Source organism: Hipposideros armiger, unplaced genomic scaffold (genome assembly GCF_001890085.2).
Source record: "Hipposideros armiger isolate ML-2016 unplaced genomic scaffold, ASM189008v1 scaffold_24, whole genome shotgun sequence".
Classification (NCBI taxonomy): Eukaryota; Metazoa; Chordata; class Mammalia; order Chiroptera; family Hipposideridae; genus Hipposideros; species Hipposideros armiger.
The window spans coordinates 1618301-1684924 of record NW_017731374.1 but is presented as its reverse complement, the minus strand read 5'-3'; the positions used below and the strand labels follow the sequence as shown (position 1 = coordinate 1684924).

The 66624-nt window shown below is 45.8% G+C and overlaps 1 long non-coding RNA gene across 2 annotated transcripts; it reads right to left on the bottom strand.

Annotated features, from left to right (window-relative positions):
* Nucleotides 1-9665: 9665 nt before the first annotated feature.
* Nucleotides 9666-51543, bottom strand: LOC109379274 (uncharacterized). Of its 2 annotated transcripts, XR_002123165.1 has the most exons (7): nt 51426-51543; nt 39095-39919; nt 33856-33985; nt 31585-31674; nt 28602-28785; nt 25396-25471; nt 9666-9730 (listed from the first exon to the last, which is right to left on the bottom strand). It is a non-coding gene; the product is annotated as an uncharacterized LOC109379274 (long non-coding RNA). The 2 variants fall into 2 exon arrangements; XR_002123164.1 differs by lacking the exon at nt 9666-9730 and having other exon boundaries at nt 24747-25471.
* Nucleotides 51544-66624: the final 15081 nt, after the last annotated feature.

Here is a 66624-nt window from a genome sequence, read left to right as displayed (position 1 = left end):
ACTGTCTTAGGACTAACACTGACTCACAGGGAGACCTAAGGAAGAAACAGGAACAAGCACTGTTCTTCTCTAGTGCTGTTGAGGTGGGGTAGATATCTTTTGTTTTTGTCTGCCCAGCATCCTTACTGCCTGGGGGAACTCTCTTCTTCGTCTGTGTCAATGCCAGCAGACCTACCAATCTCTACATCTACGAGCATCCCCTTCCCGATCTCAGGCTTTGGTCTGTCACTCTAGGTCAGCCAGCCTCAGTGCTCTGTGCCTCTAGCGATGGTGATTGGTCCGGGTGTAGCTGTCTAATCTAAGCAAGGTCAATCAGAGTCTTGCCTGGATTGGTAAATGGGCACTGGAAGTTAATAAGCTGGAAGCTGGAGCTGTAGGTGGCCAGAGGCTGTCCACAGGAGAGAGCCAATACCCAGCAGGACAATGAACTAAACAGTGAAGAGAGGCTGAGCCTTGATGTCACTGTTGGAACCCTGAATCCAGCTGTACCTGAAGCTAGATCATCCCTGGACTTGCCGGGTACACAAAATTTCATGTGTTTGTTGGTTTATGCTTAGGCTAGTTTTAACAAATTACAAGGGAAAATGTTGTAATGAATAGAAATAAATATGAAATGTTTTTATAGTCAAGTTAGCTTCATGAAGTAAAAAGGAAAAATCACTGCAGTTACTGATGAAACATCCATTCGGAGTCAGGCCCTGTACCAAGACAATAAGTGTGTATCTCATTTGAATGTCCCACTTAACAAATGATGACATCTGAGACTCACAGAGGTTGCTGGACATTGATGAAAACCTGCCAAGCTAAACGATGGAGGAGTGGGGCATCCTTATCTACATCTCAGCTTACATTCACTCCACTCTGTGCTCCCAAAGGAAAAGTGTGCATACTCGTACAAGGCAGCCTACCTGTTTAGAATCAGCAGTTCTTTTGTGCTGATTTCATTAGCAGAGTGCCAGCACTTCCCTATGAAGCTCAGCCCTCCCTCAGCACACGCCCTCTGGTCCTACACAAGGCTCTAAGCTTCCAAACCAGGCTCCTAAGGGAGGCAGAGTCTGGCTGGGAAACCAGGGGCAAGGCCCCACTACCGGTCAGTCAGGCTGCCCATGTCCAGGCAATCAGAAGAGGCTCAATTGGAAAGCTGGAGGGGAGGGGGGCAGCAAACACTAAGATGGTGAGTTTCATCCAAGGCCAGCCACTCTCTTGGTCCGCAGTGAGCCCGTGGAGCGTTGCTGAGGTGGGGAGCGGAGGCGTGCGATGGCTCTGATATATCAGAAGCAGGAGGGAAGCGTATCCAAACTCGTCCCCTTTCCCATTTGACGAGCTGCCCGTCCGCCTACTCCCTCTCCTAGTCCCCTCTTGGAAGTGGCTGGAGAATAACAGCCTGAGAAATATGTCCCAAAGGCCCACGAATGAGGTTCTTCTTTATTTGAATATCAGTTCCCATCCCCAGTTGTGAAAAATGCACAGTCTTCCTACTGAAATTCCCATTCCAATGTGTGAAAAATGCCTGGATGGAGCCCTGCACTACCCAAAGGTATCACAAGCATTAACAAGGTGACTTGCCATCCCTCTTCCCGGTGTCTGGCATATGACAGATGCTCCCTAATCGTCTTTCCCAAGAGTGTTCACAGGAACAAAATGAACGCACGCCGGGCCTGGGCTCCTCTGACTCATCTTGAGTTGCTACCTATTAAATAGCCAACGTCTTCCAAATGGGACAGGAAGTGGGAGATGACTTTTCCCATTTTCCATATTTCATGACTCTAGAATCCCCACAAATTGTCCCTGGCCACAATTGGATAGAGGGAGCAGAGCTAACTTAAGGCCACAGAATTACTACCCCAGCCTAATCAATAACTGTGTGAGCCACTTCGATACAAAGTTAACTGTGGGTTACTTGTGGGTGCTATGGCGATAGAAGAAATGCCCTGGAAAGCAGGTGTCCATTTCTCAGGTTTCGGATGCTGCTCTCCACCTCCAGCTGCAGCCCCAGGGCCACAGGTTGGATGGAAGAGATGAGAAGGAGATAAGAGGCCCCAAACATTTCCTAAGGTGGCAGCCTTTTATGGCTGCACCTCCCATTCTGTCAAGGCCCGAGGCGTACCCCACATGTCCACCTTTGGGGTGGAGGGGTCATCCAGGCTCTAGGCAATCACAGAGGTACTCAAGCTCAGGCAAAGCCTGTACCAGAACTTACCCGCTGTTCCTTGTGTGGACTAGGAAGGCAGGGATCCTGGGAAGAAGGGGTGCTTCCATACATGTTTCTGCCAAGTCGGAAGCATCAAGGATGGTGATTTTCAGTCCTTCATGTATACTATGAATCACCTGGGAATCTTGTTAAAATGCAGATTCCTGTTCAGCAGGTCTGGAGTGGGGCCTGAGATCCTGCATTTCCAACAAGCTCCCAGGTGCTGCTGATGCTTCTGGCCCAGGAACCAGGTTTTGAGACTCCCAAGGTATCTAGTACATAGGAAGTTCATAGCAAATGTTTGTGAATTAATTATTAGTAGATAAATTGATGAACGAACATGCAAATGAATAAAACTGGAAGAAAGTAGATTAAGATGAAAGTTCTATTATCTAAGGCTAGACTGGGGCTGGAAACTATGCCCCCAGACTTCCATACTTAACCTTTATCCCCTCTATATGTTCCTTTTGATTCTTTTTGCTCTGTTATCTCTCTCTCTTCAGTGACAGGGCAGTAGAAAAATCAAAGTCATTGTCTCTGGTGTAATCTCCAAGCCTCAGTGTCCAAATCTATGCAATGGGAATAATACTATCTTGAGTTGTTGCAAGGACCAAGCGGCTCATAAGAGTAGCTCAAGACATGGTGGCTATTAACTATCATACATATTCATTAACTTGAAGAGATAACAGAGTCTCTTTTTCATGTAAAAGGAATGGGGGTGAAATATTACTCGTATATCTATGTGCTACCACTGTTCTAAAGCATTTGAGGTCCATAGTATTATGCCAATTTCACAGATGGGGAAACTGAGCCTCAGAAAGAATAAGTGACTTTTCTCCAAGGTCACAAAGCAGAGTAAGTGGCAGGGACCAGCTGTGCCTGGTTCCAAAGCCACGTTCTTTCCCCACCATCCTGCCTCTCGCCTGTGCCCGGGCTACGGGCAACATGCCCCACCTGAACAGAGTACTTCATAGTCAAAGCCTCCAGGTATTAGCTGTCAAGCTCTGGATTCCAAGCCATGTCCGGGCTCATTCCTTGGCTATGAAGCCGAAAGCCTGTTTACACGTCACAGGTCTGGGATGGCAAAGTCCTCAGTGCCTGTTTGTCTGCTTTTGCCTTCTCTTCTCACTCATTTAATGAGTCAGTTATGGTCAAATCCAAGGACAGCTTGTGCTCAGCTCACTTCAGCTTACCGGGAAGGTGTCTGAAGCCCTGAAGGTCACTGGGTAAAAGTGTCAACCCAGACAGACAGATGACCTCTCGCCTCCTTGAGGGAAGGAGGTGTTTGTTGAGCAAAGGGCCCCGGGCATCCTCTCCAAGTCCCAAACAGACCTGAATCACCACCCCCGCTTTCCAACCACAGATGTTTTCTTGCTCATAGCCAGGTTTTGAATGGGGCAGGATCTGCTGGATGGAGCTCTAGAAAAGGCTGAGAGGAAAGAAATGTGAATCTGCAATGTTGTGTTGACCACTAGAAACCCAGCTTCCTGGTCCCTAGCCCAATGCCACCTCAGTATTGCCCCACCTTAGATAGAGATGGCTAATTGCTCCCCAGAGATTCTTGCTCCCCTTCCATAGCATAGAAGTGTCACTTCGACGTGGCCGCCATGTTAACGATCTCATTTCCCAGCACCCCTTGCTTTTTGTGGGGTACATGTGACCACTTCTCACCAATGAGCAGAAGTGATGTGTCTGCCTCCTGGGCCAAGGCATGCCTTCTCCACTCTCTTTTCTTATCTTAGAGAAAAAGAAGCCATAGGTAGAAGTCACTTGGGTCCCTGACTTAGCATGTGGAAGGCTTCCCGGAGACCAGGTAAAACCACATAGAGAGCTCGGTGGGTGAGAAATAAAGCTTTACAAGTTTGAAGCCACTGAAACTTTCTGATTTGTTTGTTATAGCAAGTGACATTACTCTTGTTAGCACAACCCTAGGGTTGGGGTAAATCAGCATAAACTCTGATTGGACTCGGACTGTGCAGTACACCGTGCTCAGAACTTCACCACTGGGGTCTTGTAGAACCTCCATATGATTCTGGCAGATAATCGCCACCCCCGTTTCAAACCATAGAAACCTTGGCTCTGGGATGTTAAATCATTTGCGCCAGATCATATGGCTAGGAAGTGGCAGACATAGGATTCCAACAAATTTCTCTCGGTAATTTGCAAAACACCCTCCCTTTTGCCACCTGCAGACAGTGTAATCCTGACGGTCCGTCAGAAAGAGTATCTTCCCTCCGTTGTCCTTGGGCATGATCCACCATATAAACTTATTTACTGGTTTATAGGACTCCTCTCCTACAGGCCCCGACTTGGGGTCTGGGAAAGATGAGGACAGAGAGGAGCAGTGAAAACTGATTCCTCACGCCTCTTACCTGGCCAGCCATGGGACAAAGGGAACCCTCACTAAGATAGAAATACCCTCCCTAAACCCTCTCCCCTCGGTCTGTCACAGACCCCAAAATGTAAGAGCAAGTTTGTTAGAATCCCTTTGGGGTAGAATGTAGTTTGTTAAAGTGAGTCTTAAACTTGTTGTTGGCAGGTCATAGTGAAACACAGTTCCAGTAAATTTCCCAGTCGAGGTGACTCAAAAGCATTTAAATTAAAATTTGCAAAGATGGCCAAATTGGAAGGTGTGAGTTATGTTGTACTGAGGTTCAATGAGGCTGACCAAGGACAATTCTAGAGGGTTCTTATGATCCTAGCAATAATGTACTCAAGTGGAAAAGATACTGGGGCTGGAGTAAGAGGTTGGAGTAAGAAGCTGGAGGTCCAAGGCTCGACTCCCTGGCTTAATGTCTTGAGCAACACAGCCACAGCGTCCTCATTTCTGTAAAGGGGATGATAGCGGGGTGGCTGCTACCCTATCTTGCTCACAGTGTTTCCAGGAGATTTCCCTATCTTTTTCATCTTTATGCTCAGAGTCTTCAGGCCTCAGCAATTGTACCTGAACTATTGCAACAGGCCTCTAGAGGGGAGATAGTGACTCCAGTGCCTTTCACTCCTGCTCCCCTCCTCACAGTAACCAGTGAGAACATCCATCAAGAGTTCCCTATCATCCTCAGGATAAAATCCAAGCTCCTTAGACAGTCACTCAGAGTATTCCATGATATAACCCTGACTTTCATTTCTGTTGCATACTCCTTAATTCCAGTCCTTCATCCTGCACTTGATCCCAGTGACAAGTCTCACACTTCCCTGTGCATCTTCCTGCTATTTAGTCCTTTGAACCCTCCCGATATGCTCTTTTCTGTCCCAACTGTTACAAGTTCAAACCTTACCCATCTTTCAAGGTTGATGTCAATACAACCACTTCTAGAAAGCCTTTCCTGATGTTCACAACTGGGACCACCATCTCCCTCTTCTGAACTTAGGCCCTGATATATTTCAAACTAATTGATTCATTACTTGATCACATTTCTTATCTCCCCTCTGAGCTCCTTAGGAAAAGGAGCTTTCTTCATCTGCCGTCTTCATCTGTGCATTCTGCAGCACCTAGAATTGTGCCAAGTACAAAGTTGACATTTGGTGAGTTTACTAAGTTAATGCAAAATGATGTTAAGGAAAGACTCAGAAAAAGCAGTTGATAAGAATTAGAGTAAACCATGCTGCAGTAACAAGTAAGCCCTGACACCCAGAGCTGAACATCATAGAAGGTTACCTCTCACTCTATTCACAGACCCTCATGGGTTAGGCAGCTCCCCAGAACAGAGCTCCACCCATCAGTGATGCAGGAATCCAATTTCCTTCCATCCTCAAGGGTCTCTGCATCCCGAGCGCTTTGCCTCTAGCTACGCAGATACTGTTGAGAGATAGTGGAAGTGCATAGGACATTTTATGGACAGTCCTCATACTTGAAGTGTTGTCTACAAAAACAGCAGCACTTGTATTCCCTGAGAGCTTGCTGAAATGCAGAATCACAGGCCCCACCTGAGAACTACTGAATCAGAGTCTGCATTTTAATAAGATCCCCAAGTGGTGGGTGTGCACATTACAGTGTGAAAAAGCACTAGTGGACATCATTTCTGTGCACATCCCACTGGCAAGAACTCAGTCAAAAGGCCCAAACTAACTATGAGGAAGGCTGGAAAAATGTATCCTACCCTGGTGTCCAGAAAGAGGAGATGGGTTTCGCTAGCCATAGACACCGCCTCATGCTGATGTAAGAGGGAAGGGATCCGTTTCCTCTTCCAGGTCAACCAAGTCATAAGGGAACTCTCTACATCAGTCACCTGCTCTGCCTCAGCAGGGGATGGATGGAGTGCCTAGGCCTAGCTGAATAAGGGACAGGCTGTTTCAAGATGGTGGGATCCAGCAGAAGGTCAGGGAGATGGAAGCCAGACGAAAAGTCACGTTAAAAAAAAAAAGTCACATTAAAACTTTCAGCTAATGAAATTAAAAGAACATTTAAGCAGTTCGTATATTTAGAAGAAAAGAGCTCCTCCTGCTCTCACCCACAGTCCTTCAACCAGGGCAAAGGCCATAAGCAGCCTCTGTAGCACGCTGGAACAATCTATTGTTCATTTTCAGTGAAGTTTTGACCTGTTAGATGCAAATGTTTTCACTATTTCCATTGGTCATTGTTTCTGGTTCTCATTAGTTGAAATTTGTTTTAATTATTCTGTGACTCTATTTTTTCCAGAACACAAGGATTTAAGGTTCATATACTTTCATCTTTTCTTTAGGATTGGTTAATTAACCAGCACAAGGTTGGGGGGGTGGGGGGGTGAGGAGTGTAGGAAACTTCAAAAATCCTTTTTCATGTAAATGTGTAGACCACTTAACAAGAAAACTCAGAGGTCCTTTGTAATATTCGTACTTGGTGGTGTTTTCCTTGGGAAATATTGTTAAGCCAGCTCTGATCTTAAGTTTTAAAGCACTTCATTAAAATAAAAAAGAAAACATAAAAATTTCATAATATGAATTAGCTTCATCTTGCATGTGCCAGACACAGAAAAAAAAATCAACCCTGAAGCAATCAAAATTTCTCCATCAACACGGAGCATATAATTTTATAGCCGAACATCCCTTGTCCAAATATATTGTACTTTGATTTTTAAACCACTGGGAAATAAAAGATTTAGAAACTCAATAGGAAAAGAAAATAAATCCTTAAAAAGTATGTATGCATCCTGGAAAGCATTTCCAGTGCTGAGTATAAACTGGCATTTTATATCCATTCATATGATTTAATATTATGATTCAAGATAGTGTAACATAAGTCACTCATGAGCTGCAAGGGTGAATGGGCAATGTGCATATGCATCCGTCAGTCATGGGATAATCTCTGCATTGTTCAAGGGCCGTATGCGTATATCTTTTCTCTTCCTTTGGCTTTTATTTGAGGGGAGGCCACCTCTCTTGACAAATCATCTCTCTCATGGCTTCAACAACTGGATTGATAAGCCTTTGTCTCCATAACCAACCTTGCTTTTGAACTTCATACTTATATAACCAGTTCAATGTTGGACACCTCTATTTCCAGAAGGACCAAAATTTGCCTGTCTGCAAAGTAGCTTACCTTCATCTCCTCAAACTTCTTATTTGTTCTTATATTTTCTAAGACTATTTGTTGAATTATTCAGGAGGTAGAGATTTACTCTTCATGTTCCTCATTTTTATTTCCACGGAATTCATATGATCCTTTATGTACGCTTTCACACACACCCCCCAAAAAGCTGAAGAGAATTTTTTTTTAATCTGCAATACAATACAATGAAAATGGTCCAAAAACATCATGGGAATGGCAAAATAATTTGAAAACTTGAATGAAGCCAAAGGAAGACTGATTCCCAGCACTGTGTAGCAGGAAGTTGGGACACAAATTAGGTTCTGAGCTTCCCAAAGGCTAAAGCAAAGTAGGAAACCCTGATCAAGGATGTGTGATTCATTGTGTCTGTCAGATTAAAGGAAATACATTATTTCCAGCTGTTCAAGAGGAGCATGATTTTATTATGTGACAAAAGCAATGCCAGCAGATGAGGGTGGTATGAGTTTCATGCAAGATGACTTTAGGCCAAATGAAACCTCCTTTGTTGCCTATCTTGTTTATTTAATAATTAGATAATTGACAGTGGACTTAGGTAAATACGTTGGTGAATACCTAAATTAATTTTTGTTGAGGACTCTCGGAAAAAGAGCGCAAGTGTCAAAGAATGACCTTATCTCCACAGTCTTTTCTAGTTCTCTGAGTATGTGATTCTAATGAACATCCTAAAATGAAATGGTCGTCCAGCATAAAGCACATTTTACTGAAGCAGGGTCCTTTGGGGGCTGGCTTCAATTTCATCTCTTGACATGTGGTCTTCGCACCATCAACACTGAGCTACTTCCTGTTCCTAAAACAGACAGCACTCTCATCCCTCAGGCCTTTGCTTGTGCTGTGTCCCCTACAAAACATACTGTTACCCCAATTCTCTGCTTCATATTCCTACCCATCTCCTACAACCTAAAACTCATTTCTAAACTTTTCCAGAATTCAGAGCTCCCCACTTTAGCATTTACCCATAGTGTATCAAGATGTCCTGTCCAAGTGGCTGCTGCCACAAATACCAACAAGTTAACATTACTGAGCACTTACTATGTGTATTAGGTAAGCACTGAGCTAGATGCTTTAATATATGTCATTTTATTTGATTCTTATATTAGTGTTATATCACTGAATAACAAATCAGTAACAAAACTTGGCAACCTTACACCATAAGCATCGATTATCTCACTCTTTCTGTGGGTCAGGAATGTGGGTGTGGCTTGTGGATGCCACAAACCTGAGGCCTTTCATGAGGTTGCCTTCAAGCTATTGGTTGGGGCTCTAGTATCCTCTGAAGGCTGGAAATCTGGTAATGGGTACGTAGGGAGTCATTGTACTATGCTTTTTTCCTGTGTGAATGTTTGACAATTTTCATAATAAAAAGGAAAATAAAATCTCAAGATATGTAAAATGTCTAAGCCAGGTTAGGAAGAAAATAATACCACAAAAATACCTCAGTGAATCCCCATAATACCTCTTCAAAGGAGGCTTTAAAATCCCAGTTTACAGATGAAAAAGCTGAAGCTCGTTGAGATGAGAAGGTTCTAGAGCTGGGATTCATAGCCATGTCTGCTTCACTCCAAAGCCAACATTTTCTCCCCTAATACCATGCTAACATATACAGATGTTATCTCTGCATCTAAGATTTTTAGGTTGCACTGAATTCTGGGAATACCTAAGGTTACATTCACAGCCAGCTTACAATGAGTCTCATCATCATCCCCCGCTTACAGTCTCCTGCAGTTACCTGGGGTGTCTCACCTGTGTTGAGCACATAATGTGCACCAGGCACTGGGCCTTAATGTTAATTTCTCTTCACAATACTCCTGGTGGGTAGGTATTGTTACCTCTCTTGTCCAGAGGCGGAAACAGACTCAGAGAGATGAAGTCACACTTCAAGTCACATAGCTACATGAGGTGGAGTTCAGATTTGCATCTCGGGCTGTCAGACCACCAAATGATTGCTCTTTCTGCTATTGGAAACACCACTGTATATTGTAGAAATGGCGATCCTATTAACAGGAAAAACAAAATCTAGACTAGCAGTTCAGTAGCCTGAAATGTGAGCCAATTTTCTTGCTGATTACTAATGAGATCCTTCTCTGATTGCTTTTCCAATGTGGTCATTGTCTTCACATCTATAAAGAGAAGCCTGGTCTCAATGTCCTTTAGGTGAGGTTTTCAAACCATAGGTCAGACTCATTAGCAAGTATTGTAATCAAATCAACAGGGTCACCACAGGCATTTAAAAAAATAAAAACAGACGAAAGAAAAGAAAAAACCCATCAGAGTAAAGATGAGTGTTGTTTCATGACAGATACACACCCACACACATACAGCTATGTGTGTGTGTATGTGCATTGAGTCATGATATAAAATCAGTTTGTCACTGTAGGTTACTGTCAAGAGTTTGAAAATTACTGCTTTAAGGCACCTTTCAGACTAGGGACTTCAGGCTGAGTTAGGTCTGACAATTTGCAAATGCAAACCCACTAGTTTTCTGTGGACCAACAGAAAGAGGAGAACTTTAGAATCAGGGAGACTTGGATTTAACTTCTAACTCTGACCGTATGCCCTTGGGCAAGTTATTTCACCTCTTTGGTCGGCCGTTTCATCATATGTAAAATTCAAGTAATAATGCCCATCTTACAGGATAATAATGAGGCTTAAATGAGAAAAATATAAACACTTAGCAGAGCTCATAACATATAGTAATGTTCAAAAAATGTTAATTATAATCATTACTATTAATTTTAATATTTTAATATGACTATTATCATTATTTTTAAATTACATTGAAATTATTTGTGTGCACATCTCTTCCTAGACTCACAAAGAAATCCAAGGTAGGAATTTGTCATTATATTTCCAAGCACATTTTATTCAAAGCAAAGGTATTATGTTGACAGCACTTCCAAAGTAAGATCTCAGACCAGGAGATATAAAGACAATTCCACACACACCCTTCAACACATTTATGGAAACACTTTCATTCAGTTGAGACCTTTGAAAGTGAATGCACTGTCTTGAAAGTAATAATGAAGACTAAGCACCATAAGACATTTTATCTTTATGAGGTGAGATCATCTTCCCTCACTGTACCCAGGGCCGTGTTCGTGGACATGTGTTTTGTAAGTAAGGTCTGATGGAACAGGGAGACAGGCAGGTGCAGAAAAGAGAGAGACAATGTATGTGTCCACCATTCCTTGGCACCATTCATCTATAGTGTCAACCACGCCTCATGAGTACAGAATTCCAGTGGACCCACAGTGTGTGGGAGTTCAGCAAGGCTCAAAGTAAGCACAAAGGTAAGTGTATGACTTCTACCACTGAGTAAGCTGGGGGCGTGGGCGCTGACCCTGCTGAGAGGCCATGCTTTTTATTGGAACCAGAACTTGCTTCGAACGACCAACCAGCCCTGTTACATGTGTTAGCTAACCACTTAGTTCAACCTCCTTACTCCTCGGTGAGCCAAAGGTAGAGAATGTTGGTAGAATGTGCACATATCCAAAAGTGAATTAAAAACAGTCGAGTTAGTTTTGTGCAGCTTTTACACCATTCTGGTAAGAGTGAAAGGCATGTGGGTATATAAACTGGAGAACACAAATTTCAAAGGTAACACAAATACAGAATGTAATTTTGGTGATTCCACACAGGAACCTGTCAGTGGGATTGAACTAGTAATTATGAATGCAATCACTTTGAGGGAGCCACAGCGGGATTCTACCAGGAGCGCTTTTCATTGTCCCTCCTCCACACACTTCCCTAACTACCTTCTGTCTCAACAGCCGGTTGATGGCTTTTTGCACAGTCTAATCAGTGACAGACACCCTGGCCAACTTCTCCAGATAGTGACAGATTAATAGCAATGTTGGTGTGGGGGCTACTGTTGGGTAAAACTGGGCTAATATTTCTTTATTGCCACGAGCTCGAGAACGCTTAGGTTCCTTATTTACTTGCCTGCTGGTAAATTTTTACAGCCCCGTTCTGCCAAATATTGCCCTCCTTTAGGTTAAGGCCTCATTTCTGAAATACAGCTTTTGAACTTTGGACGGTAATAAAATCGCTCCTGATCTTACAAGTCGACTCTTCTTTGTAAAATTACCAAATTTTCCTTCTAAGGACATAATTATAGGAAAGTCATTTTTTATATGTTATATAGCCAGTGTGCAAAATCCCCTTGGGCTGATAACCCATAGCCTGGAAAACACAAACCTAACTTCTCAGGCAGTTGTTTTTCAAACATGGCTGCACATTAGAAGGAACGGGGGAGCTTTACAACATAGGGAATGCCTGGGTCTCACCCTCGACGATTCTGGATACTGAGAGTTTTAAAAGCTTTCCAGAGGTGATTCTCTATGAGGCCCCAGTTTGGGACCTGCTTAGAGCCATTGCTCCAAGATCTCATTTGTTTAAATTCAGAGGAGGAAATCCACACAGCCAGCTCAGTCAGAACACCAACCTTCGTATCAGTAGGATTCAGCAAATAACTGTAGAGCCCCTGCTGTCTGACAGGCCTAATACAAGGCTCTTTGGGAACAGCAAAGATGAGTGAGATAACGCCCCAGCCTAGAGGAGCTTACAGGATGGAGGACAAGTGAGAAAGTCAGCAAGCTAATATGCGGGGAGGGAGAGTGTTAAGCAAGTGTCTGGAACAGAGATATAACCAAGAGCCAGTAGAATGTTGTATTATTATATACAAGTTACCTCTGGAAGGGGACTTCCAGGACACTGTGCTGATGGCGCATCGGTAAGGGAAAAAACAAAAGGCTACAAAGCAGTGATTTCCCCAGACAAGGAAAAAATCTTATTTGACTTTATATCCCAAGTAACCAACACAATACTGGCACAGAGTAAGGAGTCATCAACGAATGCTTGAAGAATAAATGAATAAGACGCTTAAAGGACCCAAACTAAAAAAGGTTGGAAAGCTATGTCTCAGCAAGATCATGCAGGCCTGGAATATTCTAGAGTTGGGCAGTTCCATTATCTGAGCTGTTGGTCATCAAGAAATAAATATGGCAGATGCAGGTGATGCTTTGATTAGAGAATAAACTTGGAGGTGGCTTAGGAAAGAAGGGTCCAGGAGGGGCTAATGAGGACCTGGAGGAGGCCAGGGAAAGTGGGTCGGTGAAGCAGAACGTTGTGCTAGGCGACTGTTCACTGATATGCTTGTGAAAGAAGCCTTACTTTAGAATATCTCACCCCTATCCTGTTCTACCCTGATAGTCCAGGGAACCTCAAATGTTACCGTTGTCACCTGATCTGACTCTTTAAACAGGATACACAAAGGTAAGCCTCTGCTCCGTGGTCCTTCCCAACCAGCCCCCTCTGCATCCCCAGGGCACACCTAGAGTAGTAATAGTAGGTGCCATTGATTGAATGCCTACTATGTGCCAGGCTATAGTAAACATATCTGGGTTGTCTGGCCAACTTTGACAATGCATCCACAGCCCCATCTGAAAAGATGAGCAATATAAGAGACGCATGGCATTGAAATCCTAACCCTTATTAGTTAATAGGGCGAGTTGCTTAGCCTTGCAGTGCCCTTATCATCTATAAGACAGGAATAATAATGGTATCTATCTACCTCATCAGGTTGTTGTGAGAGACAACTTAGAGAACATATGGGAAGCCTGTACGACAATGCCTGGCCTAAAGAAAGGGCTATATTCCATGTTAGCATTTCCCCCTCGTTTCACTCCTCCCCTTTCAGACAACCAAGGTGCACACTGACCTCCTCAGTGAAAAGATAGCCAAGCACATCCTCCTTCAGGCTTTCTTAACGTGATTCTGAAAAGCACCGGGCTTTTCCGAGGTGAGAGCCTCAACTCAGGGAGTCAGAGCAAAAAAGAGAGCTGAAGAGGTTCTTCTATCCCAGACTCTCCAGGCTGCAAGAGCCCTTCAAGGTCATGGTGTCAACCTCCCACTTTATGGACTGAGGCACCAGGCCCAGCAAAAAGCAGACAGGTGCTCAGACATGCCAGCACCTTTGGGTGCTCAAAGAGATTCCATTAACCAGGTAGAAGGAGATGGAGGCTGCCCAGGGTGTGGTGTGTCCAGTCCAGCCCAGCCCGCCAGCCCCAAAGAGAAGGGCTGTCTGGAAGAACAGATCCAGGTGCCACCCTAGGAGGCTGTTTGATTTCAGTCCAGCTGGAGGGGCCTCTCTTCCCAGGATATTTTTGCTACAGCTGACTCAATGGGTCTGACTACTCCTGTGGACACTCTTGAGACTTTATCTTGAGATGCATCTAGACACTTTTTCTAAATCTATCTAAAACCTTCTTCTCTGTATGAAATAATCATCTCCTCTAATAAAGACAAGACTGAAAGCATTTGATCCAATTTCTTATTATTATAGAAATGTACTTTAAAAAAAAAAAGCTACTCAGTCATTGAATGTCAACATATAGCAAATAGGAAGAGAATGAGGGGATCAGCCTTAGCAATTGCTCTTTCCCCAGAAGATTAGATTAACCCCACCAAATCCCTGCGTTGTCCAGACTGTCTATGATAGTGCATTTTATGTCAACTGAACCCTGCCATGAGGTGCCCATATATTGGGTTAAACATTATTCTGGGTGCACCTGTGAGGGTGTTTCTGGATGAGATGAACGTTTTAGCTGGTAGACTGAGTAAAGCAGATTGCCTTCCCTCGTGTGGTAGGCCTTGTTCAATCCGTTGAAGGCCTGAACAGCACCAGGCTCTGAATAGGATAGAACTCACGCTCTCTGCCTACCCATTTGTCTTCTATCTGGGATGCTGGTCCCCTCCTGCCTTTGGACTCAGACTTGGGCTGCAGTTTACACCGTTAGCCCTTCTGGTTTTCAGACCTTCAGACTCAGGCTGGAACTTAACCGACTGCAGCTCTTGGGACTGCATGAGCCAATGCCTAACTTTGTATATTAAAATTAGTATATAATTTTAATTGTATATATTGATTAATATGACTGCTGAACGAAATACCACAGACAAGGTGGTTTAAACAACAAAAAGTTATTTTCACTGTTCTGGAAGCTGGGAAATCCAAGATCAAGATGCCAGCCAATTTGGTTCTTGGTGAGAGTTCTCTTCCTGGCTTCCTGCCTTCTCGCTGTGTCCTCACATGGTACAGAGAGAGAGTGAGTGAGCAACGTCTCTGGCGGCTCTTATTATAAGGGTACTAACCCTCACTCTCATGACTTCATCTATCCCTAATTACCTCCCAAAGTCACCATCTCCAAATACCATTATATTGAGGATCAGGGCTTCACCATATGAATTTGGGGGGATGCAAATATTCAGTAAACAACAGTATGTCTCCCACTTTATATATGAGAACGCAGGGCCTTGGAAAAGTGAAGTAACTTGCCAAATTGCCAAACATATTAGTGCAAGAGTCAGAACTTGAGCCGCCATCTCTCCCACAGCTGCCATTCTTTCTACTGTAATCATTTTTAGCTAGCTCTTCAAACATATAGCAAGGACCTCATCTTTAGAAATGGCCTGTAAAGATATGAAAAGTTGCTCAACCTTTCTAGTTACCTGGGAGTACTAATTAAAATGACAGTAAGATTTCATTTTTCACTCATCGGATTAGCAAAAATTAAAGACTAATAATATCTGGTGTCAGTGAGGGAGGGCGAAAGGCGTGATCTTAAATACTGCTTGCAGAAACACACATCAGTGGACTGTTTTGAGGGCAATTTCACAGTATCTATAAAAACTTTAAATGTGCATTCTCTTTGATCAAGCGATTTTAGTTCTTGATACCTACCCCAGGGAAATACTTTCACATGAGTATAAAGAGGCATGCACCGCATTTTCTGGTAGCAATGAAACATTGGCAACACTGGAATGGTTCAAAGGACTGTGTGCATTCAAACTGACATCTGTGAAACCTGCCAAAAGAATGTGGCTGATGTGTATATTCTGACATAGAATTATTCTGTGAAACAAGCAAACTGTGGAGTATACATAGCATGGCTCTACTTATGAGACCAAAAAAAGCACCATAATGTCTATATTATATGTCTATATGTATATAATTTCTTTAAAAAAAAAAAAACAAGGACACATACACACAAGGGAAAAGAGGAGCCCAAAAGAGCTTTTGCTCTGACAATGTGTTGACTGAGATTTCACTGTTAGAATCCATTCATGTTTTTGTTTGTATAATCACAACTGATAAATGCATAAATAAACATATGGAAAAGAAACTGCTCTCCTCCATGATATTTTCCTCTTTTCATCCTCTAAGAATAACCTCATGGGGTGGACAGGGTAGGATTGTTGCCTCAACCTTCTAAGTGAGAAACCAGAGAGTCTGAGTGGAGCAGGAACCTGTCGAGATAACAGGGTGGGTTCGTGAGAAAGCCAGGGCTGGAATCTAGGTCTCTTGACTCCAGATCCAGAGCTCCACAGACTGCTTCCTTCACCCCCTATTTCATTTAGCTCCCTAGTCTTCATGCCACCTTGCCCATGATCAAAGGAAGCCATCAACCCACTCTTTCAAGAGAATCTCCAACTCTTAAAGGATTGTAAGTTTCCAACACTGTCTTCTCCTTCTCCTGTTTTTAGAGCACCCCTGGGACTGGGGACCAGAGTATTCCGAATCACCACTTGAAACCTGCAGGTTCAAGGTTGCGAAGGACTCGTCTGGCGTTCCGTCCAATTTCCATCCAAATAAATCTCATTTTGCTGATGTCTGTAAAGTCTGACTTTATAGCAGAGAGCTCTCCTGGAACTCTGTCTTTAATAAAAGGGGAAAGAAGTGAAACTACTAATTTAGTTTCTTTAAAAGGCATGTATTTTCATGCACATTAAGTCCATCTGTTGGTGAAATGGATGCCTTTGCACAGTGTATAATTTGATAAAACCCAAAAGAACTCAGAGCTCCCAGCTTGAAGCAGAAATAGAGAAAGTGGCTGGGAACCTGACTAAAGTGGAGAAATCCACCAAACACTATTTTTAGAACTAAAAACTGATGTAAAAAAAAAATACCCATCGTGGAGAAAGATTAGTGTTCCTAGTGTAAGAGCCTCTCCGCACATTTGAACTGCTTTAGGGACCAAAATCAAAGGACCCACTGTCTCTGCTGCTCATTTGTTGGGAATATCTTTTTCACGGCATTGTGCAATATCTGAGCACCTCACTTCCTGCCTTCACACCATCCAATGGCTTCCCACCGTCCAATGGCTTCCCACTGACTGTAGAGCGCTTGCAAACTGGCGGCCGCACTTTATTTGCCAGCACAAAGTGTTTTAAAATTTGAAATGTTGACAATATTTAAACCTTGGCATTTCACATTAAAAATCGGAAATTTCACAGAAAAAATCAGAAATCAGGATTCCGATCTCTCTTGAAAAACCAGATCTGGTCATGTTGGGTCCAAATTCCTGCACAGCATTAATGGACTGATGCTGAGTCACGCAGGCCTAATATAGACAGACAGCATTCACTTCCAGATTTGACAAAATCCCCACCTGTACCTGCCCGGCCCCTGTAGACACTTGAAGTTGCAACACCTGGTCTTGAGGATTAGAGTCTAAACTTCTCAGAAAGGCATCCAAGGTCCTTTACTATTGGCTTCTGGCCAGCTCCTCTGTCTTCATGCTTTCCCAGTTTTTCACCCATTTATTTAGTCAATAAAACTTCATTGATCGCTAGCGTGTACCACGTTGTGTGCTAGGTGGGTAGAGATGAATAAAATGCATGTACCAATCAGAGTACCAGCAGATGGCACACACAAACTAGGCACTTTGAGCAGGATTGGTTGAATAGTAGGGGAAACACACGGAAAGTGCAAAACCCCGAGCCTGGAAACTTCGGAACTGTTATTCACCTATGATCTTCTGTGGGGAATGCAACCAGCGCAGGATAATCCTGCAGAGCAAGAGCTCGGGGAAAGATCACCTGCTCTCACAATCCTTTCTACCTCCAGTCTTCTGAGCGGATTCCTCCATTGGCCAGAGCCAGAAGCAAAGGGCAAGGAGGCCTCCTGATGCTGCCCATAGAGGTCAGCTTCGTGAATAGAGAATAGGGCAGAGCAAGGACAGAGAGGATCTGAGGGGCAAACAGAAGACACCGACCAACACCGCCCTGTCCTTGAAAGAACTCATAGTTTAGTAAGAAGAAAGGCAAGGTCAACAGACAATGCCAGTGCAGTGGGGACAGTACTGTTAGTGAGAATCATGGCAGGCTGTCGGAGCTCAGAGGAGATAACTACCCAGGCAAAGGCAGTTGGGAAGCCTCCCAGATAACCGTGAGCTCAAAGTTGAGATGCAAATGATTGAAGAACAAGGAGTTAGCCAGATAGAGGTGAGGAGGGAGAGGAGGAATGTCATAGGAGAGGGAGCACCCATTGTTCAGGCCTTGTGGGCACCATATGCTCAACCCCCTGGGTCACCCAGTTTCCCCAAATGTCTCTTGCTCTGTTGCACCTCTATGCCTGTGTGTAGACCCTTCTTCTGCTGGAAGAGTTCTCCCCTCCACCCTTTTTGGGAAATTATCCCATCCTCATCCTCTCCAAGCAATTTCACTTTTGGATGTATCCAAGAGAAAGGTAAGCATACAGTCACCAAAAGACACACATTAGAATGCTCACAACAACAATAACCACTAAAAAAAAGGCTCACAACAGCATTATGTGTAGTAGCCAAATGTGCAGCGACAGAGCATGGATCAGTGAATTGTGATAGAGCCACAGAACAGAATACTGTATAGCAATGATACTGTACAGAATGTACGATCTGCAATTATGTGCAAAAATATGAAAGAATATCACAAATATAATAGTAAGTGAAAGAAACCAGACACAATTGTACATCCCATAAGATTCCACTGACTAGAAGTTCAAAAACGGGCAAAATCAATCTATGATGCTTGAATTCAGGCAAAATCAATCTATGATGCTTGAATTTAGGAGAACGCTGGTTACTACAAGGTAGCATAAGATGGGGGGTGGGGGCTCCACATTGCTAGTAATGTCCTGTTACCAGCTGGGTACTGCTTGCATGAGTTCATGAAAACTCCTGAAGCTCTGCATTTATGTATACTTTTCTTTACGTTATACTTTAAGTCACCTTCTCTGGCCAGCCTCCCCAGATTATTGAATAACAAGAGTTTCATGTCCAAAGAGCTCAGAATACACTCTTGTAACATACCTAAGACGTCTGAAAACCATTGAAGACAGGGCAATGACCCGGGAGCCCCAGACCTGCGTTCATTTCCCTGATGATCCTGGACAAATCCTGTCCACCCTCTCAGCGCCATGTACTGCTTCAAAATGATGCAGTGGAGCAGATGTGCCCCTAGTTCTTACTAGTGATATCAGAGGCTTCATAGGCATCAGAGATCAATGGGTCATCCAGCATTTCCTGAACTTGCCCGTCAACCCTGGACGGCCTCTGCTCATAAAACAACTCTGAAATGGCTGCAAATCTCTGCTGAGTGGCTCCCAACTGTCTCATCAAGGAGAGACCTTGTCATTAATTCTCTCCCATGAGCCCCACATAATGAAAGACGATGCAGTTTTTTAAAAAAGATATTTATTGTATAATGATCCATTTGTTTTCATCAAGACATTTTTATATAGCTGCCAACCTGACCTTGTGACTAACATGAGATAACCAATATCTCTCCAATGGGTTATGTAATTCCTGCTCAGAGCAGAGTAATATGATAGTTCAGTTCTCCTGGGAAGATCCACAGCAGGGGCTCAAGTTAGGGTTTCCATTCTTAATTTTGTAAAATAGAAATTCACTCAGGAGCCCTTATTTCTTTTTCTCAGACCTCTCAGGATGGTACCCCTAGGTCAGGGCCACTCTATTGGGTCCTCACCCCACATATTGAAAAACCTTGGAGCTTTTTCTTTGGAGCGTTCTTGGTACCACATTCCTGACTTCCTTTCAATAATGATCTCAGAAAGATGTGGCTTTTGTGATGCTACATTAGCCAAGTGAATTGAAATATGATTATTTTAATAATACCAATATTGGCTGCCAGTCATGCTGCGCCTGTTATATGTGCTGCTATATCCTAGGTACACGGGCTGCGGAGTCAGACAGTATGGGTTCAAAACCCCATGCACCTCTGATCCTTACTGGTTTAGTGACCTTAAGTGAGCAGGTACTTAGCCTCTGAGTCCTCCTTTCCTTATCTCTAGAATGGGACTCCTAACATGGTTAGGCCACTGAGTTATTGGGAGAATAAACTGCATTTAATCCATGCAAGCTCATGGCCCAGGTGTTCAAAGAAGTTAGCCATTAATAGCAATTCTACTTTCTTCACAACAACCCTTTCAAGAAAGCATCATTATCCACATTTTGTCAAGGAAAAACTGAGGCGCAGAGACTTGCTGAAAACCACACAGCGACTGAGTGACAAACCCAGGATTTTTCACCCTTGTTGTGCTTGATACCAAATCCTGACCTCTTTCCACTAGTCAATCCTTCAGCATCCGTATGTTGTGGCCAAAAGCCTCAATAGTTGCTTCTAGTCCCTTAGAAACATCGATGATTTTCGAAAGAAAGGATATTTTAATTATTTTACTTAATCTCTTAAAAGAAAAACAATAAAATGATTAGGGAAGACTTTTGCCCTTGTCATAAAAACTTAATTTTTCCCAAGTTCATTTTTTAATGGACCCACTCAAGATTGTCAGCCCTAATTTTGTGACTGCTGCCAATTGTTTTAGGCATGAGCAAAAGGCTCAGAGAACCCTGGCCAAACTGTATGACCTTGAACATCACTTTTCTTTCTCAGGTGGGCCTCAGTTTCCCCTTACGTAGAACAAAAGAGGGTGTGGAGGCTCCCCCAAGTCCCTGAAGCCTTGGCTTGGAAGCCTCTCTTCTGACACCCTTCCAGGGCGAGCCTTTTGCATATGTGAGCATCTGGGCTTCAAACATTTGACTCCTGCCCTGTCTTCCTGAACTATGTCAGAGGGGGATGGAAAATAAATAAATAAATAAACAAACAAGCAAACAAACAAATAAATAACCCAACATCTGTTTTCACAGCAGGGCTGGGAACTCATTCCTGAAACATTTTTCATACTTGACCAGAAGAGCGTTTCGTCACAAGTAAGAGGATCCGTCTTTTGCTCCCTGGCCTCCTCTGCACTCTGCTGATAAGACAGTAACGAATATGCTGATACACACTTCCAGGAATCAGAGCTCCTTCACCCAGGCCAGCGCTGCTGCCTTCTCACAGTCAGGTGCCAGAGCCCAGTGCCCGCAAGGACTTCCCAGGCAAGCTGGCCAAGTTACTCCCTTCCTACCAGCACCTCCCTGAGGCTCCTGCAGGCAGAGATTAGTCGTTGGTGATGCCACTGATCCAGCATTCTTCTTCCTGGCTTCCTGGTCCCTGGGCCACTTGGGGGAGAAGAACACCCCACCCCCCACCCCACCCCGCTAGCTTCTGCATCTCCTAGGCATGGGCAAAGCTAAGCATACCCTCAGTCCCACCAGTGGCTCAGGGGAGGCTCTGTCACTCATTCACTGTGTGACCTTGAACAGGTCTCTCAACTTCTTTGGACCTCCATAATAGCTAATATTTATAGAATGCTCACTATTTATAGAATGTGCTAGGCATTGTTCTAGTTACGTTTTGTAGGAATCAACTCATATTTGAACCACTCAAGAGCCTTATATGTGTGTGATCAGTTTTATTGTTACCCTATTTTACGGATGAGGAAACCAAGCTACCAAGAAGTTATGTCATTCACCTAAGACCAGACATATCCAGGATTCGAACCCAGGCCCTCAGGCTCCAGGACGGCTCACTTTTACCACTAGACCAGCAGTCCTCAAACACTGTGGTCTCAGGACACCTTTACGGTCTTCAAAATTATGGAGGCTCCCAAAGAGCTTTTATTTCTGTGGCTTATATCAATCACCATATGAGAAATTAAGACAGAAAAATTTGAAACCCAAGAATACATGGCACACGTTCCATTAGTCATCAGAGCAATGGCATCATCACACGTCGAGGCGCCTCCAGGAAACGCCACTGTATGCCCATGACAGAGAAAATCAAATGACATCTTAGTATCATTACGAAAGTAGTTTTAACCTTGCGGACCCCTGAAAGGCTATCCTGGAATCCTAAGGGTCCCCGGACCACACTTTGAAAACTCGTGCACCCCACTGCCTCCCTTACCTCGCTAGAACACGTGCCTAAGGAGGTCTTCCCTCCCTTTCTCACACGGTATTGATGCAGTGAGCAAATATATACTGAGCGCCACGTATCTATGCGTCACCATGTGAGGCACTGGGATACACCAGTGATTAATAAGCACACCCTGTCCTTGTGAAGCGTCCAGTCCAATGGAGGAGACAGGCATTACACAAAAAATCCTTCTATAGATCATTCGAAATGCTGAATATTATTAGAAATTCAAAATGGGACACAACAGGATCATAAATCAGAGACACGATGTAGTTCTAGGGGTCAGGGAAGGTTTTCCTGAGGACTTTGAAAACTGTAACTCTGCTTTGCAAGAAGGTACTGTTAGCAGTCACCTAATGAGGGTTTGGGCTCCGTCATAGACCCCGCTCTTCTCTCTCCTGTTCCAACCACCCAGTTACACCTTTTCAGTCCAAAGACTCTCCCCCTTAGGCTCCTAGCAAGTTCAGCTCAGAAACCCTTCCCTCCCAGCATGTGGTACCAACCCAGCTGCTCCCAAGGGAACACAAGTAGTGGCAGACATTGGTGGCTAAGGAGAGAGGCAGCAACTCAGCGGGCAAAAAGAATGTTGCATGTTGAACTCCATGCTTAAATATAGGCCATTTCAAAGAAAGTCTGTAATTCAAAATAGTCTTTGAAGGATGCATGCTGGGGGGTTTTTTGTTGTTGTTGTTGTTTTTTTTTTGTCCTTTTACTAAATGCTAAGCCACAAATGCAAAAGAGCGGCTGAAATTTCTTCAAGACAAAAAGTCTTGATGATTCAGAGCTTGTCTTTGTTCATCTTGTTTATCTTTTAAAACCAAACCTTCTTACAAGGTCCACTGGAATGTCCAGCAGAAGGCACATCCAGCCGGGAATCAGGCACTGGGTCTCAACCCACTTCAACCACTGATGCACTGTGGGCTTTGGAACAAGTTTCTTCCTTTGTTTGGGCCACAGTTTTCACATCTGTGAAATGGGTGGGGAGACCGTGGGAGACTTTGACTCTATCAGTACTTTTCAAAGGGTTGGCACAAAACAGTGCAGGTCAATCATCCCGTGGGGGGATGATTTCAGGAATCATAGACCTAAGAGAAAATAACTTAAAAAGAAGGGTGATCACCTTTCAATTCTCCTTTTATGCTTTGGATTGATTACATGTCAAAGAGAAATTCCCATGTTGGTGCCTGTGTGTCCTCAACAGCTCTCTACACTTTCCACTTTCCTCTGTAACTGAGAATATATTTTAGGACTAGGTTTCAGCAGGCAAGAATAGCTAGAACTGAATTTCAGTATTTTGTTATCATTGTGTGTGTGCCTTGGTGAACTTCTACTTTAGCAAGCAAGTCTACTTTTATTTCCCTTTACCTTAGTGATGTGAAGTTTCCTTAGTACATAAATTCATTTTAGTTTTTCAAAGGGAGTTATTAAAAAACAAAAAAAGTAGCAGATGTTATGGGAAGCACACAGCTATGGCAATGACCACAGCCATGTCACCCAAGTTAGGGAACTGTGTGTGCTGACATCTGAGGCTACTGCCCTCACTTGTCTAGTCACAGCCCCCACTTGGTGGCTGTGAATGGCTCCATCACAGGATATTCTTAACTGTCCAGTCCTCAATTGTCCATGCTCCCTGGGTGCTGAAGTCATGCTGAACAGACTCCGGGGCTGGGGCAGAGAGGTCCAATTTGCTTGGGAATTTTGTTCTGCCACAGGCAGAAGACAGCAGATCCCCCTCCTCCAGGAATAATCCTGCAGACAGCAGGAGGAGGGCTCCGGCTGTGGCTTCAGCTGTATTCAGAGGAAATTACCATGATAATGAGTTCTGGGTGGTGTAAGACTTTACAAGGTCCTTCTTTGCATATGAACTCAGAAATCCTCACCCCACACTTTTCCAATTTGGTGCTATTTCTGACTTCATTTGACAAGTGAGGAAACAATGGCTCAGAAGGTGACGTGACTGCAAAAGTCACACACCTAAAAAAGGATGGAATGAGGTCTTTAATTCTGCATCTTTTGTCACCAAAGTTCATGTTCTTTCAACTACGAATGATGATTAAAAAGGTTGGGAAATCAATCAGGAAGATGAACCCAGATAATTTTATAGTTATAAGTATCCCATTCTATGAATGTGCTATGTAAACAGTCCCTTAATTTGGAACACATACCTTGTATCCAGTAAAAGAAAAACGTTTGTGTACATCTATCTGTTTATAAGATAACTTTCTAAAATTTTAAGTGCTGTGTCAAAAACTATATGTACATCGGGCCGGCCGAGTGGCGCGATGGTTAAGAACTCGCTTGGGATGCCAGAGGGCCCCGGTTCGGATCCCACATATGAGGGCCAGTGACACTGCCCTCTACAGCTAAGATGCTGAACAACAGCTCAACCTGGAGCTGGGCTGCCATGAGTTGCTGGCGACGGCATAGGCTGCAGTCCCTGTGGCAGTGGGTTGCCATGGGCTACCGTATGTAGCCAGCAGCCAGCGTGAGCGGCCAGCAGCCGCAGTGAGCGGCCGTCCAGAAGCCCGCGACTGATCTGCCTCTCCCAGGAGGAGCGCAATGATGGTGCCAACTTGGGTCAGTGAAGCAGCGTCCTCCACAACTAGATTGAAGAACAAAAAAACGACGACAGCAACTTGTCTGTTCCCCTTCCCCTAATTCCCCAGCACTGTTCCCATCCCCCCAATTACCCAATAAAAATCTTAAAAAAAAAAAAAAAGAAAAAAAAAAAAAAAGATAAACACATCTCTCATAAATAGAAGGAAAAGATCAATGGGCTAGACTGAAACTAGTTTAGGTAATTTAAAAAAAAAAAAAACTATATGTACATCTTTAAGCCTCTTCACAGATATTGACAGGTATTGTCAAAATGCCCTTCAGAAAAGTTGTACCAAGAAAAAAAAAAAAGAAAAGTTGCACCAATCAAATCATGTGGCCCCAGTGTGAACGAGAGAGGCCGTTTCCTAACGCTTACCCTAATTCTGAGTATTCTATTTAAATTTCTTAAAACAGGAAAGAAATAGCACTCTAGTGTTTCAGTTAGCATTTCTTTGATTAGTGAAGTTATACATCCTCCCATCTGCTCATTGACCATTTAGGTTTATATCTGGAAACTTTATGCTCAAGTTCATTGTTGACTCTTTTTTTGTACATTCAGGATTCGGGATAAAGGAAAAGTTCCCAGAAACTCTCTGGGCCCCAGTTTCCTTAATTGTGAAATGGGCTTTGGAGGACATGCCCTCAAGATCCCCTCAACTCTAATGTTATCCAGGACAGAGGCAGCATCGATGCTGCTGAGAGCGTGGCACACTTTTTAGACCGGAGTCTCCCCCCCACCAGCCCCTCCCACTTATCCCAGTGAAGACGGTCCAGGTTGCCATATGTGCCAGGCCACCCTGCCAGGACCAGCACCCTAGCTCTGCTCCCGCACAGGGGCACCCCACCTATCATTATTCATTGAGGCAGTGACCATCTTTTGCATCCATGTTAAATAAAATTATAATTTAGGAAATGATTTTGTCCTTGTTACCTTCATTTTCAAGTACGCCTCCCTCTTGCTGTATCCCTGAGGTCCCCACAGACTCTCCTCTCCTTGGAAAACAGACCTGTAGAAAGAAGGTGGACATGCCATGGCACTTTTACCATCTCCATGACAACCGGAGGTGATGTTCCTGATATGTTTAGGAAAGAGAATATCCCCAGCTTGTAAAAAGAACACTGCCAAGCCTTAAGAGAAACTTCATATCTGCCTTTACAAGAAAAGTAATTGGAAAGATTAATTTCTTATTGTAGACTTCCTTTAATACGATTATTAAATTAGAAAAAGAAATTCTTATTTTATCTTGGATGGGTGTGTGGTTAAGATGAATTTCGTTTAGTCGAAAACGCAGGATGTTGAAATTCCTCCAAACTAATCATTGCTTGAAAATGAATAAGTAAGCCTAGATGGTAACGAGGAAAATATTGGAAACGCATATCTTAATGCACTGGGGAGGCTCGGATAACATGTTTTATTTCACTTGTCTTCCAGAAAAAGGAGGAGTTGTACATTTTAACCTTGGCCTCCTTTTATGTCCCATCCTTTCAGCTGGACTGACCCACCCACACATCACACCCATGAGGGACAATGAAAGTGAGCCCCAAACAGAGCTGATTTAGAAGTTCATGGCATGCCCCCATCCTCCAGGTGATCTCCACCTGCTCTCCCTCTGTCTGATCTCCTGGCCCCATTCACTGCTCTCCTCTGCTGGTCCTCACAGCTGCTGTGCCTTCCTGATTGCCTACTGTATTGTTTTCAGCTTTGCCAGTCCTTGTTTTCTGGTAGCTGTTGATGTCCTCATCCCCACACCCACTCCCAAGCCCACCCAAACTCTCATTAGGGTAGATGTCTACACATTCCTAGTTCCACCTTTGGAGCAGGGGAAATCTGGCAGAGCTGGGTGTGGGTGCCCTCCTAAATCATTGCATATATGCATTTGAACCCAATTTTTACTTGGCCAATGTTTGGTCTGATTATCATTCTGGCCAGGAATTAACTCTGTCCTAGACAGAAGGGACAGGCCAATGAACAAATGGATTTGTGTGCTTCTTTTAGCTCTCACCGTCCTTGAGAGGGAAGAGAAGAAGGGAGAGTCACATCTATTGAGCACCTAGTTTATTACAACATACATAATTTTGCTAAATTCCTAGCCATACAAGATCTGTATTGTTTTCCCCATTTCATAGGTGAGAGAGCTGGCCTCAGAGAGATTAAGTGACTTATTTAAGGTCATACAGGGAGTAAAGTGTAGCAGTGACTGCAGAACTCCAGAGCCAAAGCCTACCACTCACAGTGCCAAGTAAAACGTTCCTCAGCCTCTTGTTCCTTCCAGGTGCCCTGAGGGATTGTGGGATCTGGCTGCCCATGGGCTCCATTTCATTTTTCCATGGATGTGACACTGTGTGGTCGGCACAATTCACGTGGGAAGAAAACTGCTTCAGCCAGGATGGGATGAGGGGCAGCTTCTGCAGGACGAAGGCAAGCTGGGAGCCCAGCACCTGCTATCCCTTTGACTCCCACAATTCAACTGTTCCACTAACCCACCCCAAGCTCAAGGCAGAAGAGAAGATGCTGAAATTCTGTGTAGGCTTCTATGTTGGCCCTACAGGAAGAGATGGTTGAGAAATACTTTTGAACCCCAAGTTCATGCCATTTTGACACCTCTTGAGTGTGAAGAGTGCATCATTGCAGTCAAAAATATTGGGGACCATCAGATGAAAGCTCCAAATTTAGAGTCCCTCTAAGAAAATCATCCCAATAACTAATGGGTAAACAAGCTGGTGGAAAGGGAATGGAGAAGGGAAAGGAACCTGATGATATTCTTTTCAAACTAGAAATCCCTCTGTAATTTTTTTCCCAGCTCCACGGAAATCACCCACTGTTATCTTCGGGAAATGACTTGACCTTTCTCAGGTGACCTCTTCTGTGAAGAGTGTTAACAAGACTCATCACGGGGTGTAGTAGACCTAAAACAGCATCTAGCATCCAGTAGGAGCTCAAGAAATGGTAGCTCCCTTCTCTGGAAACAAGGCCTCATAGGAGAGAAGTCCTGAAGCCCAAAGGAGGCGCTAAGGATGGGCATGTTGGACCAACAGGTCAGGGTGAGCAGGAATCCTTTGAGCCATGTAGCCATGATGAAGATGGGAATGGAGAAGACGGTGATGGGATGATAACAACGAGGCAGCAGTGACGAGGAACACGGCATCTCTCACTCCCAGCATCCGAGCTTGGAAGGCTTCTGGCCTCTTCCCCCAGAAGTGGCCCTGGCTCCTGGTGACCTTTGTTGTCCTCCGTGAGATGGAGGTGTCACCCAGTTGACAGGAGGAAGTTGGAGAATGAGAAAGCAGATGGCAGTTTAGCCCCAGGCCATATAGCAGGTAAGAGGGAGGGCTCTGGAGTCAGACAACCTGGACTTCAGTCCCTGCTCTCCTGTTTTCTAACTTATGGCTTCTATAACCACAGGCAAGTCAGCTCACATCTCTGAGCCTCAGATGCCCCATCTCTAAAATGGGTATAATGATAATCCCTATCTCAAAATATCACTGAGATGATCAAATTGAATGAGAAAATTATGTAAAGCACTGGGTATGGTGCCCTTTACTGACAAAGCACTCAGTTAGAGGTTGCATTGTTGCTATCATTATTATTATTATTATTATTATTATTATTATTATTATTATTATTTTATCTTAAGGGTTGCATGCAACTCTCCTCACGTTGTTCAAAAAGTCTCTGTTATGATCCTGCATTGTAGCCCAAATCAAGTTAATGCTGCCAAACATCCAGGTTGGGGTTGAAACCATTGTTGCTCAGGGGACCATCTGAGCCTCAGTTTCCTCATCTGTAACCCAGTGTCATCGGACACTGCAGAGGGAGAATTTCACGAGGCAGTGGTGGAAAGTGGCCAGCACTGGGCTTGGCACAGAGGAAACCTGGAGAAATGGGAGTTCCCTTTCTTTTCCTGCTCCCCTCTAGGAAAGTGCAGAAAGTGAGGTTAAGGACCCCCTGGGGCTTCTCTGGCCACCTGACCGGAGGGAGAGCAGATGGAGAGCAGGAAGGGGGCGGTGTGGTACAGAGCAGGTCAGCTTCTCTCCCCTCTGTGACCCAGCCATTTGGAAACAGATCCCCTCTCTGCCGCCCGTTCAGCCCGCCGCGGCCCTTCTCAGAACAATGGCAGGATACAGGCCTGTGCTCACCAGCAGTGGCACGCAGGCTTCTGGGCCAGGCTGGGCCAGACCCAGGGCTTGTCTCCAGCACACAGAGGGCCAGCAGCCTCAACATCAAATGAGGGGACGCCTGGTGCAGCTCTGGAATTTTGGCCTCCTGGCTCCCAGGGAGGTGCAGGTGTTAAGCCTGAGGAATTTGGGAGTCCTGGGAGACCTGGCAGAGAGACAGGAAAAGAGACAGGTTCCTGGAGCACAGGTTTGAGGGACTTCACACTCACACACTCCCTCCCACTCTCCCTGGGAGTGAGCTGGTGTTTGGATTCCTGGTGTCCTCTAAGAGATCTGTGCCAGACTCCATGCTATTCCTGATGATAATATGATAAGCTGCCATTTAACTGAGCACCTACTATGTGCCAGGCCTAATGTGAATCCTACAGTCCTACAATCAATCCTCCTTATTCCTGGAGTCTGTATTTGCAAATTCGCTTACTTGCTAAAATGTATTTGTAACCCCAGGTCATTACAGCGGCATTTTTCTTTTCCTCTTTCACAGTCATTCATAGACATGCGCAGAGCAGCACAACCGTTTGAGTCCCTGGCTCACACGTCCCCAGCTGAAGTGGAACAAGGTGATGCTCTGCCTTCTGGTTCCAGCTCTCATGCTGTAAACAAGTGTCCGTCTTGTGGTCAATATAATGCCATGTTTTTCACATTTGGGGACATTTCGTTGATAATTTTGCTATTTAAAATGGCCTCCAAGTGTACTGCTAAAGTGCTGTCTGATGCTGCTAAGCCCAAGAAGGCTGTGATGTGCCTCGCTGGGGAAAGACGTGCACTAGATGAGCTGTATTCAAGCATGGGTTATAGTGCTGTTGGCCGTGAATTCCATATTAATGAATGCACTATGTATATTAAGTGCAGTGTGTCTAAACTGAAACACACATACAAAAAGGTTACACGTTGATAGGTACATGAAAATGTTGAGACCAGAAGCTCACAGTAATCTAACCCTGTATTTCCCCAGGGAGCAATGGCTTAGCATTCGCGCATTGTTTTGGGTGACTTTATAGAAGACAACCACCACAAAAAGCAACCATCGACTGTATTTCTTATCTTATGTTATCCCACCAATAAGCACAGAGGAGATAAATATTACCATCCCGTTTTTACAGATGTGAAGATCAAGGCAAAGAAAAGTAGACTTCCCTAAGGTCACCCTGCTCCAAAGTGGCTGAGCTGGGGTCACACCTGTCTACCTCCAGTGCTTGCATCCTTCTCACCACACTGGGCCACCGTGCAGGTATCTGCTTCCCAGTGGGCCAGGGTGACCCTCACACCCACAGGAACAGAGTGAGTGAGCAGGGCCAGACCGCTGGGGTACAGCCTGGTCCTCGCGCTGTGGGGAAGTGAGGTCTGGTGGGCACGGGAGTATATGAAGGTGTGGACGCCCAGGGCAATGTCTGTGTTCGTGGCTCTCACCAGTTCCCCGCCCTCTGCAAAGCAGCCTGAGCTCCTAAGACCTCATTCAGTAAGTTCCTCATAAACCTTTCTTTGGGGGAAAATATAGTTGTTTTTTGTTTGTTTGTTTGTTAAGAAAGAAAGAGAGAAAGAGAGGAAGAGAGAGAAGAGAGAGAGAGAGAGAGAGAGAGAGAGAGAGAGAGAGAGANAGAAAGAAAGAAAGAAAGAAAGAAAGAAAGAAAGAAAGAAAGAAAGAAAGAAAGAAAGAAAGAAAGAAAGAAAGAAAGAAAGAAACTAATAGTTGGCAAGCACCTACCACATGCCAGGCATTATCTCATTAATTCTCACAACGCTGAGAGGTCCAGAGTATTTCCCCTGGAATTATCCTGATGGAAGCCTTGACCATGCACCCTCCGCATTAACCTCTGCACACCAAAGGCTGCCTAAGGTGATGGGAACACATGTGACTTCCCTTTTCTCTAGGCACTGGAGCACACTTAGTCCGAGGGCAGAGCAAGTCAGAGGGGCAAAGACTTAAAGACCCTGGAGCCGTGCTCGCACAATGACAGTGGGTGTTAGGGATAAATAGTCACTTCCCCGCCCCCTCGGTTGGAATCACCCACAGTCATGGTTCACACTGTCGCCCAGGGCTCCCCAGTGGGACTGAGCTCCAGTCACCCAAGACGGTATCTGGCTTAACACCGTTTCCTTCCCCTCCTTCCCATCAGTGTTTCCTGGGATCTCCTCCCACTCAAATAACAGCTTTCCACTCAAGTGAACAACGTGCCTAGAACATGGAAGATAGGCGGTAAAGGTGGTGACTCAGTTCCACATGGAGCGACACGTATCGCTGTGTCTTCCTCAACACAACGCCACCTCTGGAAGAGCAAGGCCTAATATGAAAAGCATGGGAGGTTTGGAACAAGGGATTTAGAATTTACCACGAGAGAGTGATAAACAGGTGAAAGCTATGTGCCATGCCACATAGCAGGTGCTCCAAAACTGGGTTCTGAGCAAAAGAATAGAAAGAAACAAACAAGATTTTTACACGGATCCGCTGTGTTCCAGTCGTCCTTAGAAATGACTTTGACAAGATTTACAGATATTCTTTCTTTTACTCCTCTTGGTATGTCTAAGTCGATTGTTATAAATGAGTCTCAGAATAGTCAGTATAGGTGACACTACATGGTAGCATCGTGATTTGGTACCAGGCCTCTCTGACTCTGAGCTTTTCTCTTCTCCTTACCTGCCCCACCTATAAGACTGAAAAGGTCTTATATTACTCTCTGATGACTGACAAGCAATAGAGAGCTATTAGGGGCACATGTGGGGCAGCGCGCTCTCTCAAATTCTACTCTGTGGGCAGCTGCAGTTGCCATCCGCTTATAAAACAGACATACCTATGGCTCTAGAATCCTTCACATCAACTAGATTCACCTAGAAGCAGCTTCCTGGGTTGCTTACTTGCCAGAGGAACTTGTATTAGTTATCTGTTACTCTGTAACAAATTACGACAAAACTGGCAGCTTTAAACAAACACCAACATTGATCTCACAGTTTCCATGAGTCAAGAGTCCCTGCACAGCTTAGCTCTGCTCAGGTTCTCACAGGCTGCAGCCAAGTTGCCACTGGGTTGTGTTCTCATCTGAAAGATAGAATGGAGAAGACTGTTTCCAAGCTCACTCAGGCTTTTGGCAGAATTCATTTCTTTGCAGATGAATGACTGAGGACCCCAGTTTTCAGTGGCTGATCAGCTGGAGGCCAACTCCTAAGGGCCACCACAGTTCCCTGTCACATGGCCTCTCAGGAGGTACTTCACCAGATGGCAGTTTGCTTCCTCAAGGCCAGCAGGAGACTCTCCCCTTAGCCCACTGAGATGGAGTCATATATAATGCAACATAATCATGGGAGGGACATCCCATCACCTTTGACATATGAATAGATTTGTTACTTATGTTACCATCATCATTTGTAATTAATATTAGTATTTATTGTAATTATTATAAATTCAGTTTTCTGAAATATAGTACTAAGAGCCCCTTTACCTTTTGCAAAAGCCATCCATAGTTCCCAGTGCTTATGGAATAAAATCCAAGTTGCCATACCTGACATCTATGCCTCTGTTATCTTCCCGGGTTCACCTTTGCCCACTCCTGGCTGTTCCCTGATCGTACTCAACTCTTCATCTCCTTTCAGCCCATGCGGCCCTTCCGCCTGGCCTGCCCTTAGCGTTCCCCTCAGTCAAGTTCCTGTGCACATCTTTGCAGACCCATCAAGAAGACGATCTTGACTCTCCCAGGGCTCCCTCAGCCTCTCCCTTCTCTGGGCTCCAAAGCTCTGTGCACGTGCCTCTGCACATTGCTGGTCACTCTACATCATACAGTTTCATAGGTCAGTGAGTTCTAGCTCATCTCCCAGTTCCAGGACCTGGCACAGATTAACTCTCGATAAATCATGCTGAATGGATACAGAATCACTATGACTAACAGTGACTTTTTTTTTTATATGGCCCCTTAAAGTTTGCAAAGTATATTAAGCTGATGCAGTTGACAAACATTTTTTTTTTTTTAAGCTGAGCCATCCTGCTACCTGTTGGCAGCTCAGCGGCTGCTCAGCTCGGGCTGGACTCGAACCGCTGTTGCTCAGAGCTCAAACTCTTGAGCGAGCTCTTAACCAACTGAGCCACTCAGCCGGCCCCTAAGCTGATGCAGTTGAGCCTGGAATGCAGATATTGGGCAAAAGACAGAACCAGCTGGATGACCCTAGCAGGCCCAGACCAGTTCAGCACTGGGTGTCCTCTTCTGGTCGACTGACAGGCTCCAGTGAAGAGCCTTCACCTCAGCACTTCCCATATTCACCACTGCTATTCTCGGGGCTCCTCTTCCCCAAAGCCTGCTTCCATATTTTCAGGTCTTTGAATGTTGCAGTCAAACCACTGCTGTACTTCTGAAAGCAGAACCAAAACGCACCACTGGCCCCCGCTCCTCTCTGGCTTCCTGCTCCTGTCCTCCCGCCCCTTTCATCCACTCTGCGCTCCCTCGCCCCGGAAGCCATGTCCACTTCCTGCACACAGACCCTGTACACTGTCCCGCCTCCTCCCGCCCCTCCATCCTCCATCCTCCTCCGGCCGGGCTCCCTGGGACCTCAGCCCACTGGTAGAAGCCCCGCTCCCCCCCCACTCTCCTCCTTGTTGAACCAGTTCCCCATTTGAATTCTTTATGTCCCTCCTCCCTTTATTCTGGGGAAGCCTGGCCCAAAGGCCAGTTGTGACTTTTGTGGGGTAAAGGCCAGGATTAAAAATAGGAAGGAGTTACCATTTGTGTCACCCCACTTCCTTCGCCAGGAAGAAGCTGCAAAGGTAGCATGTCCTCACCAGGCCAAGAGACTGTGCCAGCCAGGTCCCTGAGAAAGGTGGTTGGGAAAAACCAAGGACCACCAATGGGCTGGGGGATGGGTTTCAGTGTCTCAGGGATGCTAAATATGCCCATTTTATAGGTGATTGCTCTCGGTTTTGAATCGAATTGAAATTGACAGAAGCAAGACTGCAGGAGGGAGAAGCCATGTAAAACCAGGACAAGCCATTAAAACCCCGTGAGGCCAAGTTTCCCCTAAAACTGAGTAGGATAAGGTCCTCCACTTGGAATGACTGAGGGACTAATGTGAGATAACATTTAAAGCGACTAGCACAGTGTATAATATGTGGAAGTCTCTCCAAACAAAGCCAGTTACCCTGCCCTTTAAAATTGCTGTTATTCCCTTCGGTGAAGGGCCGCACAGGAGGTACTCAGGCTCTCCTGAGCTGCCCTGGCTGGAATGCGTTTAGTACCTTCAGGGCACTGCCGTCAGAGGCTCACGCAGGCCTGCCGCCAGTCCAGCTGGGGTGGTGGTGGTAAGTGGCACGGAGCCAGCGTCCTCAGCAACTTCGAGAGCTGCTGAGACGAGGTGACTTTGATGTGCTGCCAAAGGAAGACGTGTTGCAATTATCTAAATCATTTAAGGCCCCCACAGAATTCAGAGAACTACAGGTCGCTTGCAAATTTTAAATTCCCTGCTGCTCACCATCCCACCAGCTCAATTTTCAGTTCCCCATCAAGTCCCAAGGTCTCACACCTCGGTGCCTTTGCACGTGCTTGAGTCCTCCTCTCTGGAGCTGCCCAGAAAATTTCCCCTCATACTGCAGGTCTCAGCCCCATGGCCCCTCTTCCAGGAAGCCCTCTCTCTTAATCCCTCCCCAGTGGTCTCTAAATGGGACACTTATTACTCTCTGCTATCACCACCCATTTATGTGCCTGGGTCCCCAACAAAATGAGAGCTCATGGAAGGCAATAAGCAAGCTTTGCTGCTCTCCCTGCCTGGTGCTCACATAATGCCTGCCACAGAGAAGTCCTCAAGAAGTATTTGTTGAAACGCACTTCTACAATTATGTAGTAGTAGCAAGAACCAAAGCCTTAAGATCTAAAAGACCACTTTTTGGATTCAGCTGTTCAACAAAATAGCCCATGACATTGGCTTGAGTGGCTTAGCCTCTGTGCACCCCAGTTTCCATTTGTAAAACAGAACAATAAGATGAGTCCTAGAAATTTGTTTTAAGGAAACACACACACACACACACACACACACACACACTACAGCAGGGTGTTTCCACAGTTAGAGAGAAATGGAGAGAGCCGTTTACACTACACTCCAGGTCAAAGCAAGATTGCCCATCACCACCGATCAGGGGCGCTGACGTTGATTTCTTGATCTCAGCCTCTTGTACTTACACAGGCCCTAACTCCAGGGGGTAGTCAGCTCAGCAGGGAGACCGGATTCCAGGAGGCCTCCTGAGCTTCCCTCCCAAGAACAGAGCATGCCTTGACCCCTGGCCAATGTCCGGGCCTTCACACAGACCTCAGCCAGCTCTTACCTCCCTACACAGGTAAGACTATGCAGTGACAGTGAAAGTGACACTTCCAAAGGGTCCTCTCCTGGGCCAAAATGAACAGAAGCTCTGGCTCCTAGATTCAGTTTCTGGCTGTCACATTAAGAAACAGAAGGACATCTGGGAACCTCAAAACAGGACTTCTTTTCCCAGAGCCCAAGCCCTCATTTCAGGCCAAGAGCCTTTTTCCATCTTTAAGATGTGCACCATGGGTTGAGTATTAGTTAGGATAGACTGGGTGATGCTACAGTAACAAATAGCCTCCCAAATCTCTGTGGCTTACAGTCACAAAGGTTTGTGGCTTGCAGACCAGTTTTATGGGTTTTGAAGACTCCCCAGGGCAGCTGCTCTCCCTGGGATGGCTCAGAATGGTGGCCCCACAACAGTATGTGCTTCCACATGGCAAGGCCAAGGAAGAACATGCACCAGGGTCTCCCTTGGCAATGACACACTTGAGCTGGACATGGATGTGCGTGTTCACTGCATGTCTGTTCACCCACTAAGGCAGTAAGCTGCTTCAGAAATAGAGCCACGCCTCTTTTTGTTTTCATTGCTGTCTGCCTGTTTCAGAAGAGATACACAATAAATATTTGTTGTGTAAACAAACAATAGAATAGATACACTTATCACTCATTTATTGCTCAGCTAGTGTGCAGAGTATCTAATCTGTGCCAGGCCCTGGAGTGAGGGAAGGAGACACAACTGGAAACAAGACTCTATCCTCAGTGAGCTCCTCATCTAAGGCGGAAGTCCTTGTACAAAGAAAAACTAATTCAGCGCAGCATAGTAAGGGCCATCATTGAAACCCATGAAACCTGCAGTAGAAGCAAGTTAAGGAAAAAAAAAAATCCTCCCAGGAAAACCAGGAAGGCTTTAACATGGAAGTGAGGTGTGAGCTGGCTCTTAAAAGATAGGTTTCGCTGTGTAGAAGGGACGAGAAGGGAGACGCAAGGGCAACAGCACGAATGAGGACATGGATGTTAGAACAAGCCTGGCATGTTCAGGGAAGGGAGAGTTTCATTCTGTGTGTTGCTGGACAGTTGCATGTAAGCTGAGTTGCATGACATGACATGCGCCATGTCTTGGAGGACCAAGGGGACATGGATAGCAAGCTGTTTTGAGTTTCTTCCCATAGGAAACGGGAGCCTTTGCAGGTTCCTCAGGAGGGGAGTGACGCAGTCTCCTATGAGGGTCTGTAAGAGTGCCCTGCCTGCAGGAGAGGAATGTGTCAACGGGAGAACATCTAGAACCATAGGGCTGATCAGAATGCTTTCGCAGCAGACAGAGCCTGCCTAGTCTCTCTGAAAGGTAGGTGCTCTTGTCCTGGTTCTGCAGCAGGAATGTCCTCTGATGTCAACAGATGTGTCCTATTTCTGTGTGTTCGTGTGCATACATACTCATATGCATATCACAGGGTATTTAAGGCATTTTCCATATTGATTTGTGTATAAAACCTCTCCAAGGAAGGCAGACAATAGCAAAACTGAGCTCAACCAGAGTTTAGAATTAAAATTACAGGCGACAATTGTCACTTTTTCTACAGAGAGCTAGAAGCATTGGAGTCCATGACCTAACACCCACACACACAGGGTCTGGTATATAGATGTCTTAATGATGTTTAATGCTTTCTATTTCTGTGAGGAAATGTGCCGTGAGACAGTTACCTCATGTTGTCAATGTCAAAATGAGATGACCTCATAAGTTCCTCCCTGCTCTGGCATCTATAAAACTCAGGGGTAGAGGAACTAAGTGACCCACCCAAGGTTGCACTGCAGGGTTATCAGAAACCCAAGGCTTTGAGGTCTCGTGCAGAAACATCCGAGGTTGGTTGGTTTGGGTTTTGTTTGTTTTGCCATCAGGAGCGACATCACAGAAATCCATCTATGAGGCCACACTGACTATTCAGAGGCAAAAATAAGCAGTTCATTTAAACAGAAATAATATCGTTTTCACATTGTTAACATGAAAGTTGTTTTTAAGAATCATTTTATTAATTTTTTTTGTAAAAAAGCAAAACCTAAGTCCATCACTGTAAGTCTAGTACTGACTGGTCCACTGCTCAGTCTGAGTCACTGAGAACACCGGTGTTTTCAGACTGAATGAGTTAGGAGGGAGGTGATGAGGAAGGATCCCTCAATCCTGACTCTACATTACATCACAGAAGGTTGTTTTCAGCTGTAGCTTTAACCTAATCGTGCAAGATGATGGATTTTCACAGAAGCAGTGGGATTAACCACGGTCCAGGGTTTGGCTACAGGATTCAACAGACATCTCAAACTATCACGGAGAACTTTTTCTGAGTATCCATAGTGTGATTTTCAGCTTTATTCCTCTTATAATTGAGTCGGGCTGAGCAGGGCAGGTATCTGATCATCAGACCCACCGTCAGGAGCCGACTCTAAAAACATAGTAGGAATTTAGGATAGGCTGGCCTCTGATCCAAATGTATAAATTTCTTCTAGGTTGTTTAATTTCATTTATGCCACATGTCAGTCAGAAAAACAAAACCAATTGTACCTATCTATCCATCTATTTATATGTATGTATAGATACATTCAGGTGTGTGTGTATATGTAAATATACTGGCTAGTAGACCTGATATTCATAGGACAGAGTAGAAATTCAGGCAAGATGCTGCAGTCTGTGTCACAATTTCTTCTTCTCTAGGAAACCTTAGTTTTTGCTTTTAAGGCCCTCATCTGATTAGATGAGGCCCACCCACATTATCAAGGGCAATCTCCGTTACTTAAAATTAACTGATTATAGATGTTAACCACATCTACAAAATACCTTCACAGCAACACCTAGATTAGTGCTTGATTAAATAACTACAGCCTAGCCACATTAACACAAAAAACTAACCATCACACCAAATTTCTGCCTTTTTTCAAAATCTATGTTTCCCCTGGAGTTGGGGCAAGTTAGCTACAGGAGAACCATACTTTTTCCAGTTGCCAGAAGCTCAATCCATCCATCCAAATCAGTCACACTCTTGGGTTTGTTTGTTTATAATTTCAAGTTCAGTGTGCCCAGATGTCTTATCACATCAATGAGGAAGCGCAAACCTGTGAGTTATGGAGGGTCTGCCAGGAGGAATTTTCAAATCCCCTGAACAGGTTTTTATGGCCTCACCATCTGATTGCCCTAAAGTACACCCAATGGCCACGCGCTACTTCACATTCTTCCAAATACCCCATGACCTGGAGATGACTCAGAGCCCAAGAATGAAGAAAATAGTCAGATTCCCAATCACATCCTGCGTCACTTCTTCATTGAGCCTGACTTACAAAGAAAAAAGTCTCCAGATGAATGAGCAAAGTGGAAGCAGAGCCCAGCAACCTTCTTTTTGGACGTGAGTGCGCAGTTGCAACATTCTTTCCAATCTGGGTTAAGGGAGTTCACTTTTTCTGCATTTAGCCTGAATGTCTCAGATGCCACTTTGGCAGGTGCACAGCCATGATATTTCTAATGTGCTAGCAAACTGTATACAATTCTCAAACACAAAATGAAGAAGACAGTAATGAGCAGGTTCTAAGGAGAGTGCAGAGCAACCGTCACACACTGTTGATAAGAGTAAAAATTGGTACAACCACTTTGAAAACCTATGTGGCAATAGCTCCAAAAGCTGAAAACACCTTCATCCCTAGCAGTCCCTCTCCTGCATATACATCCCACAGAAATGTACTGCAATGTCCATGGCAATGCTATTCATAACAGCCCAGAGATGGAAATAACACAAATGTCTATAAACAGTAGAATGGATAAACAAATAGCATACCACACACAATAGCATACCGCAATGAGAATGATAATCTGTAGCAATAAGCAACATCAGGGAAGAATGTCATAAACATAATACTGAGCCAGAGACCAGACACCAAAGGACATATCATATGATTCCATTGATAGGAAGTATGAAAAAAAAAAAAAGAACTAACCTGTAATATAGGAATCAGGAGAATAGTTACCATTAGAAGGAACATTATGACAGGAAAGTGTCGCCAGGGAACCTCTGCAGAGATTGATAATGTTCAATTAACTATTGCTCCCTAATAAACTATCCCCAAACTTATGGGCTTAAACCAACAACCATTTCTTTATATCACATGACTGTGGGTCAGGAATTCAGGCAGGGCTCACTCACCTGGGGGATTCTTTGCTCCACCAACGTCTTGTTGGCGGTCACTTAGTGTTCAGCTGGTAGACGGATTAGTCTGCAGGCTCCAGAGAAGCTGTCCTAACACATTTCGTGCAGGGATCGCCGGAAATCTGAGACCCAGTGGAACTGTTGACAGGGGTGCCTGTATGTGGCCTCTCCAACGTGGCAGCCTCAAGGTAGTAGACTTCTTACATGGTGGTTCAGAGTCCCGAGAGAGAGTTTCCAAGAGACCCAGGTGAAAACTGCATGGCTTCTTATGACCTAGCCTTAGTGTCATTTCCATTTCACTCCATTAGTCAAAGAAGTCACTAAGGCAGTCTGAATTCAAGGGATGACAGGAAGAGATTCCACGTCCATGGTCAAGGGGCATAACGTACGCAGAGGGAAGGACTTGATGGCAGCCATCTTGGAGACGAGCTTCCACAGGTGATGTTTTGTTTCTCGATTTGGGTGTTGGTTACAGGCTATGTTCAATTTGTGAAAATTTGCCAAGCTATAGACTCATGATATATGCCATTTTCTATACGTATATGTGCTACAGGCTAAATAAGCTTTTAGTTTGTGTCCCTCCCTCCTCTCCCCTCTGCCCAAACTTCACATGTTCAAACCTAATCTCCGATGTGATGATATTTGGACATGAGATCTTTCAGAGGTGACTAGGATTAGTGCTGTTATAAAAGAGACCTTAGAGAACTCCCTCACCTTTTCTTCCATGTGAGGACACAGTGAGAAGACGGCCGTCTATGAACCAGGAAACAGGCCTCTGCCAGACACTGGATCTGTCGGCACCTTGACCTTGGACCTCCAGAACTGTGAGAAAGAAATTTCAGTTGTTCATAAGCCACACAGTCTATGGTATTCTGTGATAGCAGCCTGAAAGGACTAAGATGATATGATTTTAATTTTAAAAAGCTTAATTGTAAAAAGAATCATCAAGCCGAATAGACCTGGGAACAGACAGGTCCCATTTGGACCCTCCTGTACCATGGCTAATACTCCTGCTTTGCTGGCATCGCACGGCCTTGAACCAGCTCTGTGTCCTCGGGCCACGTCCACGTGAACTATCAGGCTCCTTTCCCTGTGAGGTCCTCAGTTTCAGTGAAGAAGGAAAGCAACAAGTGCCTCCTGGACTACTGGGAGGAAGACAGAGACAAACTAAAACTCTCCAGCACATCCTGGATTCTCAGAAAATTAACTTCATTTCATTTCAAACATTGCCTTGCACCCCCGACTCCTCAGCTGCCGAGGAATTTCACAGCTAAGACTTTCCTAGAAGGCCTGACAAGAGTCCAGAGAGAGCTTTCCACCCCTCCCCATGGTCCTCACCTTACAAGCCAAGAAAGATGTACATTCTCAGACACCTGTGTCCTACGGGGGGTGGGAGGGGGTGTGGGGAAGAGCCTGGGTCTGAAGCCCATGAAAATGCTCTGCAGCTGCCAGGATGAGACCAAAGTCCCCAAGCAGAGTGACAAGTGAATCACCTCGACTCATGCTTAGTCACTGCAAGGTACTTTCCACATGGACACATGGAGATGGTTACCAAAGAAATGTCTGCTGGCTGCTCTCACATCAGCTCAAAGAAAATGTTGTTGTAACCTTTACTTTGGAGGGGGAAAAAATAGCATCACTTTCCCTTTCCTTTTCTTTTTGGAGAGAGATTTGTTGGCAAAATAGTTGAAGTGGTTGTTTTTGTTTACCCTGGAGAAAGTTTCCAGATAGCTCTGAACCCTGAGCTTTGTGTATGTGGCAGGCCCTTTGAGTCTTAAGCACTTAATGTCTAAGTGTGTAAACAACCCCCTTAGCGGAGACTGTCACAGGCCATCCAGATCACGGGGCCTCCTCCCATCATGCTCTCGTCAGCAGAGTCCTCCAGGCTTTGAGGCGTTAGAGAGCCGGGAGTTCAAATCCTCACTCTGACCTGTACTATCAGTATAAACTAGGGCATGGTATTGCAACTCCCTGACCCCCCTACTTCCTGATTAATAATAATGAGGATTAGTAATGCTTACCCACAAAGTGGCTATGAGAATTAAATGAGGTTGTGTGTAGGAGCACCCTAAACACTGCTAGGCACTCACATAATAGTCGATTAGTTCAAATGAATCCACCCCTTCCTTCTCTCCCCTCATCCTTCCTCTTCCTCACTTATTTCCCTTTCTTTCTGCCTTTCTCTTTTTAAATTTGTTCTCTTCTTATTTCTTTCCTCCATTCTAAACTTAATCAACCTTCAATTCTCTCCTCCCCTCTCTGCTGTCTGCATTTTTTTTTTTGCCTTGTTTTCAAGTCTCAAACCCCCTCTGCATTCACAGTCATCCCTCTGGCTGGTGCAACCTTGGCATGGTGGTCATTGAAAGCCAGCCAAATTTTGGTTAAAAACACTGCGATTCTTGGCCAGACTGTTTCTCCTTACAAACGAGGGTGATATTTCAGGCATGGGACGTCTTCCCATCCATTTAAACCCCAGGGAAAAAAATAGCAACACCTCAGTGTGTGGCCTAGGTGGACAGCGATGTGAGGCTCCGAGTATTGACAGAAATAAATCTGGTGTTTCTGAAAATTGTGAAACATGTGCAGTGAATGTGTCATCCCAGCAAAAGTGAGTCAGTCCCCAGGCTGGGGCCCAAATCTGGCTGGGTTCACTTTCTAAATAGAAAGTGTATTCCTGGCCAGCCTAACATAGCAAAGTGGCGGTCAGTGAGAATGGAAAGAGAGACACAGGAGGAGGCATGCAAATCTATACTTTGCAAGGAGTTTTACTGGAAAAATGAAGTTCTCGCTCTGTGATTTTTTTTTAATTATTCCTTCCTTTTTACCTTTTCTCTCAATCCTGCTGTCTCCACCAAGCTATTCCTTCCATCGTTATCTTAACACAAACTTCTAGAAGAGTGGTCTTTGACAATAGGACCACAACATTGATGAATGAATGGACAAAGAAAATGTGTATTTGTTATATATATATATAATATTTTTATTATATATAAATGTGTGTGTCTATACATATATATATATATGTGTGTGTGTGTGTGTGTGTGTGTGTGTGTGTGTGTACCATATATACACATATGTATATTGTGTGTGTGTATATATAATGGAATATTATTCAACTATGAAAAGGAAGTAATCCTGCCATTTGCAACAACATGGATAGAGGCTGGAGACATTATGCTAAGTGAAATAAGTCAGGCAGAGAAAGACAAACATTGTATGATCTCACTGATATGAGAAATCTTAAAAAAAAAAAAAAACCACAAGCTCTTAGATATAGAGCACAGATTGGTGGTTGCCAGAAGTGAATGCGGGGGATGTGCAAAATGGATAAAAGGAGTCAAAAGGTATTGGGTCATCGGGAAAGTCATGACACATTTTTGCACTGAAAAACATAGAAAGATACATCATGACTTTCCCGATGACCCAACACAAACTTCCAGTTAAAAAATATATAAGTCCTGGGGATGTAATGTACAACGTGATGACTATACTCAGTAATACGGTATTGCATATTTGAAAGTTGCTAAGAGTAAATCTTAAAAGTTCTCATCACAAAAAAAATATATTTTATAACTATGTATGATGACAGTGTTAACTAGACTTTTTCTGCTGATCATTTTGCAATATATACAAATATTGAATCATGTTGTACAACTGAAACGAATGTTGTGTGTCAATTATACCTCAATTTAAATTTTTTGTAATTATTAAATATTAAAGATTTTCAAAAGTAAAAAGCAAAAACAGGACCACAAAGTTGCATCAAGACAGCCTTGCTATAACCTTTGGAGTAAGACAGGCCTGGGTTCAAATCCTAAACCCACCTTTAACTAGCTGTGTGTGTTCCTGACAGAGAGAGGAAAAAAAAAAAAAAAAACCTTAGGCAAATTTCTAACCTCCCTTGAGGCTTAGTGTCACTTCAACCAATAGGAACAACCTGCCTCTTGCCCGAAAAGTGAAAAGATGACAGTAACATCAGCAGTGCCTTGGCCACAGGTGCCCATCTTATCTGAGTCACCTTTCTCTTCCTTTCCCCAGGAAGTTACATGTCCTTTTCAGTCCCTGGTTCTCTGCACACACGGGGCTGTCCCTTCTGGAGGGAGTCAGAATCTGTGTGAGCAGCAGTGACAGCAGCAGCTGCTACATCAGCTTTGCCTCGCCACTCCAGACACAGATTCTGGAGGAAAGAAGCAACGCAGGGTCCGGGGACTCCTGTGCCAGCATCCCTGGCCAGCGCAGATGCCTGAGTCACGTGGTCTCCATGGTGCCAGAGGAAGTGATGCAACCACCCTCCGGCTTTGGGTCAGCCAGGAGGAAAGTGTCCTGTTACAGCATGGGCGTGGCTGGTTTCAGGGCTCTGGGCCTGCACCCTGTCCCAAACCCACAGCATAGGGGCAGCAGGAGAGCCTGTCTTTGTGTATACACTGCCTGCTGTTTACCCTGCTTTGTGTACTGCCATCCGGGTCCCACAAAGAGCCCAGCCAAGCACGACATCCCAGGCCCTTGGCTTCTCCCTTCCCCTTCCTCCAGCTCACAAGTTGCTCTGACTACAAACACCTGTTTCCTTTTGCCTGGACCCTATAGGGTACAGCTATTCTATTGACTTCATATGCATAGCAGAAATATACATAATTGAATTTAATTATAATAACTACACTCATTAAAAACCTATGTAATGTTCATTAAGCAGCCTAGGTAATATGCAATTAATAGCATTAACATATGAATTGCGCATCGGGTCACTAATATGCACATTATGTATGATATTCAACATATGTATTAATTACAGCACACGCAGGAAACACACAGCATTCAACGCTTGCAGACCTGCCCCAGTTATAAACCCTTTTGATTTCATAAAAATCCCTTTTATGGAATATCTTTTTCATTAATTGGCACATATGCTTTTCAGCTCTTTACATAAAGATGGCTATTGGAGACAAAGGACTCTGAGAAGCTGGTTAGCGCTGGAGTCGAGTCAATATGAGAAGTCTGTATTGGAGCTCACCCTGGAGGAAGGCCATGACCTTGAGGGCAGAGTTCAGACTTCTGTGTTCTGTCCTAGCCTCTGCCAAAGCTTCCCCTGCCAATCGCTACTACCTCCAATGGGACATCCATTATCTAGGAAATGGGCATAATAGCACTTGACATCACCGGGACATTAAGCAGATTATCTCATTAGGGACACCAACATGCCTTAGAAAGGCAGAATGGCAATAACATGGAGTGTCACTGCCGGGAAGTTCCCAACAGAAAGTTTCTCCATTAAGGAAAAGTACCTGCTCCATCACACCCAGCCTGCTCTTGACATGGGTAGGTTTGTCCAGTGGTCCTCAACCGGGATGAACAGGCATTGGTAATAACTGCCCTTTCGTGACGTTCTCGCATAGTTTCTCCTCAAAGCACATTCTTGGCATTGCCTGGTGCCTGGGGTTACCATCTTCATTTCACAGAATGTGGAAAGTGAGGCCCTGGTAAATAAAGCAAGTTACCCAAGAAGGCCCCCCTGGCATGAAGGAGATGATAGAAGATGGACAGAGAGGCCTGCATCCTATTTTCTTGTGACTGGTTTCTGACGTGCTTCCAGCTTTCTCCTCCTTGACTGAAAGGAGCCAATCCCTGACTGTGCACCCGGGTCCCCTTTTTCTCTCTATCTGTTCCTGCCTTTCAGGAAAGCCCTGGAGAGCCCCACTTCTAAAGGATTGCCAGCCCATACTTTGTTCTCCTCCAACATGCATTTGCATATTCACACGGGTCACTTCTCTAAACCAGGCCGAGTGCTGGACACAATCATGAGCAAGTCACGGCCTTCTCTTCAGGGAGTTCAGTCACACGGTCTGAGCTCAGGCCTTGGCTCCCTATTCCTGAACTGCGGACGTCCTACTGGATTCTTTGCTTTGGATCTTACCTCTTTCCAATACAGCCACCAGAATGTGCCCTCTAAAGTGCTAACTTGATCCTGCACTCACCCCCCTGTTTGAGTCCCTTCATGGACTCCTATCACTGACAGAATACAGTTGAAACCCACTTACTTGGCACCTGAGGCCCATCACAATATGCCTCTGTCTCCCCAGTCTCCTCCGTCACCTGCCCTGTGCACCAAGATCACTGGATTTCCCACCCAGGGATTCTCCCCACTCCTTCAGTGTCACATGGAGCTCCCTCCATTAGGAAGTGGAGCTGATTTCTCCACCCCTTGAATCTCAGTTGGCCATGGGACTGCCTTTGGGACATGAGCAAATGTGAAACAAGCGAAGGCTGTAAACGCACTGCGCATTGGGCTCGCCCTTTCTTCCTGCTAATCCCTTCTGCCACCACGTTTACAAGCCCCGCTGGACTCGTGAGGGGAGGGCCCACATGGAAAGAGGTGCAGCTAAGGCCCCCGGCACGTGGGTGACGCCGTCCTAACCCATCCAGCTGCATACAGCTAAGCCGGCTCAGACCAGAGCAATAACTCAGCCAACCCACAAAATCAGTTTTTTAAATGATGAATGTTGTTTGCTTTAAGTCACTATGTTTTGGACTGGTTTGTTATACAGCAAAAGCTGACTGATACAAATTCACAAATGTACGTGTTCTTTGTGCTCCTGTGCTCTGGGGGCATACTGTTCCCTCTGGCTGGAGCGCAGCTTTTGTCCTCCTCCTGTGCCTGAACACACTTCTGTTCTGCTCACTGGGTAATAGGATTTTACCAGGCAGAAAAAGGGACAGATATCCCCATAGAAAGACGAGGGTAAGCTGAAGTTTACGCAGGATATGCGTGCTGCTCTCAATATTCTTAGCCTCTCTTATACTCATTCTCCTGGGTGGGCAATGATTCCCTCAGTGGCACGTGTCCTTTTCTTTCTCTCAACAACATGAAACACCAGGCGTCTCCCAGAGCACAGCCTGAAACCCATTTAACACCAAGGCTGGGTCTGCACCTGACTCATCCTCAATGCGACCTTCATCCCCCAACTTTGTCTCATGCACCTTTGTTTTTCTCACTGGCCTGGGAGAACACTTTGCCCTGCATGTGTGCTTGGCTCATCACGAAGTGTCTTTTTTTTTTAAGATTTTATTGGGGAATTGAGGGAGGGGAACAGCACTGGGGAATTGGGGAAAGGGGAACAGACAAGTTACTATCGTTTTGTTCTTCAGTCTAGTTGTGGAGGACGTTGCTTCACTGGCCCAAGTTAGCACCATCATTGCGCTCTTCCTGGGCGAGGCACATTAGTCACCGGCTTCTGGACGGCCGCTCACTGCGGCTGCTGGCCGCTCACGCTGGCTGCTGGCTACACACGGTAGCCCATGGCAACCCAATGCCACAGGGGCTACAGCCTACGCCATCGCCGGCGACTCACGGCAACCCAGCTCCAGGTTGAGCTGTTGTTCAGCATCTTAGCTGTGGAGGGCAGTGTCACTGGCCCTCATATGTAGAATCCAAACTGGGGCCCTCTGGCGTCCCAAGACAGCTCTTAACCAACGCGCCACTCGGCCGGCCCACGAAGTGTCTTGAAAGGACCTAAATCAGTCACCTCCTCCAGGAAGACTTCCCCAACACCCCAAACAAAGTTGCTTCCTTTCCCCACCTAGTGCTTTCAGATCTCTTTGGGCTAAAGGCGCTTCATAGGGATAATTTATATACCTATCTATGATTTACTTTTCCCCTCCAAGCACACAAATAGTATGAGTCACTAATGTGTCTCCTTGATCTTTGTGTCCCCAAACAGAAGAATCACAAAATAATCGGTCAAACTAATGAATTAATCCATCCCAGCCAGAGGGAGCTCCAGGGAGTCATGTACTGTAGAAGAAAGAGCCGGCAGTCTGGAGTCAGACAGATCTGAACTTAATCCCTGCTTTTACATGTTCAAGTAGAGTGATCTTGGGCAAGCTACTTTAATTCTTCATGAGGGTGCGAGTGAGTGCTATCAAAAGATCATAATCCTTTCTTCATAGTTTTGAGGATTCACGAGCTATTGTACCTGAAACACCTGACCCAGAGGCTGGCACCTGGTAGACACTCAAGTTGAGTTCTGGTCATCTTCTCCCTTCTCTTCAACTACCCCCAAGTTCTCAGCCACTCTAGGAAGGTGAGGTGGGGCAGGGTCCCTAACAGCCAACGGGCTCCAGACCCTGGCTGCTTCTAGAACTCAGGGCTGTCACTCCCACCTCATGTGGGTGTCCTAAACTGGAAAGAAAAGGAACCTCACGTTTGCCCAGCACCCACTTGGTGCCTGGTGCTTACACACCTTTCTTCCCCTTTTTTCTCCTTTATGAAGGGAAATGAGGTGGTGCCTGCTAGTATGATTTGTGAACTGTAAATCAAGATGCAAATTTTTCGTTGTTATCTTTTGAAGAGGAAACAAAGGCCTCCGGTATCACTGTAAGGAGGGGTGTAAATGATGTGTAACTAGTACATTGCTTTGTACACCTGAAACTAATAAAAAAAAATAATAATCAATTAATTAATTTAAAAAAAAAAAGAATTCAGCACCCACTCACCCTCCCAGAGTCTGAACCTGCAAAGGGAGAAAGGCCCTGGCCAGGTTTCATATTGGAAATGGTGTTCGAAGAGGAGAGCTACTTCATACTCATTCATTCATTCCTGGACTCATTCATTCATTCCTCCACTCACCACACACTCACTCACTGAGTCACTCATCTGCTTATCTGTTCTCTAACTGTGTATGCAGTGTATGTCCTGTGCCAGGCTCTGGGATGGGAGCCGGGGTGAAAGGATCGCTATGACTCAGCTGGTCTCTGCCCTAGAGGAGCTGAGTTCTCCGCTGACCTCTCTGTGGTGTGTGTGCATATGTGTAGGAAGTAGGCAAGAAAGCAGGTCACTACCATGGGTGATGTGCCTCCTAAGCCTACCATGGAGACCCCAAAGACAGAATCACCCTTTGTGTGAGGATGGAGTGTGGGCGTGAAGTGCTGATGACAGGAATGAGTGCAGAGAAGACATTGGTTGTAGAGATCTAGAAGGCCAAGCCAAATGGTTATTCTCTGCCCCAGGCACACAGGAGCCATGGAAAGCCTTAAAGCAAAGAATTGACAGAAGGACTCATCTAGTTCCTGCTGCAAGTCCAGTGCAGGTTGACCTGCCTTCCCGGCTGCAGCTCCCCCTGTGGCACCAAAGGCATCGGCGTCCCAGACTTACCAAGCATTCCCTGGATGACTTGGGCAAGTCACTTTATTTCTTTGAACCTCAAAATAGGCCCTCCTCGCCAAACGGCTGAGCCATACTTTAAAGTAGTTAAAGCTCAGTGGTTAAGGTGCAGGCTCAGGGGTCAGACCCAAAGGATGTGCCAACTCTATTATTTGGGGACCATTTCACCTCTTGGCTCCTCAGTTTTCCCACCTCTAAAATGGGCACGATCACATTTCCCTACATTTCCCTTGTGGTTGTGTGAATTAAAAGGGATAATGCACCTAAAAAGATGAGCACAGTGCTCGTACATAGCAAGCACACAATACATGATATTATTATTATCATTTTTGTATCTTTATTAATGTCACTTGGATAACTGCCTGACGCTTGGGACTCTATCGGAACTGCACACTCCTTCCATGTTCTTGCCTCACACACTCCCAAAGATCTCAGGCCAAACCCCAATTCCACGCCAGTGCAGCGCCCCCTCCTAGAGTTACAGAGTGCATTTTGAGTAGGAAACTACTGCCAGAGAAAAATTTAACTGCACGGTTTTGATAGGTTTTCCTATCAAAGAGAAAAATTAAAAATGCAAAACACTTGCCGGAACACACCAGTTTTTAATCCAGGGACTTCCTAAAAGCCTGAGGGCCTTTCCGCAGCACTCCTGGCCACGCCTGCCACCAGAATATTTCCCGGCAGACATAGCTGGTGCCCCTAGCCAGGCTCCCAGAAAAGCGCAGGGGAAGGCCCCACCAGGTACAGGCGCACCCAGGGCCAAACTATGCTCATCTTCCCTGCCTCACTGGCCTGCAGGGAAGGTGGAGCAGGCTTTGGGCTGTGTCCAAAGCTCTCTAGAAGCTTTGTTTACCTCCAGAACAGGAGATGCAAGGCTCTCCCACCATCCTTGGCCTCCCACTGCTTCTCTATCGAGAGAAGCCCCTCCTGATAAACCAAAGAACCTATTCTTTCTGTGTCTCCTGACCCTGTTCTGCTCTCCCACCTGGGCAGAGCTGAGACTTCGCCCAAAGTCCCTTCTAGTGCCCTGGGGAAGGGCACCCAATCCTCACAGTACAGAGGAAGAGGATGCTAGACTCTTTCTGCTGGGGAGCCCTGTGGGCAGCAGCAGCTCAGGTGCATTAGTATGCACTGGGAGCTGGTGACACAGCCCCTGCACACAGTAGGTGTTCCCAAAATAATAAACGATTAAGCAACTTATCAGATTCCTGAGCAATTTGATGCTCTATTATCTCATCTAATTCTCATTAGAGTAGGTCTTCTTAGCCCCTCTTTGCACACCCTTGGTAGAACTGAGGCTCAGAAAGGCCAAATAAGTTGACTGAGGTTTCATGGGTAGAAAATGACAGACAGGAATCCAGCCTGTCTGACTCCAGGGCTCTCCCACTGAGACCTTGCCTCCCAGAAAAGGGGGATGGGGGTCTCCAAGTTGATAAGCCTTCAGCTTCCCGACTTTGTCTACAGAGTGCTGCCCAGCACTGCCCCAGGCCTAGGGAGGGAGACTGAGCCTGGATCAATGACATCCGAGGCCCTGCCTTCTGATCAGGAAGACAGCTCAGGGAGAAAACGCAGAACAAGGATAAGGAAGTGGCAGTGATGATGAACTGGGGGTGGGGGTTGAGGGGGGCAGAGGGCACACCGTGAATGTTATCAGAGAGTCAGCACAAAAGGGCTTTGAATATCCAGAGCCGTACAAATCCGAGGCACTAATTCCCCTCATCTCAGTGGAGGCCAGGGAGACTCATTCCAGGAGCAACCTCTGAAATCCAGGTCCAGGAAGTAAAGCAATAACAATAAAAATGAGACCTGCCATTTATAAATTGCCTACGCTGTCCAGATACTCAGCTGGGCACAGTACCTACATAATGGTATTTGGTCCTCACAACTCTAAGAGGTGAGAGCTATGATCCCATTTTATAGATGAAAAACTGAGGCTCAGATCAGGTATCTGACACACAGCTGGTAAGTAGAACGGTCAGAATTTGCACCCATGGCTAACTGATTCCCAATGCCTGTTCTATTTCATAAGCCTCAAAGGCAGCAGGTGCCAGGCAGGTTACACAAATGAGGGAAACATGGTGGATGTGATAGGAAGTGGTGGGGGGCTAGAGAAAGCTGAGCGCTCATGCTCCGTCTAAAGGGGGCTGGTTCTCAGCTTCAGCCCCTTCGTGCCATTTAAGAATGTATGACCAGCAAGGCCAGGTCTTCTCATGTCAAGATAAGCCAGATAGAAGTTCTACGTCTGGGTGTCAAATCTGGTATTTCAGTGTTGGGGACTCATTTGAGAAATGCGTAAACCCTTGTCAGTCTAAACAAAGCCTGTCTGAAAGACAGACATGGCCCGCAGGCAGCCATTTTGCAATCTCTGTACTGCAGTGTGGGTGGTAGAGAGCACACCGTCACTGGAAGTACTCAAGCATATTGTGTGCAACTGACGGGCAGTGTGGCAAAGACGCAACTGGAGAGGAAGTTGCTGAGGGTGGATCTTTAAGATTCCAGCTTGAAGAGTGAGAATGGATAGGTGTCCTAAGCAAGGAGAACGTCACGAGCAAAGGTGGGATGCCAGGAAGAATCCTTTATCTTTATTCACTTCCAACTCCAAAACCTTCAATGGCTTCCCATTGTCTGCTTACCTTTGCATTCAGATGTAGCGCCTTCCTAAATCTCCTACTTAACTAACCACTGCAGTGGCTCTAGGACAGGCCACCCTCAGGGCTTCCTGGACCTGCCTCCAGGCCCTCTTCACCTGCCCAGACCTCCTCTCCAGCCCACTTCTCCAAACTCCTACCCTAATTGTAATCTTAACTACACAACCTAGAGGACCACAGAGGATGGCTACCTGTCATTTTGTCTTTTCTCCCCAACTAGTCCAGTAAACCCCTCGTGTTAATCTCACCCCTGCTGCACATAGAGTTCTCTGCTAGGCATTCAGGCCACCACTACAAACAAGACAGACCACAGGATTGTCTAGTCCAGTCCTGGCTATGCTGGAGACACTCAGCAAAGATTTATAAACGGAAACAAATGTTACTGAAATGGAGATAGCTTTGACCGCCCCCCACCTCTCTCTCCCAGTCCCTTCACCTTCTCCTTGAATACCCAGCCCTGTTAATTCTTCCTTAGTATCTCTCCCAGGCATTAGATGACTGCGCTGTTGAAAAAAAAAAAACCAACCTGGGAACCTGTGAAGAGAGTAGTCAAAGGTGGTGTCTTTTTTCTCCCCCGAATGTTCTCACTCCCGCACCGACCGTGGCAAAGACCCACTTCCAGACACACTCCTCCTGAAGCTGGAAGCCGGCCTCGCCTCTGCTGTGGCACGCAGCCCTGAGCTGGCTGCCAGGGCCTGGGGTGGGGCACAAAGGGCCCCATCCCCCCTTCGAGGAGACCAAGAGCCAACGGCTCGCCCCCTGGGCACCCAGCCAGTTTCCCTTCCAGCCGGGGCCTGAGCACACGGACCCTAATCAACAAAAAACCCCCACCCTTCCTTCTGCAAACACCCTCCGGGCCAGCAGCAGGGCGGGCCAACAGGCAGAGCTGATCTTCCTGACCTCCCTGCCTGGCCCCACACCTAAGGAGCTGGCCTGGGACCCTCATCCCCGCCAACGTCAGCTAGGTCATTCGAGAAAGGCCATCAGGGCCCTGGGGACAAGGAGAGCAGAGGTCCAGGTCAGAGGAGGATGCTGACTCTGCTGGACTCTGACCCTCTCTTTTTCCAGGTTTCTGCTCAAACGCCACCTTATCAGGGAGACCTGCCCTCACCTCCTACAATTACACACACAGCCCACCCCTCCACCCCAACCCCCACCCCCACCCCAGTCTATGTCCCTTACCAAGCTTTCTTTTTTCTTTATAGGAACTTTTATTTTTTAAGATTTTATTGGGGAATCGGGGAAGGGGAACAGACAAGTTGCTGTCCTTTTGTTCTTCAGTCTAGTTGTCGAGGACGTCGTTTCACTGGCCCATGTTGGTATTATCATTGCGCTCTTCCCGGGTGAGGCAGTCGCTTGCCGGCCATTGGACGGCCACTCACAGTGGCTCACGGCAGCTCACGAAAGCTCATGCCAGCTGCTGGACAGCCCCACTGCAGCCTACGCCGTTGCCGGCAACTCGCGGCAGCCCAGCTCCAGGTCCAGCTGTTGTTCACCATCTTAGCTGTAGAGGGCGCAGTGTCACTGGCCCTCATGTGGGATCTGAACCGGGGCCCTGCTGCTCAGAGCTGGTATCCCAAGCCAACTCTTAACCAAGGCGCCCCTCGGCCGGCCCTATAGGAAATTTTAACCATTTGATATAACCAGATGTATTCGTTTGTGGGAAATTCACTAGAATGAAAGTTTTATAAGGACAGGGAGGTTTTTGTTCTGTTCACCACTATTTCCCAAGTCCCTAGCTCAGTAAATGTTTGAGGAAGGGAGGGAGTGGAGGATGGGAGGGAGAAAAAGGGAAGAAGAAAGAAATGGTTTTTAGAGAGAATAGATCCTGGTTCGCCTCCCTCCCTTCCCAGAGGGCGGCTCTCCTTCAGAACTACCTCAGATTGGTGGCCTCATGGCCTTTCAAGAGAAATGACTTGAGCTACCACATTTTTAAACTACCGTTTAACCAGGGCCTGCTCAGCATCAGGCGGTATAGACATGTGATCCTATTAATCTTCTCAGCAACTCTGAGGTCCGTGACATTGCTTCAACTCAGGCTTTCTCAACCTCAGCACCATTGACATCTGGGGCCAGATAATCCTTTGGTGCTGGGGCTGTCCTATGCATCGCAGGATGCTTAGCAAGGTCCCTGGCCTCTCCCTACCGGGGGGCAGTAGTGCCCACCCACCTTTTGTGACAACTACAAATGTCTCCAGATATTGTTAAGTGTTCCCTGGGGGATAAAACTGCCCCATTCGAGAACCGCTGCACTACTTCTACAAATAAGGAAACCAAGGCCCAGGGAAGCTAGGTGTGTTGCCTGGTGCTTTCTCTGGAGCTGGAATTCACCTCGGGTCTGTCTTGTTTCGCAGTCAGCATCCTCTCCACCCCAGCAGGCCACCCTGCCCCCTGGCAGGGCAGGACTGGAGGCACAGGGGACGGTCACTGGGAAGACCCACAGGCCTCTGCCCAGGCCCTGCTGGTGTCCCAGCAACGACACAGTGAGGCCTCTGACGTGTGAGCAGAGCCTTCCCAAGCAGCCTGAAAAACACTTACTCACCCTCTGGCTGTGCCTGGGAAATATCATCAGTGATAAATCATATCTCTTAATTATCTGTGATTTCTGAGGCCAGCCCAGATTGCCTTTCGTGACAAATATTTGCTCTGAAATTCCTTTCCCCCCTGAAAAGGAGGAGCATCGCACAGGGAGAGCCCTGAGGCTGGTCTCCTCAGGGTGAGCCCACACATCTCTGGTCAGTCTTCAGGTCCCACCCAGCCCATCTAGAGCTGAGCTGTTGCCCGGGCATGCCTCTCCCCTCCATGCTTTGAGTAGTGAAATCCCCAGGTTTCTGTGTTGCTTGGGGTTTTGTTTTTTGTTTTTCTCAAAGGGTTTCTGCATTGGAGATGTTCACTCACTCAGATGAGTCCTGCTTGAAGTCACTGTGAGGGAGAGAGAAGACAGAAAATGAAAGGGCATCGAGCCAAGGCTGAATAGGGCAGGGTTCAAGTCTACGTCAAGTAGCCTTGACGTAGACTTGAACCTGCTGCAGAAAAAGTTAATCCACCCTTCAGGCCCCTCTGCACTGTGAGGAGGGTATCCAGGCTTCTCAGCCTCCATAATTTTTAGCTCTTCACTCTCTGAGACGATCTTCCATCACCTTCCAATTGGATACATTGGAATAAGACTTCATCTCCCTCACTCCTCCCTATGTCCTAGACCGAACCTATATACTACTAGCTTTTAAACATGATTTTGTACATGTTATTGTCTTTACAGTAAATGCTTTTCCTTCTTAACTTCCCGGAAAACTCCTATTCACACTCTGAAACCCAATGTAAATATCCCTTCCTTCTCCTACCTGCTGCCCCAACCCAGACCAAGTTCACTCCTCCCTCTCCGAGATCTCTCAGCAGCTCATACAAGCATCAGTTGAACTTGGTTTACACTCTCTTAGAGATATTTGTGTAGTAGGAGTCCAGGGGGAAAGCTGAGTCAGCAACTACAGCTGGCAGCCGAGACATGAAAACACATTTGGGGTATTTTTCTCCAGGGTCCTCCTTTCTACCCAGCATAGGTTCCCTTGATCCATTAATATGTATGACTTTCATGGGTGTATCTTCTAGATAAACTTGCAGAGAAGTTTTCTGGCACTCAAAGACCCTCACCCTAGTTTGTTCTAACTTCTGAAGTGGGTGACATGGGCTAATACCTTCTATGACAACAGTCTGGGTTCTGGTGACTGGTGGGTGCTACTGTCATGGAGCTAGGCTCATTGAAGGCACTTGACACCCGTAAATCATTTCCTCTTGGTTTAAAAAGGTAGAGGGGACCAAGTGGGGTGCCTGGTCCACAGACAGCAGAAAACTGATGCCCACATCAGCAAGTCAGTCTCCAGCCATAAATCCCTACCTGCCCAATAGGCCACCGGAAACCTTGCTGAGGCCAGAAGCATTCCTCTTCCCATCTGATGGGGGCAGGGAGGGAGAGCAGGTCAAAGGCCTACCTCAGGTGCCCAGAGCTAGCTGCTTGTCCCTTAATGAAGTCCTTAAATCACACACACACACACACACACACACACACACACACACACACATACACACGCCCCAGCAGAGTGCCCCACGCCTTCCTGAACCGGCGTGGCCGGTGATAACCTCAGTAAGAGGTTCCTTGTGGAGGCTGGGTTTACAGATCTGGAGTGCTCTGCTCAGCAGACACACAGCTGGCATGCTGGGGAGTGCACAGGGGGGCACCCTTAGTCCTTTATGTTTCCAAAGCCCTGAGTTCATTACACAGCAAATATATTTGGTATGTTGCCTCCGTGGAGTCACTCAGAAGGTGGCTCCAAGCCCTGTGCAGGAGTTACCAGGCTGTTACGAAGTACAAAACCCAAAAAGTCCTATTTGATGGTAGAAGATGGTAGAAGGGTGAGGATGGGTAAATAACTTAGGGACAGATGGCATAGGTGTTGAATGACAAATTCAGAAGTTTCATTGTAATTCTTCAGACCGTTGGCAGCCAGCAGCAGAGTGGCATGATGCTAACCTGGTCTCAGAAATCTCACTCCTGCCGTGAATGGGGGAGACAGTGAATGGGGGTGGGGCCCAAGGGACAGTGCCAAAAGTCAGGAGACAAGAAAAAGGCTGCAGCTGCTGAGGGGAGAGTTGCTGAGGACTTGGACCAGCGCAGGGACTGTGGAAGTTGGAAGGAAGAGGCCAATTTGAAAAGTATGAAATCAATCAAAGCAGCAGGCCTTGGCAATTTATTAGATTGGGTGGTAATCAAGATGGGTGTCCTGGCTTAGGTAGCTAGGTGGGTGGTGGTGCCATTAATCAAGATAAAGAGCAGAGCAGAGGGGACTGACTGTGGGAGCTCGGGGAGGTGAGGTTACGGGGAGCTAATAGACTTTGGCGTGAGTCTGCTGAGTTAGGGGTACCTGGGGAACGTCCAAGTGAATACGGATATAGGGACCTAAACCTCAGAGCAGAAGTGGAGGCTGGAAATCCAGCCTAGATATTATTAAATCCATAGGGGGAGATGCATCCACCAGAGAGAGTAGGGAAAGAAAAGAAGAGGCCTGGAACAGAGCTGCAGACTTGCAGCCCAGAAGGGAAAGTCAAGAGAAGAGAGATTTGTGCAGAAAGAGAGAGGGCTCAGCACGGTCTGAGAGAGCTGGAGATGGGCGTGAGATCAGCATGAGGACTAAGTTAGAAGGAAGCCAGCACAGCACCTGGCACCTAGAAGGTGCCCTCCATATTGGCAGTTTTCTCCCCACTGGCAATAACGCGAACAGTAATAGCAGTCACTGAGGTATTGAACTCCGATTAGACCAAACGCTAAGAACTTTCCCTAGGTGGCTTACGCACTCTTCTCAGTCACTGGGAAGTAGGTAGTATGATTATCCCCATTTTAAAAAAACAGGGAATGAAGCACAAAGAAATCACTAGGTGTGGATAACACCCTAGATGGAGGCACTGAGCACAGGATGACAAGATAGAGCCCATATGAGGAAAGCAGGCACCTGAGCCACTGGGAAAGAAGTTAACATGGTCCGCAGCCCCAAAGCCCTGCCCACCTATCAGTTACTGCAGGGAACTGTCGCTTGCCTGCTGGGGAGTCCAGAGCATGCAGAGCACGCTGCGCCAGACAGCCCAGCACATCTTGACTCCAAGTCAAAGGACTGAAGAAAGCTGCCAAGGTCCCCTGGCTGCCAGACTGTGATTGCAAAACGACTTCTGATGATTTAACTATAAATGAATCTGAAACATACGGACTGAATTTCTCTTGAACTACACATCAAAATTTTCATTTAATAAAAAAATAAGGCTCTGTTGAAAAATTGAAAAGAAGAAAAACAAGGTGGTAATTATGTGGGGGTCAAAGGGTATGGAAAGTGGGGAGCTGGTAGAGAGAGAACACTTTCCACATCACCCAAGTGCCAAGTAAGTGAGAGATTTTACAAAGGGCTATGAATTTCTTCTGCCTCTCAGGGTGTGTGTGTGTGTGTGTATGGAAGTGACTGCTTGGGAAAGAAGGGATATAGTGCATATATATGTATACACATATACACACACATATATATGTAAACCATGATTTAAAGAACCATTCTATATATAATATTGAATTTAATGTATTTAAATTTTAATTTATTTAAATTCTAATTTAAATTTTATATATAGAATGGTTCTTCCTCAAGCAGTTACTTGGAGAGATATACACTACATATAGTCTTACAGCTATATAAAGAGAAGATGGTTCATACATATACATGTGTGTATATATCCACATATAAATGTGGATATATACACATATGTATATATTATATACATACTATATACATATATAATGCAATGCTTGAATGTTTCATACATGTTTTAAATAGACATATTCTAAAAATATGTATTTTAAACGTATATATGTTCTAAATATATATACGTGTGTGTAGTGTAAATATAGACATGTATATTCTAAAACAAAATACTGAAGGAAATCACACCTGTAGGGGTGCGATGGTGTAAACCTAGTAAACCTGACCCTGCTCAAATCTCAGTGCCTGGGTCAGAGGTAGCTATTGGGACTTTAGGAGCTGCACTTCCGGTGGCCTCTGAGCCTGTCTGTTCAACTCAAGGTCATGTGAGAAGCAGGCTCCATCATCAGGGCTGAGCTAGACATGTGGGGAGGGCGCCCGTCACCGGGCAGACCAGGGAGCTCTGCCCAGGACCCAGCACTCCTCCACGTCTTCACACTTGCTTCTTCTATGACTGGATATTTCCAAAACATCCACTGTGTACAGCTTCATCTCCTGGGAGTTACAACTGCTGGCTGAAAGCTTTCAAAGGGGTGAAGAGACTCCCCCAATCTAAAGAAAGGCAAAAATCGCCTTTGCCAGGGAAAGACCACCAGCTCAGAAGCTCTAGTTTCAAATTAGAGCTACTGTCCAGGCTTTTTAGTGGTGGCGGTGAGTGGTGGTGGTGGTTTATTTGGTGTTTTTCCTCCCCAGTAAATTCTACAATCCTGTTCTGTTTTAGTTTCTCTCCTCTCCTAACTCCTCAGTGCTGTTAGGAAATAGTTTTGGGAAACACTTGTTCAAAACACAACAGCAGAAAATGGGTTAGCAGCCAATGCGTTTTTCAAAAGAACTATTTGGCAGTGTTGAAACAGATTACTACGCTGGGTACGAACCTCGGCTGCAGGGTTGCAGATGTCGGGATTCTGCGTATTCAGAAACAGGCACAAAAACAACAACTGGAATTTCCATCATAACGCCTGGCCCTACCAATGTTGCAAAATGCTGGCAAAGAAGAGAAGCACCATCGGATCACAGGCTTTTCCCTGAGCAGAGGTGGGGCTCAGCAAGCTGCAATTCTGTTGTCAATAAGGCCTGGAAATTCCTTGACTCAACCCAAAAAGCTGGACTTTTCCATGCATGTTTCTGTTGCGAATGGCTTTCCTTTAGGAGCGCTCTACCAGCAAAAGGGTATGGGAATCTGCCAAGGCTGCAATGGGATAGGTATAAACTCTGCCAGGAATCTGCCAGTTCTTCCTTTGGTGCAAGGAAAATGATAGGTAACCCCTTGACAGGGTGCAGAAAGTGAGACAATCCACTGCTTCCATCAAGAGCCCTGACTCAGGAGCCAGGCTGTATCAGTTCAAACCTCAGCTCTAAAACTTACTTGTATGGCACTTGGGACAAGTGACTTAACCTTTCTGTGCCTCAGTTGCCCCACCTGTAAAATGGTCATGATAATAACTGTACCTATATTGTAAGGACAGTATAAGGATTACATATGATAAATATGACAAGGAATTAATGTAGTAAGTTCTCAATAGATGGTAGCTATCATTTTTTTATTGCTTTGTTGTTGTGGGTTTCAGCTTGCCAAAATCAACAGGGAGGAAAAAAATCTGCTTTGCCTAAATTGGCACCAGCAAAAATTTACTAAGAACTATGTACGTGAACCTTTTCTATTAAGCACCATAACTATGGAGACAATGCCCATAACCACACTGTACTTATTTCATCTCCTTACTAATTCACTGATTGATTCATTCCTATACTCTTTAACATTAGCACTGAGGGATAGCCACTTGAACAACACATGGCTCCTACTGTAATAGGATTTATAGTCTAGTTAAGGAGATAAACATTGACAGAATGACGATGCAAGGCACAGCCACCTGCATTCTCAATAGGAGGGTCCACAGAAAGCAGAGGGAGGAGCAGCGAATTCTGACTTGAGGAATCTGAGAAGGCTTCATGGAGTGTAGCATTGAGATTAGGCTTGAAGATGGGCAGGATATCAATAGTGATAGGGAGAAAGCCATATATGCAAGGAAAGGGGTCAGAATACAAGCTCAGAGACAAAAGACAGCCTCAAACCTAAGCAGAGAGCAAGTCTTCAGGATGCTTGGATCACGGTGCTTGTCATGAGCCATATAGTAAGAATTGAGACAGGAGCCAGATAATGGAAGAGCTGAATGTCTGCTTGGGGGGGTGACAGTCCCTCCAGGGGGCAAAAGGGAAAAAAATATGGCTCAACTTGATTCCTACTTGTCAATTCTGGCTCAGCTCAGACATCACCTGTCACAAGGCACCTTCTCAGATGCCTCGTCTCGCCCTTAGCCTGTTACCTTCCAGCACTCACGGCATCCAGGCGCACTCCTCAGCCACGTGTCTACTCCTCTAACTGTGGTCTCCTTGAAGGCATGGTTGACACCAGTCTTGTACATCATCGTACCCCAGTACTAGCGTATGGTTGTCATTTAGAGAGAATACATGAATGGATGAGTGAAAGAATCAATCATCAATCAATCAATCGATTGATTAGTCAATCAATAAGGGAGGGTGAATTGAAGATGATAATTCTGAATTATCAGCCAGAGGCCTGTTGGGAAGAGCCATACTGGCCTGAGGTAATTTCCTTGAACAACACCATCTACTTATCAGAAAGACCCAAGCAGAGAAACAGTTGTCTAAGCATATAACCAGTCTGCCTTCATCATGAAGATATGTGGCAATGCTGAGATCTGAGGACCCCAGGGTGAACTAGCACTCTTTTTGACAGAGATCCATGGATCTACAGGTCAACTTGTATTGTGTCAGAGTGACAAGTATATTGATGTGGTAACATAGTGTTAATTACCCCCTGAAAATGGGCCATGGAAAAACTTGCATAAGCACAAGCCCATTAAAGTAGCCTCTTAGCCTTGTTTTTAGAACCCAACCTTTTGGCAAGCAGAGACCCAAACAGAACAAGAACGGAAAGGAATGCTGATTAGAATCCCATGGTAGTCCAGATATTATGCTAAGTCCTTCACATACAGTCTTAGAAGGTAGGAAGTTGTATCTCCATTTTAGAGCTAGGGATCCTGAATCTCAGGGAGGCCAAGACATCTACCCCAAACCACACAGCTAGTAAGAGTTAAGGACGGGAATTAAACCCAGGTTTGCTGACTTCAAAGCACAGGCTCTTGCTTTGGAATCACAGTGTCCCTCTTCCTCATGTTATCATGGGATCACTCCAGCTTCCATCATGAGGCATCCATTTCTCAAAGGAAACCTTAAACTGCTTTCTCCACTATCGTTTAGCAACAGCACTCAGCTCTGCAGGGAAATCGGGGAGCCCAGGATGAACAGCCTGCCCACGGATTATCTTAAACTACTTGTGTTTCCTTAAAGAATGCCTGGCACTGCCAACAGCTCCAGTCCGGTTTACAGCAGTGGTCCAGGCCTTGTTCAGCTTGGAGGCTCCGAGAATTGATTGGCTGTGGTTTCCCTGACGGCTGACGCCAACAGATGCTATGCATCAGAAGTTGCCATCTGTCCATGACGCTCATCTTTACAGGGGCCTCCAAGAGCTCCCCAGCCTGAAGAATCAGGCCTAGCCCCATTAAGGCTCTGCCATGGCTAATCTTAGGCACTGGTGGAATGCTAGCCTTCCAGTGGGAAAACCTCGGCAGGCTTTGGGGTCCAGGATGTGCTCAACCAAAGAGTGGAAGACAAAGGCGACTCAGTGCTCTCCTGGAGACCAAAGATGTGCCTCCAGAAGACACTAGATGTGTAGGAGAAGGGGAGAGCTAGCAGGAAAAACACCAGCTCAGACATCACTTGAGAGAGCAGAGAAATAGGGATTCTGAGTACTTCTGAGCACACCTGGAGTAGAAAGGACACTGGATTTGAGAACGGGAAACTAGACTCACTCCCTGGCCTTACTTCTTACAAGTTGGATTACCTTAGGCCAGGGGTCAGCAAACTGCAGCTCGCAAGCCACATGCAGCTCTTTGGGTACATGTGGCTCTGAAGTAAAATTGAAAATGAAAATAAAACTATTGTAGTTTCGTTTATGAAATTTTTAAAGGACATTATTCACGTAATGGTGATTTCATTTGTTTTATAGGTCTCACAAAACTTCAAGGGACAGGATTGGCTCTTCCATCTCAAAAGATTGCAGACCCCTACCTTAGGCAATCACATACTCTCACTGCACCTCAATATCTACACCTATAAAATGGGCATAACGTCAGGTTACTCCAAAGAATTCTGGTAAGAATTAAACAAGACGATGATGCAAAACACCTAGCATGGAGCTTGGCACCTTCTAGGACTCAATAAATACCAGTTCCATATGAACCTCGCCTCTGGCTCTCCAGTGGTGTTACATCATTTTCATCAAGTGTTTTTCTGATGCAGCACTTGCATCAAATAAAACACTTGAATACAAGCCTGAACCAAATAAGCACCCCTTAAGAGGCATTTCTTTTGCACAAGTTGTGATCTGCTTTGTAGGCAATAGCGAAATGCTCTGTGACCTATGAACTCCCTTTCAGAGAACAATCCCAGCGCTGGTCACACATGCCAGCTTGCTCACTGCCCTACACTTGACTCTTATCTGGCTTCTCTCTAGTGAGTAATATCTGCCTTGACCTGACTTATTTGTTGCTCTGTGTACAACCACAGAAAACACTTAATGCCAAAGCATTCTGGCTCTTTCCTGGTGCCACGTAAAAGAAAAGGATTTCTTCCAGACTCAAGGGTCATCTCATAACTGATGAGTCAACAGGATCCTGACATCCCTCAGACTTACATTGTACTGTCCAAGATTCCTATGTTCATGTGCAGACATATAGATGTGCTAGAAACAGTTCTCCAATTACCTCGGACTTCTGTAAGTCAACCAAATCATGTGATTCCTCTCCACTGGCCAAGGTGAGCAGGAATACCTGTCAAGAGATTTCTAGAATGTCTTCAGTTGGCTATCAGGTTAAAGGTGTTAATGGTCATCAAAAGGTAGAATTTCTTGGGAGGATTCCAGTGGTTAAGGACACCATCTAACGAACATGACAAAAATCTCAAACCAAAGTAGATACTCGACAATGTTGTCAGCTTGGTTTGCTCGGACTTGATATGAGGACATTCAGTGGTATACCATGGTGCTGGTAGTGTCTGGCTGTTAGTCTTCCAGATATAAGATGGTCTTGGCCAGAGTGTCCATAACTTTGACTCAAAAGAGTTAATCCTCTGGGAAATGCTCATATAGCCAAACCTAAAAGCCTTGTCATTACTACCACCCTCATCCCACCTCTAACCACCCCATACCCTAAATAAGTTTGCAAGTCTTCCATGGCCGTCCATTCTCATATTTGTGCTCACAGCCCATCATAACTTGGCCCCAGCCTTCCTCTTCAGTCTCATCTCCAATTTCTCCTCCCTCCCTGGACCTCATTGTATAGCTACATTGATGAATCCAGATAGGACAACTGAAAAATCAAACAACCCCAAAACCTGAGTGAACTAAGATTTTTTTTTTCTAGTTCATGGTGAAGTCCAATGGGTGACTAACTGGGTCGCTGCTCCCCACATTTGTTCAGGGACTGCTCCATCCAACTTGTGGTTCTATCATCCCCTTGGTCCTTGGAGTTCTCTTCATTAAACCAGAGGAGTGGAAAGTTTTAAAGTATGAGGAATGTACACAATTCACTGACTGGAACTTAGTCATGTGGTCCTGCCTGACTGCAAGGGCAGCTGGGAAGTGCAGTCAAGCTGTGTGTCTAAGAGGAAAGGAAAAGGGGGTTGGCAAACACACACATTGTTCCTGCCACACATATCAAGTAGTGCAGTATTGCCAAACGGCTTTGCTTTATGTTCCTCTAATATCCAAGCAGTGTACCACATGGCCGTTCCTTATATTTCCCCACCCCAACCCAAGTCAATGCCGTTTTCAGTACGAGGACTCCTCCACATCCTTCTCTAGAGGGTCACAGCACCTACCCCCACCTCAAACAGTTTTTTGCCTCTTCCTCTGCCCTTGCCACCATCACTCATACCATCACCAACCATCACCACGGTACCCTACATCTACCTTACACATGTGGGCGCTTTCACCTCCTGAGTAGACTATAAACTCTGCAAGAGAAGGGACTATGCCTATTCATATCTACATCCCCAGTCCTCGGCACTGTGCCTGAGGCATGCTTGGCCCTTCTGCACATATTAGCTGAACTGTGGAAAGTGAGTTGGTTGACCAGGAAAGAGATGTGGTTTGCCAACACTGCATGAGATAGAGTTCATGACGATGAAGCCTCCATTCTAAGACCTTTTCAGAATAACCTCAGGAATAATGTCATTTAATGGAGGCCTCTAAAAAAGTGTCTTGAAAAAGAAATGGGGAAAACCATCTATTACGAGGTTGGGAGAAGTATGCCATGAGGGGCCACTGGCTGGAGTGCCCAAAGGATGATCATAAAGGGCCCCACGCAAGCTGAAAAGGAGTCCGTCCGCACAGGCACCTGGAAAGTGACATTGCTCAGCACAGTGATTGTGCCCTCCCACAGGTCCCGGGCCTGATACTGTCCTCAGGACAGTCTGTTCCTAGAGCGTTTCCCTCTGCAAGGCCCCGTGATGTGTCTGGGGCTCTCCTATATTCTTCTCCAGACTCTGAAGTGCCGAGCCACCAAGGGCAGACCCCCAAAGCAAGGGCTGACCCTCGATACTAATGCTAACATAGAATCCAGTTCCAATGCCTCCTTTACAGCTTGTGCGGAGCTGGACTGCCTTAGCAAATGAGAAACACAGGCAGGGATTTCAAAGTATATGAAATTCAGCAGCTGGAAGGGCAGTGGGAGAGCCTGGGGCGGGGGCAGGGGCGCGCAGGGAAGAAGGCGCAGCATGTCTTAGGCGAGGCAGACATGGGGCATCACACAGGTATCCAAGGGATGAGGGCCTGGACTGCAACAGGAGAATTCAGTGGGCTTCACCACAGTGGCACATTGGCAGGTATGATCCGGGAGCAGGGCCTTCTGAAAGCAGACAAGCTGCTAGGGGAACAAAAGACACTTTACAGAACACCTGGGAGACATATGCAAGCAGGGCGCAGGAGCTCATTTACAGGCCAGTGGAGACCCGGGGGCTTGGCAAGCACAGGGACAGCAGGGCGTGGAGGAACTTCTCTGCCAGTTCCCTACCTGTCCAACCGCCCAGGTGCTCTAGCTGTTGAGACACATGGTTTTAGGCGTCAAGTTGACAGATATTTAAGACTCTGATCTTCCATGTGCTGGCTGTGCGACCTGGCCTCCAGAGACGACTGCCTCTGTGGGACTCTCATCATGTACTGGGAAGACAAATGTCCATTATTTGTGTCCATGAAAAAATAATCTATAAAAGAAAGGAGGGGGGTCAAAAAGGATTCTATCTGAGAATATGGTATCTAGTTTCTGTGTGGTTAAACAGGAGGGTGGGTTGTTTTTTCAAAGTCAGACATGGCCTTTAGACATCAGAAGACGGTCCCCCAAAGCATGACACACGAGTGCCCAAAAGCCACTGCCCACCCCCACCATGCTACCACTGCTGCTGCTGTCTGTGGCCCAACACAGCAACCTGCAAACCTTTGATTGCCCCTCCACACAGCTGTCCGCCCATCCCAGAGAGACCACAAAGCTGAGACTTTGTACCTATGTCACTCGGAGTCTTGCATCCCCTGGCCTGGCCAGGGAGCTCATCTCTTCTCCAGAATGGAATTGTGGCTGGTGTGCGAATACAGACAATTGATGCAAAAGGAAGAAAGACTCAACTATTGGGCACTGAAGCCCATACTATGTGATGGTCACTTTATCTACATAATCTTATGTTACCTTCACAAGAAGAAAAGCAATCTGATAAGACAGAGGGTCAAAGCCCCTTGTGCCAGGTGAGGAAACCATGGCTCGTGAGGGACTTGCCTGAGATCTCATCACCAGTAACTGGTGGACACACGATTTGAAACCACGCCAACCTAGCTCTAAATCTTTTGTTCTAGATTCTTTCCTTGATGCTTCTGGAGGATTTGATGAACGCAGTGCGTCTGAAAAACCTATGATGCTTACATCTTTTTCTTTTTGTGCATTAAACATTTATTGAGCACTTATTATGTGCCAAGCACTATTCTCAAATTGCCCTAGGAGAGATGGACCATACGGGTCCATTTCACAGGGGAGAAAACTGACCAGCCAGGTGATAGAAGTTGTTTTCTTGGCAAAGGCCTCTGCCAGCCTGGACCACAAGCAAACCCATGACCTCAAATAAGGACAAAGAAGAGCAAGGGCTGAGCTTATCTACAACACACATGCATTTTCACTCTTTCTCTCCAGCTAGTCTTAACTGTTCATGTGTCTGTAGACAGATGCACATTTGAGAAAGCCTTTCATCCGCCTTCTGCAAATCCTCCACGCACAATAATTCTTGTGGCACCCCAAGAAGTTACATACTGCTTTCCCATTTTTCCAGATGGAGAAACTGACATGAGGGGATGAATCTGAGACCCCACAGGAAGCAAAACCCACAGCTTCCAACGAGGGGCCTGGAGTCCCAGGCTGAGGGGCTTCGTCGCAAGCTCAGCTGTACCCCCTCCAAGACCCCTCTTGCAACAGACCCCACAGCCTGAGAAACAAGCACATGGGCCTTTTTACTCACCATGCTGAGAGGTGTGGACACTGCTTCAGTGAAGCAACGGGGGGGGGGCCCTTCTTTGACAGTTCAGATTCCTACCCGTAGAGTCGTGTCAGGTAAGATCGAAGCTTAGGCTAAGAATGTTCAGAAAGGTTGCCAAGCTGAGGCTAGGAGCAGCTCCTTTTTCTCCAAGATGTAGACCTTTGTACACGAAGCTCCTAATCTGGTAAACGTGAACTTTCAAGACCCAAAACGAGCTAAGCAGCTGCTTTCCTTAAAATCTTCGACGGCTCCAAGCCCCTCCTGTTACCATCAGGATGATATCTCAGCAGCTCAGGCCGACGTAGGGAGCTGACCTCAGCCTCACCTCTCTCCGCTCCTTACAAACACTGTGTTTTCATCAGGACAAACAGCCCACCCATCCCAAAGCACTCCATGTGCACAGTGACTCAGTCTTTTTGCTGTTGCTTTTCCCACCCTGGCAATTTACAGTCTCCCTTCTACAACTGGAGAACACATCCTCAAGCCTCAAGACCGATGCTTGGGCATCTCCTCATCCCATGACACCATCCGGAATGTGCCACCCAACCGCCATTGTTACAACTCAACAAAGTCCACACCCATCTCCCTGGATGCCCACCGGCCTCCCATATCACACACACAAGCACAGGTCGCTCCACTCTGGCATTTAAGGCTGTAATTGTTTCTTTGTTTGCCTATCTCCCCACCACACTATGAACCCACAGGGGCAGGGACTGGGTCCAATCAGACTCTGGTTTCCCAGTATCAGCACGGGCCAGCCACTGGACTCCACCTCATGAGTCT